Below are 72,089 nucleotides of genomic sequence, written 5' to 3'. Positions count from 1 at the left end.
GCCGGGGGCCTCTCCTGGTCTCCTGGTCCGCCGTCTCAGGCCCCCCATCCTGTCCGGATAGGGAGGCCTCTTCTTCTTCTTCTCCTTCTTCCCTTTCGGGGGAGGAGTGTTCCTCGTCCTCTTCGGACGAGGCTTCTGGCATGGCCTTACGCCGGAGACTCTTTCGGGTCCCCGGGGCCTTCTTGTTGGCCTTCTTCTCCGACCCCTTGTAGGGTGCCAGAGCCAGCATCTCCATCAGGAGAGCATTAGCTGGGCTTTCCGACAGCGGTGCCGGACAGTAAATCCGCTCCGCCACCTCCACATAATCTTGAAACAAATAACACAATTACTCGACGTTCCCCCGCAATTATGCTGGGAAGGACTGAATATGGTGATGGCCTTAGAACTCACCTGAGTAGGTTGTCATGAGGCGTGGAGCCCACGGTCCTCGGATATGGGAGGAAGAACTTCGGAAGCCTAGAACAACACCTTCCATGCCTTCTTATGCTTCATGCTGTAGAGCCTCTGAAGCGTCTGGTGTTCGGCTGGAACGAACTCCCATAGATTGAATGCCCTCCTTTGGCATGGCAGAATTAGGCGAATGAGCATGACCTGGATCACGTTGACAAGCTTGATTTTCTTGTCCTTCATGCCTTTGATGGAGGTTTTGAGTCCGGACAGCTCTGTAGATTCACCCCAAGACAGGCCCTTCCGTTCCCAGGAAGTGAGCTGCATAGGGGTTCTGGAGCAGAACTCGGGGGCCGCCGCCCAGTTGGCGCCACACGGCTCGGTGATGTAGAACCACCCCGATTGCCACCCCTTCACGTTTTCCGCAAAGGAGCCGTCAAGCCAGGTGACCTTAGGCATCTTGCCCACCATGGCTCCTCCGCACTCCGCTTGTTGGCCACTCACGATCTTCGGCTTCACGCGGAAGATTTGCCGCCACAAACCGAAATGAGGCTTGATGCGGAGGAAAGCCTCGCATACGATGATGAACGCCGAAATGTTGAGGACGAAGTTCGGAGCTAGATCATGAAAATCTAGCCCGTAGTAGAACATAAGCCCGCGGACGAAGGGGTGGAGTGGAAACCCCAGTCCACGGACGAAGTGGGCAAGGAACATGACCCTCTCGTGGGGTCCTGGAGTTGGAATGACCTGCCCCTCATTTGGTAGCCGGTGCACTATGTCTGCGGCCAAGTATCCGGCCGCCCGGAGATTCGCGATCTTCTTCTCCGTCGTGGTGGAAGCCACCCACTTGCCTCCTGCTCCAGACATGACTAACTGTGCGGAGAAGACCTGGACTAGGGCGCTGGAGCTCGAGGGGGCAAGAGTATGCGATGGGAGGAAGAAGGCGTGGGTAAAAATGAGGAACTCTTATCCCTTTATAGAGGCGACGAAAGCGGTGCGCCTCCCCACTAGCCTGTTGAGAATCGCTTACTTCCCAAGCGCCACGATTGATGGCACGGGGGGATTACCCATACCCGTATTGATGAGAATCCCGCGATAAGGGGACATGATCTCTGCTTTGACAGGACGTGTCAAGGAAACCGCCTCGCAATACGCGCTATGGCTGGTTGTGAAAAAATGGTTCGAGTAATGACCTGGCCCTAATGGCATATCACGTCGTCTAAAAGTTGTCAGCTGGAGTATCATTCTCTCTACGGTGGTATGTGAAGATCATTTTGCAGATTCGGACACGGTCTACATGTTTGATAATTACCTTGGAGTATTCGGAGGAGGAACCCGCCTTGCAATGCCGAAGACAAGACTGCGCGCCGGACTCATCGTCATTGAAGCCTGGTTCAGGGGCTACTGAGGGAGTCCTGGAAAAGGGGGTATCCAGATAGCCGGACTGTATTCATCATGCGGACTATAGAAGCGTCAAGATACAAGACTCAAGACTTCGGCTCATGTCCGGATGGGACTCTCCTTTGCGTGGAAGACAAGCTTGGCGATCCGAATATTATATTTCCTTCCTTGTAAACCGACTCCATGTAAACCCTAGCTCTCCAGTGTCTATATAAACCGGAGAGCATGGTCCTTAGAAGGCCGATCACAATTACAATCATACCATCATAGGCTAGCTCATAGGGTTTAGCCTCTACGATCTCGTGGTAGATCTACTCTTGTATTCCACATATCTTCCATATTAATCAAGCAGGAAGTAGGGTTTTACCTCCATCGAGAGGGCCCGAACCTGGGTGAACATTGTGTCCCTTGCTTCCTGTTACCATCAGCCTAAGACGCACAGATCGGGACCCCCTACCCGAGATCCGCCGGTTTTGACACCGACAACCGGCGCAACGGTGAAGATTATATTGGAAAAATACTTATAATATTAGTGGGATGTGTTTGAGAATAAAACACAATACCCCATACAAAAACTTCCTTCAAAAAGGATGTCCAAAATCCCGTTCATAAAGAAGATGAACTCGGGTCGGATTCGTTCTCGCGCAGAAAACAGATCCAAAAAGTGATGCACTAATCGAAAGGTTCCCGGAGTTTGGACGGTCGGATCAAACTGAATTTTTGATAGGTGGTAGATGTAGGAATTCCGCAGCCGATCGATGGTTGGATCTTCTAAAGGACATCCGAGCTAGATGCTAGACACCACGCTCCAAACTCGTCTGGATTCTCGTCCAGATTCAACATGGCTCCGGTATATTGAAGATTGCCGGAGATTCCTCCATCGGAACTCGACGAAATTTTGCAGTGTTGTTGTAGACTCAATTCCGCACAATTCCACTGAAGCAATTGTTTCAGCGACACTCGAGGAGGCGATGGCGACGGATACAAGTTCGCTGTCCAGAAAAACAACACGGTCACCCGAGGGCAATGTTGACGCTGAGCCCCTAAGCTCCATGGACGATTCCTCCATGATCTTGATGGAGATCAGAGTTGACGTTGATGAAGGCCCTCATCTGAACATGACGATCGGAGGTAGGGCGCAGTCCTTGGTCAAGCCAAGGTGACTAGTCGAGCTGGTGACGAAGAAGCCGACATTGCAGTTGATCTACAGTCGAGCCATTGACCCTTTTTGCCGAACACACAGCGGAACTCTCAATGAAAGCACCATTGTCGGTGTCAAAACCGGCAGATCTCAGGTAAGGGGTCCCAAGTTGTGCGTCTTAGGATCGATGGTAACATGAACACGGGATTTTACCCAGCTTCGGGCTCTCTTCATGAGATAATACCCTACATGCTACTTGATTGACTTTAATGAGTATAATGAGTATAACCGGCATACCCCGAGATCATATGTTGTGGTCTAAACCCTAGAGGTATGATGAGTAATGTCATAATGATCTATCGACTAGCCTGGCCTCGGTTTATATAATGTACCAGAGGCCTAGGATAACAAGAGTCCTAGCTGAATACGCCGGTGGTGAGGAGTCCTTGTCTTGATCACCAAGTCTTGTAGAATCTTCCTTGTGTATACTTCGGCTATCCGGACTGGCCCATGAGTAAACGACCATGGGGGTCCTCGGACCAATCCTACTGATCGGGAGACGACATGGTGAGTACCCCGTAGTCCAGGACACCGTCAACGGAAGCTTTACAAGAACGTGAATGAAGGAGTCGTACTCGTAGCGATTCAAATCGCGGTGGATTCCGATCTAAGCACCGAACAACGGCACCTCCGCTTTCAACACACATGCAGCCCGGTGACGTCTCCCATGCCTTGATCCAGCAAGGAGGAGGGAGAGGTTGAGGAAGACAGCTCCAGCAGCAGCACGATGGCGTGGTGGTGATGGAGCAGCGGTTCTCCGGCAGGGCTTCGCCAACCTCAAACGGAGGAGGAGAGGTGTTGGAGAGGGGAGGGATGCGCCTTGGATGTGGTGTGGCTTCCCTCCCTCCTCCCCTCTATTTATAGGGTGAAGGGGGAAGGGGCCGTCCCCTCTAGATGAGATCTAGAGGGGGGGCAAGGGGAGGGGGCTTGCCTCCCAAGCCAAGGGGAGCGCCCCCTTTAGGGTTCCCCCAACCCTAGGCGCATGGGCCCTCGGGGGGATGGCGCCCAGCCCACTTGGGGCGGGTTCCCTGCCACATACAGCCCATAAGGGCCCTTCGGGGCAGGTGGACCCTCCCGATGGACCCCGGGAACCCCTCCGGTGGTCCCGGTACAATACCGGTAAACCCCCAAATACTTCCGGTGACCGTATGATGACTTCCCATATATAAATCTTCACCTCCGGACTATTCCGGAACTCCTCGTGACGTCCGGGATCTCATCTGGGCCTCCGAACAACATTCGGTAACCACTTACAAATCTTCCCTATAACCCTAGCATCATCGAACCTTAATTGTGTAGACCCTACGGGTTCGGGAATCATGCAGACATGACCGAGACAGCTCTCCGGCCAATAACCAATAGCGGGATCTGGATACCCATGTTGGCTCCCACATGTTCCACGATGATCTCATCGGATGAACCACAATGTCGAGGATTCAAGCAATCCCGTATACAATTCCCTTTGTCAATTGGTACGTTACTTGCCCGAGATTCGATCATTGGTATCCCAATACCTCATTCAATCTCGTTACCGGCAAGTCACTTTACTCATTCCGTAATGCATGATCCCGTGACCAACTACTTAGTCACATTGGGCTCATTATGATGATGCATTACCGAGTGGGCCCAGAGATACCTCTCCGTCATACGGAGCGACAAATTCCAGTCTCGACTCGTGCCAACCCAACAGACACTTTCGGAGATACCTGTAGTGCACCTTTATAGCCACCCAGTTACGTTGTGACGTTTGGTACACCCAAAGCATTCCTACGGTATACGGGAGTTGCACAATCTCATGGTCTAAGGAAATGATACTTGACATTAGAAAAGCTTTAGCAAACGAACTACACGATCTTGTGCTATGCTTGATATTGGGTCTTGTCCATCACATCATTCTCCTAATGATGTGATCCCATTATCAATTACATCCAATGTCCATAGTCAGGAAACCGTGACCATCTATTGATCAACGAGCTAGTCAACTAGAGGCTCACTAGGGACATGTTGTGGTCTATGTATTCACACATGTATTATAGTTTCCGGGCAATACAATTATAGCATGAACAATAGACAATTTTCATGAACAAGGAAATATAATAATAGCCATTTTATTATTGCCTCTAGGGCATATTTCCAACAGTATCCCACTTGCACTAGAGTCAATAATCTAGTTACATTGTGATGAATCAAACACCCATAGAGTTCTGGTGTTGATCATCTTTTGCTCGTGGAAGAGGTTTAGTCAACGGATCTGCGACATTCAGATCCGTATGCACTTTACAAATATCTATGTCTCCATCTTGAACGTTTTCATGAATGGAGTTGAAGCGGCGCTTGATGTGCCTAGTCTTCTTGTGAAACCTGGGCTCCTTGGCAAGGGCAATAGCTCCAGTGTTGTCACAGAAGAGAGTCATCAGGCCTGACGCATTGGGAATAACTCCTAGGGTGGTAATGAACTCCTTCATTCAGATTGCCTCATATGCTGCCTCCTAGGCTGCCATGTACTCCGCTTCACATGTAGATCCCGCCACAATGTTTTGCTTGCAACTGCACCAGCTGACTGCCCCACCATTCAAAATATACACGTATCCGGTTTGTGACTTGGAGTCATCTAGATCTTTGTTGAAGCTAGCATCGACGTAACCCTTTACGACGAGCTCTTCGTCACCTCCATAAACGAGAAACATATCCTTAGTCCTTTTCAGGTACTTCAAGATATTCTTGACCGCTGTATAGTGTTCCATGCCGGGGTTACTTTGGTACCTCCCTACCAAACTTACGGCAAGGTTTACATCAGGTCTGGTACACAAGATGGCATACATAATAGACCCTATGTCTGAGGCATAGGGGATGACACTCATCTTTTCTCTATCTTCTGCCGTGGTCGGGCTTTGAGCCGAGCTCAATTTCACACCTTGCAATACAGGTAAGAACCCCTTCTTGGACTGATCCATATTGAACTTCTTCAATATCTTATCAAGGTATGTGCTTTGTGAAAGACCTATGAGGCGTCTCGATCTATCTCTATAGATCTTGATGCCTAGTATGTAAGCAGCTTCTCCAAGGTCCTTCATTGAAAAACACTTATTCAAGTAGGCCTTTATGCTTTCCAAAAGTTCAATATCATTTCCCATCAATAGTATGTCATCCACATATAATATGAGAAATGCTACGGAGCTCCCACTCCCTTTCTTGTAAATGCAGGCTTCTCCATAAGTCTGCATAAACCCAAACACTTTGATCATTTCATCAAAGCGAATGTTCCAACTCCGAGATGCTTGCACCAGCCCATAGATGGAGCGCTGGAGCTTGCATACCTTGTTAGCATTCTTAAGCTCGACAAAACCTTCCGGCTGCATCATATACAATTCTTCCTTAAGGAAACCGTTAAGGAATTTCGTTTTGACGTCCATTTGCCATATTTCAAAATAATAGAATGCGGCAATGGATAACATGATTCGGACAGACTTCAACTTCACTACTGGTCAACCCCTTGAACTTGTCGATAACCCTTAGCGACAAGCCGAGCTTTATAGATGGTAACATTACCATCAGCGTCCGTCTTCTTCTTAAAGATCCATTTATTTTCTATCGCTCGCCGATCATTGGGCAAGTCTGTCAAAGTCCATACTTTGCTTTCATACACGGATCCTATCTCGGATTGCATGGCTTCAAGCCATTTGTTGGAATCTGGGCCCACCATCGCTTCTTCATAGTTCGAAGGTTCACCGTTGTCTAACAACATGATTTCTAGGACAGGGTTGCCATACCATTCTGGTGTGAAACGTGTCCTTGTGGACCTACGAAGTTCAGTAGTAACTTGATCTGAAGTACCTTGATCATCATCATTAACTTCCTCTCTAGTCGGTGCAGGCACCACAGCAACATCTTCCTGAGTTGCGCTACTTTCCGGTTCAAGAGGCAGTACATCATCAAGTTCTACTTTCCTCCCACTTACTTCTTTCGAGAGAAACTCTTTCTCCGGTAAGGACCCGTTCTTGGCAACAAAGATCGTGCCTTAGGATCTGAGGTATAAGATATACCCAATGGTTTCCTCAGGGTATCCTATGAAGACACATTTTTCCGACTTGGGTTCGAGCTTTTCAGGTTGAAGTTTCTTGACATAAGCATCGCATCCCCAAACTTTTCGAAACGACAACTTAGGTTTGTTTCCAAACCATAATTCATACGGTGTCGTCTCAACGGGTTTAGACGGTTCCCTATTTAAAGTGAATGTGGTTGTCTCTAAAGCGTATCCCCAGAATGATAGCGGCAAATCAGTAAGAGACATCATAGATCACACCATATCCAATAGAGTGCGATTACGACGTTCGGACACACCATTACGCTGAGGTGTTCCAGGCGGCGTGAGTTGTGAAACAATTCCACATTTCCTTAAGTGCGTACCAAATTCATGACTCAAATATTCTCCCCCACGATCTGATCGTAAGAACTTTATTTTTCTGTCACGTTGATTCTCCACCTCACTCCGAAATTCCTTGAACTTTTCAAAGGTCTCACACTTGTGTTTCATTAAGTAGACATACCCATATCTACTTAGGTCATCAATGAGGGTGAGACCATAATGATAGCCACCATGATCCTCAACACTCGTTGGACCACATGTTAGAAATATGCCCTAGAGGCAATAATAAAATGGTTATTATTATATTTCCTTGTTCATGATAATTTTCTATTGTTCATGCTATAATTGTATTGACCGGAAACCGTAATACATGTGCGAATACATAGACCACAACATGTCCCTAGTGAGCCTCTAGTTGACTACCTCGTTGATCAATAGATGTTTATGGTTTCCTGACTATGGACATTGGACGTCATTGATAACAGGATCACATCATTAGGAGAATGATGTGATGGACAAGACCCAATCCCAAGCATAGCACAAGATTGTGTAGTTCGTTTGCTAAAGCTTTTATAATGTCAAGTATCATTTCCTTAGACCATGAGATTGTGCAACTCCCGGATACCATAGGAATGCTTTGGGTGTACCAAACGTCACAACGTAATTGGGTGGCTATAAAGGTGCACTATACGTATCTCCAAAAGTGTCTGTTGGGTTGGCACGAATCGAGATCGGGCTTTGTCACTCCGTATAACGGAGAGGTATCTCTGGGCCCACTCGGTAATTCATCATCATAATGAGCTCAATGTAACTAAGTAGTTGGTCATAGGATCATGCATTACGGAACGAGTAAAGTGACTTGCTGGTAAAGAGATTGAACAAGGTATTGGGATACCGACGATCGAATCTCGGGCAAGTAACGTACCGATTGACAAAGGGAATTGTATACGGGATTGATTGAATCCTCGACATCGTGGTTCATCCGATGAGATCATCGTGGAACATGCGGGAGCCAACATGGGTATCCAGATCCCGCTATTGGTTATTGGCCGGAGAGTTGTCTCGATCATGTCTGCATGATTCCCGAACCCTTAGGGTCTACACTTAAGGTTCGATGACGCTAGGGTTATAGGGAAGATTTGTACGTGGTTACTAAATGTTGTTCGGAGTCCCGGATGAGATCCCGATCATCACGAGGAGTTCCGGAATAGTCCGGAGGTGAAGGTTTATATATGGGAAGTCATCATACGGTCACCGAAAGTATTCGGGGGTTTACCGGTATTGTACCGGGACCACCGGAGGGGTTCCGGGGGTCCACCGGGAGGGTCCACCTTCCCCCGATGGCCCTTATGGGCTGTATATGGAAGGGAACCAGCCCCAAGTGGGATGGGCGCCATCCCCCCTAGGGCCCATGCGCCTAGGGTTGGGAGGGACCCTAAAGGGGGCCCCCCTTGGCTTGGGGGCCAAGCCCCCTCCCCTTGGCCGCCGCCCCCCCTCTAGATCTCATCTAGAGGGGCTGCCCCCCTTCCCCCTTCACCCTATAAATAGAGGGGATGAGGGAGGGCAGCCGCACCACATCCAAGGCGCGGCCCTCCCCCTCTCCAACACCTCTCCTCCTTCGTTTGAGCTTGGCGAAGCCCTGCCGGAGAACCGCTACTCCATCACCACCACGCCGTCGTGCTGCTACTGGAGCTGTCTTCCTCAACCTCTCCCTCCTCCTTGCTGGACCAAGGTGCGGAAGACGTCACTGGGCTGCACGTGTGTTGGATGCGGAGGTGCCGTTGTTCGGTGCTTAGATCGGAATCCACCGCGATCTGAATTGCTACGAGTACGACTCCTTCATCTGCGTTCTTGTAATGCTTCCGTGTCACGATCTTCAAGGGTATGAAGATACACTCCCCTATCTCTTGTTGCTAGTTTCTCCATAGATTGATCTTGGTGATGCGTAGAATTTTTTTTAATTTTTGCAACGATGCCCAACATTGGCATCATGAGCTAGGTCTATGCGTAGTTTCTATGCACGAGTAGAAAACAAGTTGTTGTGGGCGTTGATTTTGTCAATTTACTTGCCACTACAAGTCTTATCTTGATTCGGCGGCATCATGGGATGAAGCAGCCCGGACTGACCTTACACGTACGCTTACGTGAGACAGGTTCCACCGACTGACATGCACTAGTTGCATAAGGTGGCTAGCAGGTGTCTGTCTCTCCCACTTTAGTCGGATCGGATTCGATGAAAAGGGTCCTTATGAAGGGTAAATAGAAATTGGCATATCACGTTGTGGTTTTGGCGTAGGTAAGAAATGTTCTTGCTAGAAACCTATAGCACCCGCGTAAAAAACTTGCAACGACAATTAGAGGACGCCTAACTTGTTCTTGCAGCATATGCTGTGTGATGTGATATGGCCAAAAGGATGTGATGATGATATATATGTGATGTATGAGATTGATCATGTTCTTGTAATAGGAATCACGACTTGCATGTCGATGAGTATGACAACCGGCAGGAGCCATAGGAGTTGTCTTAATTTATTATATGACCTACGTGTCATTGAATAATGCCATGTAATTACTTTACTTTATTGCTAAACCATTAGCCATAGTAGTAGAAGTAATAGTTGGTGAGACATATTCATGAAGACACGATCATGGAGATCATGATGATGGAGATCATGGTGTCATGCCGGTGATGATGATGATCATGGCGCCCCGAAGATGGAGATCAAAAGGAGCAAAATGATATTGACCATATCATGTCACTATTTGATTGCATGTGATGTTTATCATGTTTTTGCATCTTATTTGCTTAGAAGGACGGTAGCATAAATAAGATGATCCCTCATAAAATTTCAAGAAAGTGTTCCCCCTAATGTGCACCATTGCGAAAGTTCTTTGTTTCGAAGCACCACGTGATGATCGGGTGTGATAGATTCTAATGTTTGCATACAACAGGTGTAAGCCAGATTTACACATGCAAAACACTTAGGTTGACTTGACGAGCCTAGCATGTACATACATGGCCTCGGAACACAAGAGACCGAAAGGTCGAACATGAGTCGTATAGCAGATACGATCAGCATGAAGATGTTCACCGATGATGACTAGTCCGTCTCACGTGATGATTGGACATGGCCTAGTTGACTCGAATCATGTATCACTTAGATGACTAGAGGGATGTCTATCTGAGTGGGAGTTCATTAAATAATTTGATTAGATGAACTTAATTATCATGAACTTAGTCTAAAATCTTTGCAATATGTCTTGTAGATCAAATGGCCACGCTAATGTTGCCCTTAACTTCAACGCATTCCTAGAGAAAACCAAGCTGAAAGACAATGGTAGAAACTATACGGACTGGGTCCGGAACTTGAGGATCATCCTCATAGCTGCCAAGAAAGCATATGTCCTAATGCACCGCTAGGTGAAGCACCCGTTTTCCCAGCAACTCAAGACATTATGAACGCCTGGCAGTCGCGTAGTGATGATTACTCCCTGGTTCAGTGCAGCATGCTTTACAGCTTAGAACCAGGGCTCCAAAAGCGTTTTGAGAAGCACGGAGCATATGAGATGTTCTAAGAGCTGAAAATGGTTTCCAAGCTCATGCCCGGGCCGAGAGATATGAAGTCTCCGACAAGTTCTACAGTTGTAAGATGGATGAGAATGGTTCTGTCAGCGAGCACATACTCAAAATGTCTGGGTTGCACAACCGCTTGTCTCAGCTGGGAGTTAATCTCCCGGATGATGCGGTCGTCGACAGAATCCTCTAGTCGCTTCCACCTAGCTACAAGAGCGTTGTGATGAATTACAGTATGCAGGGGATGGTGAAAACCTTTCCTGAGGTATATTCAATGCTGAAATTAGCGGAGGTGGAGATTAAAAAGGAACATCAAGTGTTGATGGTCAATAAAACCACTACTTTCAAGAAAGCCAAGGGTAAGAAGAACTTCAAGAAGGACGGCAAGGGAGTTGCCGTGCCCGGTAAGCCAGTTGCCGGTAAGAAGCCAAAGCATGGACCCAAACCTGAGACTGAGTGCTTTTATTGCAAGGGAAACGGTCACTGGAAGCGGAACTGCCCCAAGTACTTAGCGGACAAGAAGGCTGGCAACACCAAAGGTATATGTGATATACATGTTATTGATGTGTACCTTATCAGTACTCGTAGTAGCTCCTGGGTATTTCATACCGGTGCGGTTTCTCATATTTGTAACTCAAAACAGGAGTTGCGGAATAAGCGGAGACTGGCGAAGGACGAGGTGACGATGCGCATCGGGAATGGTTCCAAGGTCGATGTGATCGCCGTCGGCAAGCTACCTCTATATTTACCTACGGGGTTAGTTTTAAACCTCAATAACTGTTATTTAGTGCCAGCTTTGAGCATGAACATTGTATCTCGATCTCGTTTAATACGAGATGGCTACTCATTTAAATCCGGGAATAATGGTTGTTCTATTTATATGAGAGATATGTTTTATGGTCATGCCCCGCTGGTCAATGGTTTATTCTTAATGAATCTCAAACGTGATGTTACACATATTCATAGTGTGAATACCAAAAGATGTAAGGTTGATAATGATAGTCCCACATACTTGTGGCACTACCGCCTTGGTCACATTGGTGTCAAACGCATGAAGAAGCTCCATGCCGATGGACTTTTGGGGTCTCTTGATTATGAATCATTTGACACATGCGAACCATGCCTCATGGGCAAGATGACCAAGACTCCGTTCTCCAGAACCATGGAGCGAGCAACCAACTTGTTGGAAATCATACATAGATGGGCATGGTTTCCTAACTATGGACATTGGATGGTCATGGTATCCTGATTATGGACATTGGATGGTCATGGTATCCGAGGCCAGGGCGACGGTGGAGCTCCATTCTGAGGTAGCCCGCGGGAGGAGACGAGGTGGGGTCCTGGTTCAGAGAGAGAGATGTGAGAGGAAGGAGTAGAACACAGGGGAGGGGAAGGAAGGAGCGACGCGGGGCTCATCTGCTGGTTCGGTCGACCAGCGACGAGGCGAACAAGGTGGCTGTCAGGGTCACGGAGCTTGTGCGATAGCAGAGGAGCTCAGGGGCAAAGGACAAAGACGGGAGGTTGGTGCCTTGGAGGCACTGGGTACGAGCGAGGATGGTAGTTCGCTGCTGTGATTTGGGCGACGCTGCAAAATAGGGAGGGGTCGGAGAGGATTTGGATCGGGAGGAGATGGGGCGTGGAGGCAGCCGGTTGGTTGGGAGAGGGATCGAGAGGGATCCCGAGGAAGAAGGTAGGTAGGTGGCGGCGGGCAGGGGAATGGATGGGACATTGCTCCGAAGATTTAGGGTTAGAGTTTAGTTTATATAGCAAGGGGATTTGGGCAAAGTTAATTTGGATCCTCTGATCAAAATCGAGCGGTTGTGAATAAATGGCTTAGGGGAGTCCAACAAAGAACCAAAGATTGTATTGGATGTTTGGGGATGATCCGGACTCATAGGTCACGCCAGCCCGGTTCGGGTTCGGAGCAGTTTTCGGACGCGCGCAAGAGGGGGTCGGTGGTTGTGCACAGAGGTTAGGTGGTTTGACAAGGGGGAAATGAAAACACAGTTGGTCTCGGAACGGTCAACGAACGCAACGGAGAGAAGCGAGGAGCGGCAACTACGAGCGGATGCAAGTTTTAAGAAAACAATGCCGATGTAATGCGAATGATGACATGAGATTAAAATGCATGACATGAACAAAATGCAAAACGAAAGACAAAACCCCAACCATGGCGGAAATAACTTATCACATAGCCGGAAATGGCAAGAGTTGGAGTTACAATTATGGAAAGTTACATCTGGGGCGTTACGACACTCCACCACTACAAGAGGATCTCATCCCGAGATCTAGGATGGCACCAGAGAGAAACGAAGAGGAAGAGAAGAGGTAAAACTAAGTTGCTTCTTCGACAAATCAGTGAAACCAAAGAACCTTGAGAGGTTGAAAAGCTGAAAGAAAGAACACAACAGAGTTGAACACAATTGAGAGCACTGCGGTAGAAAATAGAAACAAGGAACACCATGTGAACCTTGGAGGTTGCAAAGCTGTGAATAATGAGTATAATGGACAAGAAGGAATTGAAACCACTTTGGTTGAAACGAGATAAACAAGGAACAAGGAAGAACAAATTCGGATAGCACTTCGGTTGAAAAGAGATGCAAGACTTGATAAGATGAAAAGAAATTGAAAAGAGGGCACGACACTCCGGTTAAATGGATAAGCATCAAAAGAACATGACCTTGACAAAGCGATATGATGGGTGAAGAGAGCAACATCACAATGCCTCCGGAAGAAATGAAAGAAAATAGATCATTGGAATAACAGAATGGAGAAGAAAATGCAAACTTCTGTCACAAATGAGCTTTGAAAGCGCCCTTCCAAGAAGGTTATAACGGAGTTGTTGGAAAACCAACAGCAAAACGAATAAACTTGTAGTGGGCTTATGCAAAACTTCTCAAAATTGAGGCGAAATTCTGCCACTACAGAAACAAATAATATAATTGATAATACCAACGAGATGAAAAACTTCTTCCACCAAGATGATAGAGAGATAACTTGGACCATTGATAATCACCACAATAGCAACATTCCTTAGGGAAGGCTTTAGGTGAAATATGACACAAGATAACTCCAACGAAGAGATTAATGGATTTAAAATACCTCATTCTTGACAACATGTCAATTGCGAAACATGAATGGAAATTGTCAAGAATGATATAACACCATCTCAAAAGATAAGTTAGGAGAATTGCACTTTGGAATGCAAGATGAAGAATGCTTGAACGCCTCAATACAAAACATGTGTTGAGCATCATGTTTAATTTTGAGTATAGCTTGGCGGATCATAACTTCAAGAGAAATCTTGAAGAACAATTGAAGAATGAAAAGAATCCTTGACGAACCATCATGTAGAGCCTCCATGAAGAACTTCGTTAATAAAAGGATGATAGAAAGAAAGAGAGGTTGAAAACACAAGGTGAAGCCTTGCAATGATTTAGATGGAGCTTCGCGATGATATAACCGAGAAAACTTGGAACTCCGGAAAAGGAAAAGATGAAACACTAGAAACGAGAATTACTTCATCATGAACAATCTCCGGAAGAAAAGAATTGTATCACCTCGAGGAAATAAGAATAAGATTTATTGTATGCTTATCCTTCATCAAATTAAATTGATGACAAGCAATGGATTTGGCATACGACTTATTCCCATAGAAAGGATTAAGAGAGATATAGCGCAAACTTGAGAAGGTATTGATGGAACAACCGTTGGGATTTGGAAACAACGAATGAATTTTATGATAACGAAGGAAGTGAAATCTTGAATGAACCACCGTAAAAATTGAAAATGAAAGTCGCAAAGGCACAATTCACCGGGAAGAATTGCAAAACAAATGAAGATACTTGAGGGGATTTAGATACATGAGAACGAAGAGATCATGAACTGATTAGAGGGTATTTCAATGATGCACCGGTAAGATTTGGAGAACGATAGCTACACGCTAAGAATGAAGAATTATGAAATGATGGCCTTCGGAGGAAAGAAATGGAAACAACTCATAAAATGCTCCGGATGGGTGAAAAGAATTCTCACAATCGTAGATAATTACGAGAGGATGGCATGAGCTAGAACCATGAGCAAGATTTAAGAGAAATCCTTATTCGGTCTTCAAATGTTGAGAATGACAACGAGAAACACCACCATGAATTGTTGAGATACTCCAGGAGAATGAAAAACAAAGATGTTGAGCCAACTATGAAAAATAATTTGAAATCAATCTTGGAAAACATCTGACTGATGAAATTCATTCTTACGTCAAACTTCGAAAAGAATTTGGGAAATGGCTCTGGGAAAATTAGAAGAGTCGGGTAAGATCGTGGAAAAAGACCTGTGGGTTAGGGGCCACTCAAAAGAAAACACTGTTGGAAAAGATTACTTGAAAGAGAGATTGCACCGGTTGAATTGACTTGAATGAGATAATAATCTCCAAATAGCTTGAACGGATCTTGAATGAAAAGATGAGCCTTCTGAGATATCTTCAGCACTCCAGAACAAATGAATAGTGAGAAGTGAATGATTAAGTGGTGCATGGGCATGAGAAAGCATTTGCAACAAGGAAAGGAATATGATCAACAAAGCTTGAATTAAATCCACCGGAGAAGAAAAGAGAACGGAGGATGATGAACATGAAACTCCTGGCCGACTTCATGATAATCACCGGGTAAGAACATTGATTGAAAAAAATGAAGAGACTTCACATAATAAAATGGATAGTTGACTTGATATCTCCGAGTCCTTGAAGAAAAGGGGTGGGAGGGAGGGAAAACAAAGTCAACTTGGGCAGATGGAATGGATACCGTTGAGAAAACTTAGAATTGATCTCGCGAATGTTGAAATGATCGGATCCACTTGAAGAGAAGCACACCGGTTGGAAAAGAATTAATATGACAACCTCAATTATCAAGAAGGATTAGCACTCCCATATAATAATGAGAACGCCATTTAGGGAAGGTATGGATCAACACTTGACATCGAAGCAACTCGAATACCACACCTCAAAACAAAACAAAGGATTTGGCTTGCAGGATAAGCCGGAAACAAACATATGATAGAGATTTCGTACGATGTTTTCGTGGTGGGGCCCACACGGGCTCGATCGTACAACACCATCATGTACAAGGCAGTGCACATGACATATGAAGCGTCCCCGAGCCAGCATAGCCAAGGACTCTTTAAGACACAATGAAACCACTGTAAAAACGACCGTGGATAGGCGGACCACTAGACGTCGAACCCCAAACTCATATCATGCATCTGTCGAAAAGAAAAAAACTAGAGCTACTTGAATTCCCCCCTATAAACTCTCGAAACTGTCTGGTTATGCAATCTGGTGTTGGGGATACAGAGGAAGCAATATATATCTCACCCAAAACTAACAATCCCTACATCTAGTTGTATCCATCCGTTAACACATAACCAAGAAAACTCCAGAAATCGTGTACCTCAACCTTCGAAAAGCATCCGTTATACAAGTTATGGCAATACTGCCGAACTCCCGCCCCAGTACTGGGTGGCATAAAGGTAATCTCACCACTAACTCCATAAAAGAGATTTTCGATGTTGGCGCAAACTCAGGTATTCCAGAACTGCAACGATAAAATTGTGACGACGACACCTCGGAGCTCAACTCCCTGGGACACTGCCACAAACCCTAAATGTCAGGAGGCACCAAGAACAATGTTCTTGTCACAAAACTATTAGAACGATTCCAAGATACCCACATGATCCTAAAAAAATTTAGTGAACTTTGAGGAGAGGAAAGACAAAACATCTACGTCAGGAGGCCTCACCAAAGCGACGAAGGGATTGAGGAGTAAAACAATCCTACTCTCCAATATATATAATCCTAAGACTCAAAACATTTTGTTCTAGACTCAACAACGTTAGTGATTCGATCAAGCAGGGGGCTCCTAGGTCGGGGATGGCTCTGATTAGCAACTTGTAACGCCCACGATGCGGCTATATCTCCCACGTGTCGAGGCACGACTTAGAGGCATAACCGCATTGTGGTTGTTTTGCAAGAAGGGTCATCTTCACACAATCCCTTGTAATGAACAAGAAAGGGATAAAGAGTTGGCTTACAATCGCCACTTCACACAAAGATCATATAATTCATACATCATTCAGAGTTCACACATAGTCCGGCTACGGATAAAACCAAATAAAAAGAAGTTAACCCCAAATGCTAGATCCCCGATCGTCTTGACTGGGCACCACTACTGATCATCTGGAAAAGAAACATAGTAACGACCAAGATCCTCATCGAACTCCCAACTAAGCTCGGTTGCAGTACCTGCACTGGTATCATCAGAACCTGCAACTGTTTTGGTAGTATCTTGTGAGTCACGAGGACTCAGCAATCTAAAAACCCGCGAGATCAAGACTATTTAAGCTTAAGGGTAGGACAAGGTAATGAGGTGGAGTTGCAGCAATTGATAAGCAAAATATGGTGGCTAACAGGCAAGTACAAGAGTAGGAAGAGAAACTACGCAACGGTCATCATCTAGAAGTGATCCTGAAGACTACTAACATTCAAACATAACCCAAACCGTGTTCACTTCCCGGACTCCTCCGAGAAGAGACCATCACCGCTACACATGCGGTGGATGCATTTTAATTAAGTCAAGTGTCAAGTTATTTACAACCAGATATTAACAAATTCCCATATGCCCATAAACGCGGACACGGCTTTTGAAAGTTTATACCCTGCAGGGGTGTCCCAACTTAGCCCATCACAAGCTCTCACAATCAACGAAGGATATTCCTTCTCCTGGGAAGACCCGGCCAGTCTTGGAATCCCGGTTACAAGACATTTTGACAATGGTAAAACAAGACCAACAAGACCGCCCGATGTGCCGACATATCCCGATAGGAGTCGCATATATCTCGTTCTCAGGGCACATCGGATGGGCAAGTATCGGGTTGGCATAGACCCTGGTTGCCTAGGGGGCGCGAACATCACCCAGTTCGGACCAACACTTGGAGAAGCACTGGCCCGGGGGGGTTAAAAAAATATGACCCTCGGGCTCGTGAAAACCCAAGGGAAAGTTAGTAGGTTGTTAGGAAAATGTAAAACCAAGGTTGGGCCTTGCTGGAGGAGTTTTATTCAAAGCAAACTGTTAAGGGGTTCCCATAAACCCAATCGCGTAAGGAACGCAAAATCAAGGAACATAACACCGGTATGACGGAAACTAGGGCAGCAAGAGTGGAACAAAACACCAGGAAAAAGGCCGAGCCTTCCACCCTCCACCAAGTATATAGATGCATTAATTAAATAAGAGATATTGTGATATCCCAAAATAATCATGTTCCAACATGGAGCAATCTTCAACTTCACCTGCAACTAGCAACGCTATAAGACGGGCTGAGCAAAAGCGGTATCTTAGCCAAACAACGGTTTGCTGGGAAAGGTGTGTTAGAGGCTTGACATGGCAATATGGGAGGCATGATAAACAAGTGATAGGGAATGCGGCATAGCGATAGAACGAAGCAACTAGCAAGCAAAGATAGAAGTGATATCGATGGTAATGGTCATCTTACCTAAAATCCCGATGGGAAGAAGAACGAGTCCATGAAATAGACGAACCAACGTAGTCGAACGAATCCTCACGATTGCAATGAAACAGGAACTATTGAGAAGAAGCACAACCGGAAAGAAGCAAAAACAATGTAAACAACCATCACATAAACAAGGCACGATGCACAACCAAGTATGATGCATGACGGGTTTAGTGAGGCATGGCATGGCAAAGTGCAACAAACAATACTACAAGTTAAGTGGAGCTCAATATGCATCGAGTTGCATATTGACGAAACACCACATTTGAGTTATTTGGTTCGCTCTTGTTTAGGTACATAACAATATTAAATGTTGTTAAACATGCAAGAGGTGAAACATAAGTAAACTAACTATTTAGGCAAGTTTAATTGAGGCCGGAAATAACAAACAACAATTCCGGAAAATCCTCATGTCCATATTTCGAATTTGGTATTATTCTGCCCTAAACCATATTTTAATGTTGTTAAGGAGTAAAACAAAGTGCACCAAGTTAATCTATGCATTTTTTCACCCCATTTACATATATAAATTTATTAAAATTTGAGCTACGGTTATTTAGTTAGGAAATAAATCATTTTAGCATGGCATCTATGCAAAATTAAACAAACAAAAAGTTTAAACATTTTAAACATGGATGAAGGTTGCAAATTATGAAACTAGGTGAAATTCTAAGCATTTTACATGTTTAAAACATTTTAATATGATGCACCATTTGTGAGTTATTAAATGCATGATCTAGAGGGACTTTTCTGTAAAACTGTTTTACTCCGGATAATAGCTAAAATCGCAGGAAAGAAACAGAACAGGCTGAATCTGAGGCGAACTGGGCTAGTGGGAGCTGCTCACATTGGGCCTTGAGGCCGGTCGGTGACCTGGGACTGGGCCTCGGTCAACGGGCAAAGAGGAGGCGTCACAGGCGCATGGAGTGGTCGCGGTCAACGCGATAGGTGCGTGCGGTCATGTCTCGAGGTGGGGGTGTCGAACTTCTGCCCAAAGCAGAAGCAGAGGAGGAGGCGGCCGAACTTGGCGCGGCGGCCTGGAGGAGCTTGGGGAGCGGCGGTGGTGAACTTGGCAGGGAGGAGGCCGGGAACGCAGGGCCTTGCTGGACCTGGTGAATCCCGGTGGCGGCAATCTCTGAGGTGCTCTGGCTGTTCCCTGTGGGAAGAACAGAGGGGGGAAATAAAGACAGAGATACAGGAGAAGGAAAAAGAGATGGCGAGGAAAGGAGCAGGGCTCGTCGGCGGGACCTGCTTCGGGCTCGAGGACGAGCTCAGTGTGGAGTGCAGGTGCACGAAGAAGGCGAGCGGGGCGATGCTGCGTTCATCCCTGAGTGGGCACCAGCAGGAGGATGGCGAGGCTTGGTGGAAGCAGGCGCGGGAAGCAGCGGCGAGGCAAGCTGAGAAGATGGGCACCGACCTTGACGCGATGACGACGAGGCAGGCGACGGCCGAGGAACGAGGCAGGCAACGGCCGAGGAACGAGGCAAGCTCGGGCGCGGCCATGGAGTCGCTGACAGCAGTGGAGGGAAACGGCGGTAGGGACAGAGCTGCAGCAGGCTCCGGTGAGGAGGCGTCGGAGATGGTCGGATCCGAGGCCAGGGCGACAGTGGAGCTCCATTCTAAGGTAGCCCGCGGGCGGAGATGAGGCGAGGTCCTGGTTCAGAGAGAGAAATGTGAGAGGAAGGAGTAGAACGCAGGGGAGGGGAAGGAAGGAGCGACGCGGGGCTCATCTGCTAGTTCGGCCGGCCGGCAACGAGGCGGACAAGGTGGCCGTCGGGGTCGCGGAGCTTGTGCGATAGCATAGGAGCTCGGGGGCGAAGGACAAAGACGGGATGCGGGTGCCTTGGAGGCGCTGGGTACGGGCGAGGATGGTAGTTCGCTGCTGCGATTTGGGCGGCGTTGAAAAACAGGGAGGGGGTCGGAGAGGATTTGGATCGGGAGGAGATGGGGAGTGGAGGCAGCCGGTTGGTTGGGAGAGGGATCGAGAGGGATCCCGAGGAAGAAGGTAGGTAGGTGGCGGCGGGCAGGGGAATGGATGGGGCATTGCTCCTAAGATTTAGGGTTAGAGTTTATTTTATATAGCAAGGGGATTTGGGTAGAGTTAATTTGGATCCTCCGATCAAAATCGAGCGGTTTTGAATAAATGGCTTAGGGGAGTCCAACAAAGAACCGAAGATATTAGGGGGATGTTTGGGGATGATACGGACTCATCGGTCACGATAGCCCGGTTCAGGTTCGGAGCAGTTTTTGGACGCGCGCAAGAGGGGGTCGGTCGTTGTGCAGAGAGGTTAGGTTGTTTGGCAAGGGGGAAATGAAAACACAGTTGGTCTCGGAACGGTCAACGAACGCAACGAAGAGAAGTGAGGAGCGGCAACTACGAGCGGATGCAAGTTTTAAGAAAACAATGTCGATGTAATGCGAATGATGACATGAGATTAAATGCATGACATGAACAAAATGCAAAACGAAAGACAAAAACCCAACCATGGCGGAAATGGCAAGAGTTGGAGTTAAAATTATGGAAAGTTACATCTGGGGCATTACAACACTCCACCACTACAAGAGGATCTCGTCCCGAGATCATGTTTAATTTTGAGTATAGCTTGGCGGATCATAACTTCAAGAGAAATCTTGAAGAACAATTGAAGAATGAAAAGAATCCTTGACGAACCATCATGTAGAGCCTCCATGAAGAACTCCGGTAATAAAAGGATGATAGAAAGAAAGAGAGGTTGAAAACACAAGGTGAAGCCTTGCAATGATTTAGATGGAGATTTGCGACGATATAACCAAGAAAACTTGGAACTCCGGAAAAGGAAAAGATGAAACACTAGAAACAAGAATTACTTCATCATGAACAATCTCTGGAAGAAAAGAATTGTACCACCTCGAGGAAATAAGAATAAGATTTATTGTATGCTTATCCTTCATCAAATTAAATTGATGACAAGCAATGGATTTGGCATACTACTTATTCCTGTAGAAAGGATTAAGAGAGATATAGCGCAAACTTGAGAAGGTATTGATGGAACCACCGTTCGGATTTGGAAACAATGAATGAATTGATATGATAACGAAGGAAGTGAAATCTTGAACGAACCACCATAAAAATTGAAAATGAAAGTAGCAAAGGCACAATTCACTGGGAAGAATTGGAAAACGAATGAAGATACTTGAGGGGATTTAGATACATGAGAACGAAGATATCATGAACTGATTAGAGGGTATTTGAATGATGCACCGGTAAGATTTGGAGAACGATAGCTACACGCTGAGAATGAAGAATTATGACCTAATGGCCTGCGGAGGAAAGAAATGGAAACAACACATAAAATGGTCCGGATGGGTGAAAAGAATTCTCACAATCGAAGACAATTATGAGAGGATGGCATAAGCTAGAACCATGAATCTTGAAGAGAATGGAGCAAGATTTAAGAGAAATCCTTCTTCGGTCTTCAAATGTTGAGAATGACAACGAGAAACACCACCATGAATTGTTGAGATACTCCGGGAGAATGAAAAACAAAAAGGTTGAGCCAATAATGAAAAATAATTTGAAATCGATCTTGGAAAACATCTGACTGATGAAATTCATTCTTACATCAAACTTTGATAAGAATTTGGGAAATGGCTTTGGGAAAATTAGAAGAGTGAGGTAAGATCCTGGAAAAAGACATGTGGGTTAGGACCCACTCAAAAGAAAACACTGTTGGAAAAGATTACTTGAAAGAGAGATTGCACCGGTTGAATTAAATGACTTGAATGAGATAATAATATCCAAATAGCTTGAACGGATCTTGAATGAAAAGACAAGCCTTCTGAGATATCTTTAGCACTCCAGAACAAATGAATAGTGAGAAGTGAATGATTAAGAGGTGCATCGGCATGAGAAAGCATTTGCAACAAGGAAAGGAATATGATCAACAAAGCTTGAATTGAATCCACCGGAGATGAAAAGAGAACGGAGGATGATGAACTTGAAACTCCTGGCCGACTTCATGATAATCACCGGGTAAGAACATTGATTGCAAAAAATGGAAGAGACTTCACACAATAAAATGGATAGTTGACTTGATATCTCTGGGTCCTTTTAGAAAAGGGGTGGGAGGGCGGGAAAACAAAGGCAACTTGGGCAGATGGAATGGATACCGTTGAGAAAACTTAGAATTGATCTCGCAAATGTTGAAATGATCGGATACACTTGAAGAGAAGCACACCGGTTGGAAAAGAATTAACATGAGAACCTCAATAATCAAGAAGGATTAGCACTCCCATAGAAATATGAGAACGCCATTTAGGGAAGGTATCGATCAACACTTGACATCAAAGAAACTCTAATACCACAACTCAAAACAAAACAAAGGATTTGGCTTGCAGGATAAGCCGGAAACAAACATATGACAGAGATTTCGTTCGAAGTTTTTGTGGTGGGGCCCACACGGGCTCGATCGTACAACACCATCATGTACAAGGCAGTGCACATGACATACGAAGCGTCCCCGAGCCAGCATAGCCAAGGACTCTTTAAGACACAACAAGACCACTGTAAAAACGACCGTGGATAGGCGGACCACTAGACGTCGAACCCCAATCTCATATCATGCATCTGTGAGAAAGAAAAAAACTAGAGCTACTTGAATTCCCACCTATAAACTCTCGAAACTTTCTGGTTATGCAATCTGGTGTTGGGGATACAGGGGAAGCAATATATATCTCACCCAAAACTAACAATCCCTACATCTAGCTGTATCCATCCGTCAACACATAACCAAGAAAACTCCGGAAATCGTGTACCTCAACCTTCGAAAAGCATCTGTTATACAAGTTATGGCAATACTCCCAAACTCCTGTCCCAGTACTGGGTGGCATCAAGGTTATCTCACCACTAACTGCATAAAAGAGATTTTTGATGTCGGCAAAAACTCAGGTATTCCAGAACTGTAACGATAAAATTGTGACGACAACACTTCGGAGCTCAACTCCCCGGGACACTGCCACAACCCCTAATTGTCAGGAGGCACCAAGAACAATGTTCTCGTCACAAAACTATCGGAACGATTCCAAGATACCCGCGTGATCCTAAAAAAATAGTGAACTTTGAGGAGAGGAAAGACAAAACATCTACGTCAGGAGGCCTCACCAGAGCGACGAAGGGATTGAGGAGTAAAACAATCCTACTCTCCGATATATATAATCCTAAGACTCAAAACATTTTGTTCTAGACTCAACAACGTCAGTGATTCGATCAAGCAGGGGGCTCCTAGGTCGGGGATGGCTCTGATTACCAACTTGTAACGCCCACGATGCGGCTATATCTCTCACGAGTCGAGGCACGACTTAGAGGCATAACCGCATTGTGGTTGTTTTGCAAGAAGGGTCATCTTCACACACTTGTAATGAATAAGAAAGGGATAAAGAGTTGGCTTACAATCGCCACTTCACACAAATACCATATAATTCATACATCATTCAGAGTTCACACATAGTCCGGCCACGGACAAAACCAAATGAAAATAAGATAACCCCAAATGCTAGTGACGACCAAGATCCTCATCGAACTCCCAACTAATCTAGGTTGCATCACCTGCACTGATATCATCGGCACCTGCAACTATTTTGGTAGTATCTTGTGAGTCACGAGGACTCATCAATCTCAAAGCCCGCGAGATCAAGACTATTTAAGCTTAAGGGTAGGACAAGGTAATGAGGTGGAGTTGCAGCATTTGATAAGCAAAATATGGTGGCTAACAGGCGAGTACAAGAGTAGGAAGAGAAACTACGCAACGGTCATCATCTAGAAGTGATAAGAAGTGATCCTGAAGACTACTTACGTTCAAACGTAACCCAAACCGTGTTCACTTCCGGACTCCGCCAAGAAGAGACCATCACGGCTACACACGCGGTGGATGCATTTTAATTAAGTCAAGTGTCAAGTTATCTACAACCGGATATTAAAAAATTCCCATCTACCCATAACTACGGGCACGGCTTTCGGAGGTTTATACCCTGTAGGGGTGTCGCAACTTAGCCCATCACAAGCTCTCACGATCAGCGAAGGATATTCCTTCTCCCGGGAAGACCCGATCAGTCTCGAAATCCCGGTTACAAGACATTTCAACAATGGTAAAACAAGACCAGCAAGACCGCCCGATGTGCCGACAAATCCTGATAGGAGTCGCACGTATCTCGTTCTCAGGGCACACCGGATGGACAAGATGTCGGGTTGGCATAGACCATGGTTGCCCAGGGGGCGCCGGACATCACCCGGTTCGGACCAACACTTGGAGAAGCACTATCCCGGGGGGTTAAAAAAAGATGACCCTCGGGCTCGCGAAAATCCAAGGGAAAGTTAATAGGTTGTTAGGAAAATGTAAAACCAAGGTTGGGCCTCGCTGGAGGAGTTTTATTCATAGCGAACTGTCAAGGGGTTCCCATAAGCCCAGTCGTGTAAGGAACGCAAAATCAAGGAACATAACACCGGTATGATGGAAACTAGGGCGGCAAGAGTGGAACAAAACACCAGGCAAAAGGCCGAGCCTTCCACCCTTTACCAAGTATATAGATGCATTAATTAAATAAGAGATATTGTGATATCCCAAAATAATCCTGTTCCAAAATGGAGCAATCTTCAACTTCACCTGCAACTAGCAACGCTATAAGAGGGGCTGAGCAAAAGCGGTATCTTAGCCAAACAACGGTTTTCTAGCAAAGGTGGGTTAGAGGCTTGACATGGCAATATGGGAGGCATGATAAACAAGTGATAGGTAACGCGGCATAGCGATAGAACGAAGCAACTAGCAAGCAAAGATAGAAGTGATATCGAGGGTAATGGTCATCTTGCCTGAAATCCCGATAGGAAGAAGAACGAGTCCATGAAGTAGATGAACCAATGTAGTCGAACGAATCCTCACGATTGCAATGAAACGGGAACTATCGAGAAGAAGCACAACCGGAAAGAAGCAAACAACAAGGTAAACAACCATCACATAAACAAGGCACGATGCACAACCAAGTATGATGCATGACCGGTTTAGTGAGGCATGGCATGGCAAAGTGCAACAAACAATACTACAAGTTAAGTGGAGCTCAATATGCAACGAGTTTCATATTGACGAAACACCACATTTGAGTTATTTAGTTCGCTCTCGTTTAGGTACATAACAATATTAAATGTTGTTAAACATGCAAGAGGTGAAACATAAGTAAACTAACTATTTAGGCAAGTTTAATTGAGGCCGGAAATAACAAACAACAATTCAGGAAAATCCTCATGTCCATATTTTGAATTTGGTATTATTCTGCCCTAAACCATATTTTAATGTTGTTAAGGAGTAAAAAAAAGTGCACCAAGTTAATCTATGCATTTTTTCACCCCATTTACATATATAAAGTTCATTAAAATTTGAGCTACGGTTATTTAGTTAGGAAATAAATCATTTTAGCATGGCATCTATGCAAAATTAAACAAACAACAAGTTTAAACATTTTAAGCATGGATGAATGTTGCAAATTATGAAACTAGATGAAATCCTAAGCATTTTACATGTTTAAAACATTTTAATATGATGCACCATTTGTGAGTTATTAAATGCATGATCTAGAGGGACTTTTCTGTAAAACTATTTTACTCCAGATAATAGCTAAAATCGCAGGAAAGAAAAAAACAGAACATGCTGAATCTGAGGCGAACTGGGCTGGTAGGAGCTGCTCACATTGGGCCTTGGGGCTGGTCGGTGAGGTGGGACTGGGCCTCGGTCAACGGGCGAAGAGGAGGCGGCCCAGGCGCATGGAGTGGCCATGGTCAATGCGCTAGGTACGCACGGTCGTGGCTCGAGGCGGGCGTGTCGAACTTCTGCCCGAAGCAGAAGCAGAGGAGGAGGCGGCCGGACTTGGCGCGGCGGCCTGGAGGAGCTTGGGGAGCGGCGGCGGTGAACTTGGCGGGGAGGAGGCCAGGAACGCAGGGCCTTGCTGGACCTGGCGAATCCCGATGGCGGCGATCTCCAAGGTGCTCTGGTTGTTCCCTGTGGGAAGAACAGAGGGAAGAAATAAAGAGAGAGATACAGGAGAAGGAAACAGAGATGGCAAGGAAAGGAGCAAGACTTGTCGACGGGACCTGCGTCAGGCTCAAGGACGAGCTCGGCGTGGAGTGCAGGTGCACGAAGAAGGCGAGCAGGGCGATGTTGCGTTCATCCCCGGGTGGGCACCGGCAGGAGGATGGTGAGGCTTGGCGGAAGCAGGTGCGAGAAGCAGCGGCGAGGCAAGCTGAGCAGATGGGCGCCGACCTTGGCGCGATGACGACGAGGCAGGCGACGGCCGGGGAACGAGGCAAGCTCGGGCGTGGCCGTGGCGTCTCTGACGGCAGCGGAGGCAAACGGCGGCGGGGACGGAGCTGCAGCAGGCTCCGATGAGGAGGCGTTGGAGATGGCCGGATCCGAGGCCAGGGCGACGGTGGAGCTCCATTCTGAGATAGCCCGCGGGCGGAGACGAGGCGGGGTCCTGGTTCAGAGAGAGAGATGTGAGAGGAAGGAGTAGAACGCAGGGGAGGGGAAGGAGGAGCGACGCGGGGCTCATCTGCTGGTTCGGTCGGCCGGCGACGAGGCAGACAAGGTGGCCGTCGGGGTCGCGGAGCTTGTGCGATAGCAGAGGAGCTCGGGGGCGAAGGACGAAGACGGGAGGCTGGTGCCTTGGATGCGCTGGGTATGGGCGAGGATGGTGGTTCGCTGCTGCGATTTGGGCGGCGCTGAAAAACAGGGAGGGGTCAGAGAGGATTTGGATGGGGAGGAGATGGGGAGTGGAGGCAGCCGGTTGGTTGGGAGAGGGATCAGGAGGGGTCCCGAGGAAGAAGGTAGGTAGGTGGTGGCGGGCAAGGGAATGGATGGGACATTGCTCCTAAGATTTAGGGTTAGAGTTTAGTTTATATAACAAGGGGATTTAGGCAGAGTTAATTTGGATCCTCCGACCAAAATTGAGCGATTGTGAATAAATGGCTTAGGGGAGTCCAACAAAGAACCGAAGATATTAGGGGGATGTTTGGGGATGATCCGGACTCATCGGTCACGACAGCCCGGTTCGGGTTCGGAGCGGTTTTCGAACGCGCGCAAGAGGGGATCGGTGGTTGGCAGAGAGGTTAGGTGGTTTGACAAGAGGGAAACGAAAACACAGTTGGTCTCGAAACGGTCAACGAACACAACAAAGAGAAGCGAGAAGCGGCAACTACGAGCGGATGCAAGTTTTAAGAAAACAATGCCGGTGTAATGCGAATGATGATATGAGATTAAATGCATGACATGAACAAAATGCAAAACGAAAGACAAAAACCCAACCATCGCGAAAATAACATATCACATAGCCGGAAATGGCAATAGTTGGAGTTATAATTATGGAAAGTTACATCTGGGGCGTTACATATATCCATAGCTCACACTCATGAATTGAGTGAAGTTGAAAAAGCTGAAGCGCGTTAAAAGTATGAATCAATTGCTCGGCTTGTCATCGGGGTTGTGCATGATAAATACTTTGTGTTAAGAAGATGGAGCATGACAAGACTATATGATTTTGTGGAGATAACGTTCTTTAGCATTGATATTTTGAAAGACATGATTGTTTGTTGGGATTCCTGAGTATTGATGTCTTTATATCAAATTATAGACTGTTGCTCTGAATCACTTGTGTCTTAATATTCATGCCATGATTAGATTATATGATCAAGATTATGTTAGGTAGCATTCCACATAAAAAAATTATCTTTTTTATCATTTACCTACTCGAGGACGAGCAGGAGTTAAGCTTGGGGATGTTGATACGTCTCCGTCGTATCTATAATTTTTGCTTGTTTCATGCCAATATATTTATATTATTTTTGGGACTAACGTATTGATCCAGTGCCCAGTGCGAGTTCATGTTTGTTGTATGTTTTTGTTTCACGGAATATGCATACCAAACAAAGTCCAAACGCGATAAAAATTTACGGATATTTATTTTGGAATATTTGTGATTTTTGGGAAAAAGAATCAACACAAGACGATGCCCGAGGGGCCTACAAGCCCTAGGGGCGCGTCTGGGAGGCTTGTCTCCATCCCATAAGGCGGTTGGTGCCCTTCTTTAGCCACAAGAAACATAATATTCAGATAAAAATCGTGTTAAAATTTCAGCCCAATCAGAGTTACGGATCTCTGGGAATTTAAAAAATGGTGAAAGGCCAGAAACAGGGTCGCAGACAGAAGGAAACAGAGGGGGAGATCCAATCTCGGAGGGGCTCCTGCCCCTCCGGGCACCATGGAGGCCAAGGACCAGAGGGAGAACATCTCCCCATCCAGGGGAGGCCATGGAGGAGGAAGCACAAGGGGGAGACTCTCTCCCCCTCTCTCTCTCTTTCGGTGGCGCCAGAGTGCCGCCGGGGGAACCATCACCGCAATGATCGTCTTCATGAACATCACCGTCTTCATCACCTTCCTCATCTCTTTTCGGCGGTCCACTCTCCCGCACCCTGCTGTAATCGCCTACTTGAACATGGTGCTTTATGCCACATATTATTATTCAATGATGTGTTCCCATCCTATGATATTTTAGTAGATCTTTTTTGTTCTTTGGGTTGATTGATGATCTTGATTGATTTGAGTTGTATGTTTTATATTGGTGTTGTCCTATGATGCCCTCCATGCCGCACACACGCGAGGGATTCCCGTTGTAGGATGTTGCAATACGTTCATGGTTCACTTATGGTGGGTTGCTAGAGTGACAGAAGGTTAAACCCCGAGTAAGGGGGTTGTTGTGTATGGGAGTAAAGAGGACTTGATACGTTAATGATATGGTTGGGTTTTACCTTAATGATCTTTAGTAGTTGCGGATGCTTGCTAGAGTTCCAAACATAAGTGCATATGATCCAAGTAGAGAAAGTATGTTAGCTTATGCCTCTCCCACATATAAAATTGCAATAATGATTACCGATCTTGTTAACAATTGCCTAGGACAATTTCGCACACCGATCCATCATTATTCCACACTCACTATATATAATATGTTGTAATATATTCTAACTTTATGTTAACAACACCTATTTTTATATTTTAGCTCTCCGATATCATGCAAAGCTATCCTCTTTATACCCACAACATAGTTTTATTTCTCGTTTTTAAATGAAAGCAAACGCTCGGTGTACATAGAGTTGTATCGGTGGCAAATAGGACTTGAGAGAATATTTATCTTACATTTAGCTCCTTGTGGGTTCGACACTCCATATTTATCATTTCCATCTTCGAAAATTGCTATGATGATTCCTTGCACTTGGGGATTATCAATATTCTGCGAAGTAAAAAACAAGCAAAAAATAACAACTGACACTGGGCACTATGTCAATACGTTAGTCCAAAAAAGGATATAGATTTGCTAATAAATGTATATTAAACATCCAAGATTGATAATATAACAACATGGAACAATAAAAAATTTATAGATACGTTGGAAACGTATCAGGGGTTGGCCGGCTCCATGGTAGGGCGGTGGATCCTCGCAGTGGAAGCCGGGGCAGCGGCCCCGGAAAACCGTGCGACAAGGAGGTGCAGTGGTGCGAGTTCTGGCCGGTGTGCGGTGGCTGCCGGCCGGCGCGGAGGTTGGTGGGCGCACTTGTTCTCGCGACGTGGGCGGCGGCAAGGGGGCATACGGCTTCTCCTCTCCATTGTGATGGCCAAAGGTGAAGACTTTACCCTCCCTTCCCAGTTTGCAGCGCTCACGTGACGGACAAGGCCAAGAAGATATGTGCGCTGATGTGGCTGCAGGCAACGGCGACGCCTGTGGGCGATGTCTCTTCCATGGAGGCATTGTTATGGCCTTGTCCATCCCTTGTTCTGCAGTGGGGGAAACCCTATGCTTGGTTCGCCGATCCGGGCAGCGGCGACTGCACGGTGTTGTCCCCTTTTTGAAGGTGTTGCCTGGGTGATTGGAGTGTCTTCTGGGGGAGTAACTGGTGTGGGTGTCTCATTCGCCTCGGCGGCGAGGCTTGGGGTGTCGGGTTGTCTTTTTGTTGGTTGTTGCTATGGGCATGAACATCTGGGGCACTATGTACTCCATCATCGACGCCTCATCTACGGCGTCTTCATCGAGATAGGCTAGCTCTTGTTGTCCACTTGCCGATCTCCTAGGCGCCATGCGTGGACAGTGCGTTGGTCTAGTTTACTTTGGTGTTTTTGTCGTGCTCTGAGGTGTTCGGTGCGGTTGGGACGCGGCCTGTGTGCTCTGTGTCCGTCCTCTTCACCATTGTTTGGCTTGAGTGTGGGCAAAGCGAGTTGTGTGCCGGTGTTGTCTTGGTGGATGTGGGTGTTAACTTCTTGGTGTAGCACTTTGCCGAAAGGCGTTGTATTGGTTATCTTGACTACTTCTTCTATGAATATATGATACGCATGCTTATGCGTGTTCTAGAAAAAATAATATGAATGGGAGGGAGTAGCTGATTTCGTTTCCAAGAATAATGTTACAGATAGTTGACATAGCATGTTTTTTCTTCCAGAAATAATATGTTCAGATTGTCGATTTGCTTAGAAACAATGGTATTGCAATTTTCAGAGAATATTGCGCGTATTGCAATATGTATAGATTGTCGATTTTGGTACAAGCAGGCCTGAAAGTTAACAAAGTATAAGGATTTTGGCACACCGGCATTTTAGATTTCTTATACCGGCAAGAGGGCTTTATCATTTGCGCTACCAAAATTGATTCTGACATCTTGCCATCATGTTTAATCTTGCTCTCCTGGGCTTTATGCATGGAGAGCTCATTTGTGCTTTCTCCGAGGCGTTGGAAAGGTGGCAAGCAATTTGAATCCGAGTCTCTTGCCGCCAGTTTTAGCTATGCCTGGGCCGACTCGGATTCAAATTGCTTGCTACCACTTCTCCGTCTCCCGCGTCCCTGTTTTCTTGCTCGCCGCGTCTCCCAAATTCCCGCGTCCCTGTTCTTTCCCGAATTCCCATGATCGCAACGACGGTGGCCCTGGTCGTTGCGGTCATGGGGCGGGGGTGAGAGAGTGAAGCGGAAGAGGAGGTGGGGAATTAGGGAAGAAACGAAGACTCACTGACAAGCGGGTCCCAAATGTAAGAAATTTTATACAGACTGCGGTTTTACGGAATATGGATCTAGCAGAACTACAAGGTCTCTAAAATTATTTTACAGTGCACTCTAAAGTCATTATACAGAATGGAATTTTACATAACCTGCAAGAGTTGCTCTTACAAGCCTGGAAGGTTGTGTGCATCCTCACCATATTTGTGTATCTATTTGTAATCCAAAAAAAAAAAAGAGTACATCCATACTTACACTGGTAAACATGGAAGGACTAAAGAAGAGTTGGTTCCGGGAAAAATCAGCCATATTGCCTTCCGAGATCTTGTCTGTTGACTTTCAGTTCCTACTATCGTTGTTGGAAGCTCAACTTCTTTAGGCAGAGAGCATACATGAACGCGAAGAACACCGCAAAGAGCACAAGCACCGGTGCAACGACCGCCATGAAGCTCCTGTGGAATCCAAAGTGATGACTTATGTAGAAACTGATTGGCTGGTCTGATTGTCCTGGGACGGAGATGGTCTCTTCCAGGTCTCCATATTGTGTCACTATGAGCCCATAAACTGTCCATGCCAATGGGCAAATCCAGTAGTACCAGATCCACCATTTGGGGATTTTCTGAACAAAGCAAGAGGAAACTAAGTAATTGGTCTTACGAAAGAGAAGGAACTGTAACAATATTCTAATCAAGAAACAGAACTCACCGGTCTCGGGATGAAGAATCCAGAGAAAAGGTTGAAGAGGGAATAAAAAGCTGCGGCGAAGATGGCTGCAACTTCATGGTTTGGTGAGATTGTACAGTCATCATCCCGTAGTAGGTGAAGTAGAGGAAGGAAAAGTAGGAGACGAAGAAGAACCAGAAGAACTTGGCAACTGTCCACTGGAAGCCCATCATCGCGTATATGATGAGGGTGTAATACGAGGCTTGGACGAAGACATAAGGTATCTCCATGACAACCTGAAGCAACACACAAGGCTTGAGATACCTGAAGAAGCCAATGACAATCTTGCTACTTTAGCTTTTCAGTTTTACTATTTTCTTACCTGAGCAATGGCATAGGGCATTGCAGAGTACATCCCAGCAGCCCTCTCTCGGTAGAAAACTGTTCTCTCGATTGAAACAATTGGCTGAACACTTGAACAGTTGTTGATGCCGACGAACATCACTGCTGTATACATTGCTCCAATGACCATTCTAAGAGTATTGGCATCTCCGCTGCATCACAAGGCACCAAAAATTCAGATGCTGATACATTAGGTTTAAGCAATCAAAGATGAAGATAAGTACAATACTTACATATTGGTGCCGATCTTCCAAAATATGGAGCCGAGCAGCAAGGCTGTGAACAAAGTGAAGGAAAATCTGACGAGGTTGTAATCTGGATTGCGCCAATAGGTCAGCCAATGCTTCCAGAGGCAGGCTTTGAACTGCCCAATAATGGATTGAGAATATTCTGTAGGAAAATACAGATCTGATGTTCCTGGTTCTGGTTGACTTAGCCGGTTAACCAATGCCTTGTTTTTCCTAGAAATACAGCCGGGGTATTCCATAAGAATTTTGTTACATCAAGTTGTATGTCGATTATACGCTTTGAGAAAAACATTAGAGGCCCATGCGACAAAGAACATGTTTTGCTTACTTAAACAGATCTGAAGTCTTGTAGTAGTCAGCAAAATCCATGTTTAAGCGTACTTCTGCAGCAACTGAACTGACCTCAAGCATCCATGTTGCAGGATTGTACTTATCTTTGATTTTAGGCACTCCAGGAATTGCCTAGTAGCATTGAACATAAGATTAGAGAAAAAATTTGATTTTTAGTTATTTATATGATATCTCCCACTGAAAAAAGAGATCATCATCGTGTGAAATTATCTGTACCTCAAAGTATTCGACCATTTCCTGTGAGTTGAGACCCAGTTTCCCAGAGTATATCACCTGGCCTCCTCTTTTCAGTAATAGCAACTGCAGAAAAGATCACGAGTTATCGCTTAGATGCTGATAAGTTGAACTACTACTTAAAATTATTTTTCCATGTTCAGTAGTCACCTCATCAAAAGCTTCAAAGATGTCAATGCTTGGCTGGTGGATTGTGCAAACCACAGTCCGTCCAGTGTCAACAGTGTTCCTCACTGTTCTCATAACAATTGCTGCTGCTCTTGCATCAAGACCTGATGTCGGTTCATCCATGAAGATGATCGATGGATTTGCGACAAGCTCCACAGTTATAGTTAACCTCTTTCTTTGCTCTGTTGAAAGCCCTGAAATTCCTGGCAGGCCGACTAAAGCATCCTTCAGATTGTCAAGCTCCACTAGCTCCATAACTTCATCAACAAATTGCTGAAACCATAGAAACATGTAAGATACTTGCTTGATAAAGCAAACGAAAATTTCCAAGTTACATGAACGTTTCTTGACATATTTATCAAATCTCAAACATCTAATTAACTTACAGCAAGATCCAAGAGCTATATACACTGATTATAACAAGCATATGGAACTTTTTATTCAACTCGTTGAAGTAGCAAAATGATTTGATAATTCCAATATAACTTGAGAAACAACTACAGATATAGGCATTCCGAGAGGCAAAAAGACATGACTTACTATCTTGATATCATCAGTGATATCTTGATCTCCGATCTTTTCAGGAAGACGCAAGAAGGCGGAGTATATAAGAGATTCTCTAATCGTGACCTGAGGTGAATGGATATCATTTTGCTCACAATAACCAGAAATCCTTGCAAATGTTGCTTGGTTTTTTGGATAACCAGAAATTCTGACATCTCCTTCAATATAACCACCAGTCTTTCTTCCAGCTAAAACATCCATAAGAGTCGTCTTTCCAGCTCCACTGACTCCCATGAGCGCTGTTAGCACTCCTGGTCTAAATGATCCAGTAACGCCACGTAACAATTGGAGCCTATCATCCGTCACTCTTAGTTTCATTTCCTATATAGATAAAAAAAAGTGCTCAGAAATATTCGAGATTTTAAACTGAGATGGAAGTTAAGATAATAACATGACAACATTGAAGGAAAAGAATTCTGGAAAAAAATGTGCATAGGCGGGCTCACTGCAGGCATGTCGACATAGTAGTTCACATCCTCAAAACACATGGATAGAGGGGAGAATGGAAGAACCATTCCTCTTCTTGGAGAAGATCATTTCTGCCAACGGACTTGACGTGAAATCGCATTTGATGAACTATTGCCCAAACAAGTCATAGGTCTCATCTCACCCATTTCCTCTGAAATAGTTACAGTTTTATTCATCAATTTTAGAATTTTTTTTACTTATTCTGTCACATTTACATATGAGTTCAGTCAGAATTACTTACTATTACTGGAACGATCCTTCGATTTCATCCTGCCATTTCTTCTTGTACTATCATTGCTAACTGCCTCTCTTGGGAGGCCATTGCCTTCTGCTTCCTTTGCAGTTTCTTCAGATATAACAGCTTGTGGTTGGCCCAAGGCTAACAAGCAAAGAGTAAGTGGGTCACATACCGATAAAGAAATTATTATCAGAATTCAGGGGGCACTTAGATTAATGTTCCAACACTTACGATTCAGATACGTGAGGGACATAGTGAAGAGCACATTGAAGAAGATTGTGAAACCTAACAGCCCTGCTGCTCCAATCCAGAACCAGTTTTTGTCAGTAAAGATGTTTGTGCCTTCTAGAATAGCTATACCTAGTCTTTTGGAAACACCATTCTTGTCCTATCAGCATTAACACAGCTTGTTAAAAAAGCATACACCTCAATCAGTGAAAGATCAGTGCTGCAATGAGCTAACCGTTACAAACTTGTCCATCCATCGAGTAGCATAGAATTCATTCACTACTAGAGCATTATATCCATACACCAGCGGTGAAATCCAATAACCCCAGGTCCACCATTTTGGGATGAAGTCTGTTAACAATGGAGAGGGAAGGACTAGTCAGCAAAGCTGCAGCACTGATCTGCAGAAGTCAGTGTGAAGTGAAAATGAACAAGATAAGTAATCGACCTTTTGGCAGAAGAAAGCCTCCAAGGGAAAAGAAGAAGAGAAGGAACAAGGCTCCTCCGGTTTGAGCAATGATCATGGATCTGCACAGTGCAGCAATTGCTCTGAAAAGCCCAGCAGCCATCTGCTGGATCAAGAACACAAGTAGCAACTGCTTGAAAAACCTGCGGACAAAGATTGCAATTTAGGGGTCACAAAAGTGATAGTTCCTGATTCACGTAACAAAGTGTTGTCTACTCGATATGTACCTGTCAGCTTCTGGGGCAAATCCCATAGTGTAGTATGTGACAACCACCCAGACTGTGGTTTCGATAATTGAAAATGGGATTGTGAGAACGACATTCGGTAGTGTGAATATCCAAGCAGGGTAGAAGAGGAGGTCCCGGTGCTTGTAGAAGACAGGCAACCTTGTGATGGTCAAAGAGAGCTCAGCAAAACCATTGAACATGTTCACAACCAGAGTAAAAATCAATGCTCCAATGTAGACAAAACCATCGTCCAAATTCGTTGTGTGCATCTGGGTCCTTAGAAATACCGTTGACGCGATAAGGGCTACAATGATGAGCTTCAGAGTTCACCGAGAAATAATGTCAAGTCCTCTGCATTGTGGATTTTAAGAAGTGGCGATATGGACAGGAAAATCATGCCCACCTGTATGGTCTTGAAGATGTAAAAAAACGAATTGCGCTTTATGAGGAGCCACTCCTTCTCAAAGGATACCTTGAGGAGCTCTTGAGTTGACACCGAGTGCTTGGAGAAGACAAGGGCAGCTTGATGTCTGCGGCTCTTGTCAAATGGCACCGAGAGATGGTTCTCGAGTTGTAGCCCAACATGATACCTCTTAAACCTCTGGGCAAATTCCGAGACTGAAATATATCGGTACGGCCTCTGCCTGTCAGCCCAGTACTGCTCCTGATCCTTCTTTGATGTGACCTGAGAATTAGACAGATACAACGCTTTCATTTATATCATAACGTGGAACATTCATCCCTTCAAAAATAATAATTGACATGGAATTTTCAGGAACGTAGTAATAACTAGGCTACTGCTTGACGATACCTCCTGAAGAAAGTCTGCGGTGCCCTTGCGCTCTGGGCAGTGAAAGCCACATGACTCAAAGAATTCAAGGACATAATCACGGGGTCCCTGATAAACAATCTGGCCTTCTGACAGGAGGATGATATCATCAAATAGTTCAAAGGTCTCAGGGGCTGGCTGGAGGAGGGACATGAGGATGGTGGCCTCGCCCAAGTGCACAATCTGCTGCAGACATTTGACAATCTGGAAGGTGGTGGAGCTGTCCAACCCAGTTGATATCTCATCCATGAATAGCACCTTTGTCGGACCGACAATCATTTCTCCTGCAAATGCAAATGAGCGAAATTATTTCAAAAACATGCATCCTGGCAATGTTCCGAAATTCTTCTAATTCATCAATCAGTTATTATTACTCTATCACTATAATAATAATAATAATAATAATAATAATAATAATAATAATAATAATAATAATAATAATAATAATAATAATAATAATTGTAATTGTAATTAATATTACTATTTTCAAGAAACCTGGCAGAAGCTCTAGCTTTTTAATTAAGAAATTAATACAGTTTGATAACAAGCAATCTCATGATGACACCAACAATTGACCCCTCAATACAAAATCCGCATCAAATGATTTGAAATTGTTGCTTTCGCATTGGTATACATTTCTAAGGTAATAAAAAAAATCTGCTTTCCGGATTGTACTTTTGGCTTCAATATGTGGAATGTATTTTCTTTTCTTGGAAAATTGGTAGAAGCAATGCCCTTCCATAAAGAAGAAACATAACATGCAATTTGAAAACAAAATATGTAATGGGTCTGTCTTGTTTCTAGAAAAGCAGAACATACCAGAAAACTCGTCATGCAAGAATGATCAGTTAACAAGTGGAAACATACGTAAACTGCAACCTGCCCGTAATGTTAAATCACCATGAACATTTTCGGCCATATGTTATTCCCTGCACTTCTGGTCAGTTAGTTTTAGTAACTCAGTAAATTGTCATCACATAGTAATTCTATGGCATAGGATGCTGCTAAAGCCTAAAAGAACAGGCAAGAAACTCTAGCATGTCAGTGTTGCAATTAGTTGATTTAGAAGTTGGATCGTGGCGGTCATTCGTACGCCTGAAGAAACCGTATGGTCACCTAAAACAAATAGTCTAGAAAGACCAACATGTTTAGCAAACTCCTTTCAGGAGGGACTTCTAATTTCCGCCTAGATCCATATTGACGTCCATTCGCGCTTCTCTCCCCTTACTGGCCTCTAAAAGGAAAGAAACCAATGCTGGAAGCAGCAGCTCAACCTTCTTCAGTTATTTTGCATGCGCATGTGACAAATGATGAAATAAGCATGACACGATGATGAGATTACCGGTGGTGACACGCTTCTTCTGGCCACCAGATATGCCCCTCTGCATCTGGTCACCGACGATGGTGTCCGCGCATATGTCCAACCCCAATATCTGCTCCCAGCAAAAAAAACAAATTCAGTAAAAAAAACATTTCGTTGTCACGTCCAGGTCCATCGCTGTCAAGGTAATCACGGTAAATTTTCAATTCTTTAAAGTCATTAGTCAACCCGCGTCAAACCAGGGTTCATGGCTTGAAAGCAACCGTTACCTGGCATGCAGGAAAAGCAGTGGTTTTGGCTGGGCATAAACGCAAACAGGCCATGGGCATGTCATGATCTCAGTCGCAGGCGCTCTGTGCTGATCCGGCCATGCCATTGGCAATTTGGCATCATCAGGACTAGTGGGCGGTAACTTGCATTGCCTTCGAAGGGAGCTCGTTTCGCCAGAGGTTTCTCAGTGCCGCGCCGGCACCCCGCGACGAGGCCGCCGGCGGGCTTCGATCTTCGGCCACGGGCCTCGTGGTGCCTCGACCTCGAGCGTGGTCCGGCGTTCCATACGCGCGTATCCAGCTCTGGGAGTGCCGTGGTGATCGACGCATGGTGGTGTGGCATTGGTGACCTGGTGGCGATAGCAATGCGCTGGCTAGTGCAGCAAGCCGGGGCGGCGGCCCCGGGACGCGGCGGCGTTCTTCGACCCTGTGTGTTTCAGCTTCACGCAACAAGATTCTGAAACAAACAGCTATCCCCTCCGTCCCACGATGTAATAGCATCTATGGGAGATCCCGCAAACCGGGCCATCGGTTAAAATAACCGTCAGTTTGCGGGGTTCATCCCATATCCCGGCCCGAGCAGATCAGCCAAATCGGGTTGTCCCGGAATTTTTATGTGGGACTCGCATCCGCGAGCCTATTTTCTTCATATGTGCGGGAATCCACCTGATTTTGTGGGCACCCCTTTCGGTTGGCACGAACCATTTCCACCCACTTCCGTTTCCCGCTTCCACTCTCCGTTGTTGCCGCCGCAAATACCCGCCCCTTGGTGCTGCCTTTGGCTGCCCTCGCCCGAAAGCTCCGCTGCCCCGCGCCGCATTCACTCAACCAACTTTCGGCAGCGGGGGTGACCAATTGCGCCCGCGGCTCGCCGTCAGCGCCGGCGCCATGAATCCGCTCGGGAGCTCAGTGCACGGGCTCGTTCCATGCGGATCCGGTTGGTTCCAGCGACTCTAAGCGACGCGTCGGGGGAAGAGGGCGGTGCGGCACTGCTGCAGCCGGGGGGGGGGGGGGGGGGGGGGGGGGGGGGGGGGATAGAACAAAGGGGCAGCGCGGCGTCGGACGGCGGGAAGAAGAAAGGGGTGGCTCCGCGTCGACCGGTGGGAGAAGAAAGGGCAGCACATCACACGAGGTATGTTCATGCCGGCTTGTGCTCGATTTTGGCCCGGTTGGTTTCGGGTGATTAAACTCATTCCCACGTGTGTGCATATTGTAGATGGATTGGAGTTCGTCACGTCGTCTTCGTCCGACGATTCCGACATAGAAGATTTCATCCTCAACGATGATGATGAAACCCTAGTTTTTTTCATCTCGTCGACGAATTTGAGGCGGGGCCGAAGAAAAAGTCAACCGACTATGGATTCCCTACAACCGAGCTCTCGGTGACAAAATTCTCATGAAGGACTACTTTGCCGAGGTACCGACATATCCGGTTCACCTCTTTCATAGCCGATATCAAATGCATAGGTCACTTTTCATCCGCATCGTCGAGGCATGTGAGCAAAATTGGCGTTTCTTCACCCGACATAGGAATGCCGCCAATTTGATTGGTTTTAGTGCATATCAAAAAAAAATCGGTCGTGATGAGAGCCATTGCATATGGTGTTCCGGCCGACTATGCAGATTAATATCTTCGCATTGGCAAAGATACCACCATCAAAAGTGTTTGTGTCTTTGCGAAGACAATAATCCTGGTTTTTTACCCGGAGTATCTTCGTGCTCCAAACGAAGATGATGTAAAGAAACTCATGGCAATAAATGAAGCAAGGGGATGGTCGGCCATGCCAGGTAGTACTGATTACATGCATTGGAGGTGGAAAAACTACCCGGTGGCTTGGGCAGGGCAATACACCGGCCACAAACGCAAACCCACCATCGTGCTTAAAGCCGTGGCCTCACATGATCTATGGATTTGGCATTGCTTCTTTGGTTTGCCAGGGTCTCCCAGTGATATCAACGTTTTGCAGCAATCTCATTTGTTTGCTCAGCAATCTCATTTGTTTGCTCAGCTAGCTAGTAGCAAAGCTCCAACTTGCAGGTATATCGTCAACGGCCATGACTATATCACGGGGTACTATCTTGCCGACGGTATTTATCCATCATGGTTAACATTTGCGAAGACCATTAGTGACCCCAAAACAAACAAGCATGATTTTTTTTTTTCAAAGCACAAGAAGCTTGCCGAAAGGATATTAAGAGGGCATTTGGTGTGTTGTAAGCTCGGGTTGCCATTGTTTGAGGTCCTACTCGCTTTCGAGATAAAAAAATCTCTTTGAAACATCATGACTGCTTGAGTAATTTTACACAACATGATCATCGAGGATGGGAGGGATTTGGACTTGGACTACATGTTGGAAATATGCCCTAGAGGCAATAATAAATTGGTTATTATCATATTTCCTTATTCATGATAAAGGTTTATTATTCATGCTAGAATTGTATTGACCAGAAACTTAAATACATGTGTGGATGCATAAATAAGTACTGTGTCCCTAGTGAGCCTCTACTAGACAAGCTCGTTGATCAAAGATGGTTAAGGTTTCCTAACCATAGACATGAGTTGTCATTTGATAGCGGGATCACATCATTAGGAGAATGATGTGATGGACAAGACCCAACTGTAAGATTAGCATTTGATCGCATCACTTGAGTTTATTGCTATAGCTTTCTTCATGTCAAGTATCTATTCCTAAGACCATGCGATCATGCAACTCCCGGATACCGGATGAATACCTTGTGTGCTATCAAATGTCACTTCGTAACTGGGTGATCATAAAGATGCTCTATAGGTATCTCCGAAGATGTCTGTTGGGTTGGCATGGATCGAGACTGAGATTTGTCACTTCGTGTGACGGAGAGATATCTCTGGGCCCTCTCAGTAATACAACATCGTAAAGAGCTTGCAAGCAATGTGCTTAATGAGTTAGTCACAAGATCTTGTATTACGGAACGAGTAAAGAGACTTGCTGGTAATGAGATTGAACTAGGTATGGAGATATCGACGGTCGAATCCCGGGCAAGTAACATATCGCCGAACAAAGGGAATTGCATACGAGATTAACCGAATTCTTGACATCATGGTTCAATCGATAAAAGATCTTCTTGGAATATTTAGGAACCAACATGGGCATCTAGGTCCCGCTATTGGTTATTGACCGTAGAGGTGTCTCGGTCATGACTACATGATTCCCGAACCCGCAGAGTCGCATGCTTAACGTTCGTTGACGCTAGAGTAGTATTGGGATATTTGATGATTGGTAACCGAATGTTGTTCGGAGTCCCGGATGAGATCCCGGATGTTACGAGGAGTCTCAGAATGGTCGAGAGGTAAAGATTTATATATGGGAAGTCATATTTTGGGTTCCAAAAAAAGGTGCAGTTTTTTGGTATTGTACCAGGAAGCTTTCAGAAGGTTCCAGAGGATTCCGGAGGGGTTCGGAAGTTCACCATGTCCCAAGGGCTGGCATGGGCTGAGGGGAGGCGCCCTGGCCTTATTGGGCTAGGCTCACCAAGTCCTCAGAAGCCCATGTGGCTAGGGGAGGGAAAAAAGGGGAGTCCTAGTAGGAATAGGATTGGACTTGGAGTCAGCCCTCCCACGCATATAAGTATAGGGGAGGGGCGCAGCAAGGCACCCCAAGACATTGGCCTTGGGTGGTGCCCCGTCTCTCCCTCCTGGCATAGTTGTTGTCCATGGTTTTTCGCTTAGAGAAGCCGTGCCAGTATTCTGACTCCACCACCACCATCACCACCACTTCATTGTGCTGATTGTGATCCCATCTACTTCTCCGTCTTCTCTTGATGGATCAAGGAGGAGGAGATGTCATCGAGCCGCACGTGTGCTAAACTCGGAGGTGTCGTTCGTTCGGCACTAGATCGGTTGGACCGTGATCGGATCGCAAAGAGTACGACTACATCAACCGCGTTGTATACACTTCCGCTTTCGGTCTATGAGGGTACATGGACACACTCTCCCCTCTCGTTGCTATGCTTCTCCTAGATAGATCTTGGGTGTTCGCGGGATTTTTTTTGATTTTCATGCCCTGTTCCCCTACACTACAACTATGATAATGTTGGTAGCCGTGCGAAGCCGACCCCGATGCAGATGAGATCAGTGCATTTATTGAGACCTACCAGAAGATCGAGGACTGTGATTCGCATACCCAACTTCAGCATGATCTTATTGAGCATCAGTGGCAGCTCTACGGAGGGAGATAGATCCCCATTTGTATCCATTTCTATCCTGTGGGATTTGAATAATTTGGTGTTGTAATAATTATTTGAATTTGAACATTTGTTATAATGATGACTACTATTGTATTATGAGTTGCTTGAGCATTTGTATATTCGTATGTTGAATTTATTTTAGATTCCATTTGGTTGACATTATTGTGGATGTGCAATTTGTTTGATGTTTTACAAAAAAAAATACGGTGAGGCGAGCGATCCGGCCGAACATATCCCGAAAAAGCGTCCCGCAATTGCGGGATGCGTTTGCGGGATCTGTTTGGCCGGAGCGCTCGTCACACCATAAAAACAATTTGCGGGATCTGCTAGAGATGCTCTAAGACGTTTTGCAAGCTCAAAAACGTCTTACATTTTACATTGTGGCATGGAGGGAGTATTTGAAATCAACTTTGGTAGTGAATTAACTCTAGGTTCAAGCCATTTTCAATGCAATTGTCTCAAGCACGTTCAGATGTACTATTTCGGTGACATAGTTGATTCTGTCAGTGAAGCGAATTCACGGATTATTCTAAGCCAGTTAAAGCTGAAACAAGCAGAGTCTTCCATTATCTGGAGGAAATGTCAATGAAAATGGGCAAAACAAAAATAATGTGCTCTAACATATTCTCTCTATAGCCTCCTCTCTCACTAAAAAATTAAAAAATAGCTCTAGCCTATATGTTTAAAGGGTGGGGACTTTTAGAGTGCACCCTAAACATGAGAGTCTTTTTCTCAGAGAAACTAAACATAACTAGAATACTAGGCCTGTAAGGCTTCCTTTTTTCTGGGGTTTTTGGATTTTTTTTACCGGCCTTGTCAATTTGACGCGTGTGACTGAGGGGCTATTCCCGCGTGGGCTTTTTTTACTCGTGAATAGTTTTGCATGTTCTGGTCGTCTCGCCGCTTTGACTGAGCTTTCTGGTCTCATCTGTTCGCTTCTTGTTCCTTCTACGCTAGCCACGATGCTTCTTGTTAGGCGGTTGCCGCTTTTGCCGTATCTTCTAGATCGATCAGGTTGTCTCTCTAGGGAAAAAGATCTGACTGCCTCTTCCTATATATAGTTGATGCTACCCTTTTTTGTGAACAAACAAAGCTGCACCCCGCCGTCTCCTTCCGCCGCAATCCCGTCCCCGGCCACCTCCTCTCTCACAAACAACGCTGCACCCCGCCGTCTCCTTCCGCCGCAATCCCATCCCCGGCCACCTCCCCTCTCCTTCACCTGCGCTAGGTCACAGGGGGTGATGGGGCATGCAGGAGTGCGGAGGCTATTTCTGTCGGATGTGGAACTTGGGCTGCAGCGGCATGCCCGCCCCGTCCTTGCCTCGAGGTCGCAGCCGCCGCGTTGTCCACGTCCCATCATCTCGGTTCGGTCAGCACGCAAGCCCTCGCAAGGAGTCGCTGAATCTTCCTGTCGATCCGCCTCAACGTGAACTGCATGACGGTGAGCGGACAACGGTTGTGTCTTCTCACTCTTTTGGTCGTGAGTCCTCCTACCCCTTGCTTCCTGCTTGCTCGGGTTGTTGGTTCGTCACGTGCTTGCACGGCTTATGTGATGTTGCCTGTGGTGTGTGGGCTAGATGTGTGTGTACTAGCTAGGTGATAGTCTTACACTGGATGGTGTTATCCAATTGATAAATCTTCCTGATTTCTTTAGTGCCCCTATGATGTGCGTGTACTAGCTAGCGGCAACGTGACACCTAACGAGGATGCGCGCTCGGCCATGAAGACAAGACCAGGACGGCGCGATTGGAGGGACGACAACGCCTCAGAGTGCTGCGGCCAGCTGCTACCCTGTAGTCGCTGCCGGCCATGGGATCGACACGCCCCGTGGCTCCACTATGAGGTTGTGTTAACCTGGAGCTGTTGCGCGTGTGCGCACATCATGCAGTTTGAGCAGGCAAAGCTCCGGCAGTCCACCTTCTTCTCGCCAGCCCGTGAGACGCAAGTCTGCCTCTTCTCTCTGATTTCCCTCTTTTCCTGATGTGCTTCTTTGGTTCGTGATTGTACTTCCTTCTTTTTTCATGCTCGGTAGTTGTTTGTGTTAATGCCTATAAGGGGAAATCAAATTCCTGGTCATTTTCTTAGCTACAGTGAGTTTTCCAATTTGTCACTCATGGTTTTAGTTTTCTAGAAACAAAATTTGGTTCTGCACAACGTATATGTATATCTTTTGATGTGCTCTCAAATCACGTTTTCTTGGGAGAAGTTTACATTTATCATGGAGAGATCAGGCTTTCTGTGAAGTGTGAACCAATAATTCATGGTTTCTGAATATTTTACCATCATGGGAGACCAATCAACCAAATTATTGCGAGATGGTATTGTCTTTTACCCTATCCCCACATTACTGAACCATTATATGTACTTATGTACCAACCAATGTATTCATAATTTGTATCAACCAAACCCTGACTACATAAGTAATGCATTCAGGTGCACTTGAGTCTGTTCTCTTCATCAGGAAATTACATTTCTCAGGTTTGGTTTTCCCAGCAGCTATGGGCAGTAGTGGATGTGTGTGACCATTGGTGGATTGGTGAGAGATAAAAAAACCACAGGACATCAATACCATAAATTGAAAGTGCAAGAGGCTACTTTCTTGCTGCGTAGCAGAAGACAATTGCAATGGCAACGACAATGTAAACAATACCCAATTTATTTTTCAGATTCAGATTCACAAACGTCTGCCTTTTCGAAGATAAAGAATAAAAAGCGTTGTAAAATAGTGTTGTGTCTGCTTCAGTGCAAAAATGTTGGAAATATAAAAATTAATGAAACATGATCATAGTTTGAGGTTCTAACTATTTATATCAATCAACTGTTTAATGTTTGCTCTGCGGCAAACCAACCTACAAGTTTCTTTCGCTTTTTGGGACAGGCTAATTGACTATTCATCTATGTAGTATTGCAGATCAGTGTTAACATGAAAAGCACTAAAAAAATCCACCAAGCAAGCCATGCAGAATGCTTGCCATTCAACATGGTCATTTTTCTTGAGGGATAGGCGAGGCACGACATGCAGCCTACCCTTTCCTTGTATGGACTACTTTGCAACAAATCAAATCTTGCGATGACTTACCAAAAATTACAAAAATAACAAATAGCTTACCAATTCATGTGGCGCGGCGTGCCGCCGCGCACTACCTGCTAGTGAGACTCTATGGCAGGAAGAAAGTCTCAGCTTCACCGAGCTCCCCCATGCCAACGTCAATAGTGTCTTTGATGGGACAAAAGCAATTCTACCATGCATAGGATATCTTGTTCATACATCCATCGTCTGTGGTTGCTTTGAGATTCGTGCTCCTTTTTGGTTGTTTTCAGAATTTGTGTTGTTTCAAAATATTCATTAGGTTTTTCTTCTCATTCTATCGCCATGTATAATTGCACTCTTTTTTTGTTGGTATACAATAAAACATGATGATACACTTTAAAACTAGAAAATAAGCGAACAGGTCAGTTTGAAACAATTTTTGTACATCAACTAATAAAGTAGCACGAATTTCAAAGTAACCACAGACAATGGATACATGCACATGATATCCTGTGCATGGTAGAAAAATCTCGACTGTGCCTCTCCAAAGGCTCGAGCCATCATAAAACACATCATGCATGCGACCTCCATGTTTCTAGCCTGCATTGGCTTAGTTTCCTGTCCTCCCTTCGTTTTCCCGCCCAAGATGCCCCATATTTACATTACCCCTCATTTCCTGGTTGTCCGTCGCATACACCTATAAAACATCAAAACAGCCACATTGCCTGATTTCTCCTCCCTTCGTCCGTCGCCAAATCCGAGGTCACCTTTGTCTTTGGTTGACGCATGTCACCGAGACGCCCCCTCTCTCGCACTATCATGTGGTTCATATGTGTGGCCGTACAGGCGTCCTCCTCCTGCACCCCACCTCGCCCTGACTTTGATGAGGCCGCACCTTGCACAAAGATAGACATAGCACCCCCTCCCAGTTGATGACAACACCACGCGGGTGCACCCATGTAGCCTCTCTTTATGGAAGCTTGGGTCGTCCGCTCATTATCGCTTCCTCCTCCCTTGCCGACTATTATGCATGTGACTTTGATGAGAAACCACGACCTATCCGGAATGGGAGACCGCCACCAATTTCCTCGTCAAAGCCAAGGACGAGAAGGAGCTTCCCACCCAACCGGATCGGGATCTTGCCACACCCAAGTCTCAAACTCATGCCCCCGTCTATTGCACCATCTACCGGGCCAAGTTAGAGCAGCGAAAGAAGGAGAATGACCGGCCTACATAGTCTAAGAATTTATAGACTACTGATATGTAAACTAGAAGTATGTTTCAATTTTGCGAGTAATTCAACATAATCTGCATATAAACAATGTTTAGACTCCAAATTCCAATTTCAAAATGACGCATTTGCATTGTTGTTGAAATGCTTGAGGTTGAAATGTGAAAGTTATTGGTTAATAATACGCCATATACAAGTTGAAAATTTGTATTTGGACACACATAGGAGAAACATGAGAGAAGAAAGTCATGTAGCTTGTAGTCCATATAATCTGAGTTTGCATAGTTGCCACGTGAACTTTGGAAAGATTATAATGCACTTTACAATAGTTTAAAAGGAAATTACTAAAGTTACTGTAATAAAGAAAGGCGTACCCTGAGGGTGTAGTCTATCTGAAGGCTGCTCTCAACTCCTTCCATTGAAGTGCCCTGGCGATAATAAATACATCATTAAAGTGCATGATGTAGAACATGTATGCTTGGAAGCAAAGCATGGTATGCAAATCATGATTGGCTACTAGCCTACCAGTATTACACATGATTTAAATAAGTTCATTTCATAGCATGTTTCATTTTTGTCAACCATCTAATGAACACAAGTGTCACCCTCCATTTCTAAATACGTACTCCAACCACCTATCTAGATTATTTCCAAACATGCCACATCGTCAAGTCATGTATGTCCATCACATCGTCAATTTTTTATGTCATGCATGTGGTGTGGTGTGTGGAGAATCATATATTCCTAAATAGCTGCCTCCCACTAGTGATTTTGAAGGAATATGCCCTAGAGGCAATAATAAAGTTGTTATTTTATATTTACTTATATCATGATAAATGTTTATTATTCATGCTAGAATTGTATTAACCGGAAACTTGATACATGTGTGGATACATAGACAAAACACTTTGTCCCTAGTAAGCCTCTACTAGACTAGCTCGTTAACAAAAGATGGTTAAGTTTCCTAACCATAGACATGTGTTGTCATTTGATGAACGGGTCACATCATTAGGAGAATGATGTGATGGACAAGACCCATTCGTTAGCTTAGCATATTGATCGTTCAGTTTTATTGATATTGCTTTCTTCATGGCATATACATATTCCTTTGACTATGAGATTATGCAACTCCCGGACACCGGAGGAATACCTTGTGTACTATCAAACATCACAACGTAACTGGGTGATTATAAAGATGCTCTACAGGTATCTCCAAAGGTGTTTGTTGGGTTGGCATAGATCGAGATTAGGATTTGTCACTCCATGTATCGGAGAGGTATCTCTGGGCCCTCTCCGTAATGCACATCATAAGAAGCCTTGCAAGCAATGTGACTAATGAGTTAGTTGTGGGATGGTGTATTACGGAACGAGTAAAGAGACTAGAGACTTGCCGATAACGAGATTGAACTTGGTATGAAGATACCGATGATTGAATCTCGGGCAAGTAACATACCGATGACAAAGGAAATAACGTATGTTGTCAGTACGGTACGACCGATAGAGATCTTCATAGAATATGTGGGAACTAATATGAGCACCCAGGTTCCGCTGTTGGTTATTGACCATAGAGGTGTCTCAGTTATGTCTACATAGTTCTTGAACCCGTAGGATCCGCACGCTTAACGTTCGATGACGATTTTGCATTATATGAGTTATGTGATTTGGTGACCGAATGTTGTTCGGAGTCCCGGATGAGATCACAGACATGACGAGGAGTCTCGAAATGGTCGAGAGGTAAAGATTGATATATAGGACGATAGTATTCGAACATCGAAGTGTTTCGGAGAGTATCAGGTACATATCGGGTCACCTGAAGGGGTTTCGGGCACCCCCCGGCAAAGATATGGGCCTTATGGGCCAAGAGAGGGACATACCAGCCAACAAGGGGCTGGTGCACCCCCATATAGGCTGAAATAGGAGGAGAAGGAAAGAGGGAAAGGGAGAAGGAAAGGGGAGGATTCGGCCTCCCCCTTCCTTCCCTCACCCCTCTCTCTTTCATTTCTCCTCCGATTAATAACGAGGGGGGCGAATTAGACAAGGCCCCAAGTAGGAGAGGAGGGGGGGGGGCGAATTGGACAAGGCCCCAAGTAGGATTCCTCCTACTTGGGGCGCCCCCTTGGTTGCCCCATCTCCCTCCCACACACACACACACACACATATATATATATATATATATATATATATATATATATATATATATATATATATATATATATATATATATATATATATATATATATATATATATATATGAGGAGGGAGGCGCCTAGATGACACACCAACAATTGGTAGCCGTGTGCGGCGCCCCCCCCCCCCCTCCACAGTTTACGCCTCCGGTCATATCTTCGTAGTGCTTAGGCGAAGCCCTGCGCGGATCACTTCACCATCACCATCACCATGCTGTCGTGCTGAAGGAACTCTCCCTCGACACTTTGCTGGATCAAGAGTTCGAGGGACGTCGCCGAGCTGAACGTGTGTAGAACTCGGAGGTGTCCTATGTTCGGTGCTTGATCGGTCGGAACGAGAAGAAGTTCGACTACATCAACCGCGTTGTCCGCTTTCGGTGTACGAGGGTATGTGGACACACTCTCCCCCTCTCGTTGCTATGCATCTCCTAGATAGATTGCATGCTATGTTTCCCAATAGTGGAACTTGAGCCAGGTCTATGCGTAGATGATATGCATGAGTAGAACACAAAGAGTTGTGGGCGGTGATAGTCATACTGCTTACCACCAACGTCTTATTTTGATTCGGCGGTATTGTTGGATGAAGCGGCCCGGACCAACCTTACATGACCACGTTCATGAGACCGGTTCCACCGACAAACATGCAACTAGTTTTGCATAAAGGTGGCTGGCGGGTCTTTGTTTCTCCTACTTTAGTTGAATCGAATTTGACTGCGGCCGGTCCTTGTTGAAGGTCAAAACAGCAAACTTGATGAAACACCGTTGTGGTTTTCATGCGTAGGTAAGAACGGTTCTTGCTAGAAGCCCGTAGCAGCCACGTAGAACTTGCAAGTTGCAACAACAAAGTAGAGGACGTCTAACTTGTTTTTGCAGGGCATGTTGTGATGTGATATGGTTAAGACATGATGTGATATACGTTATTGTATGAGATGATCATGTTTTGCAAAAGTCACTGGCAACCGGCAGGAGCCTTATGGTTGTCTCTTTATTGTATGAAATGCAAACGCCATGTAATTGCTTTACTTTATCACTATGCGTTAGCGATAGTTGTAGAAGCAATAGTTTGGCGAGACGACCACGGCGCTACGATGAAGATCAAGGTGTCAAGCCGGTGACGATGGAGATCATGATGATGCTTTGGAGATGGAGATCAAAAGCACAAGATGATGATGGCCATATCATGTCACATATTTTGATTGCATGTGATGTTTATCTTATATATGCATCTTATTTTGCTTAGTACGGCAGTAGCATTATAAGATGATCCCTTAACTAAAATTTCAAGGTATAAATGTTCTCCCTGAGTATGCACTGTTGCGACAGTTCTTCGTGCTGAGACACCACGTGATGATCGGGTGTGATAGGCTCTATGTTCACATACAACGGGTGCAAGACAGTTTTGCACATGTGGAATACTCGGGTTAAACTTGACGAGCCTGGCATGTATAGACATGGCCTCGGAACACTGGAGACCGAAAGGTCGAACGTGAATCATATAGTAGATATGATCAACATAGAGATGTTCACCATTGATGACTACTCCATCTCACGTGATGATCGGACATGGTTTAGTTGATTTGGATTACGTATCATTTAGATGACTTGAGGGATGTCTATCTAAGTGGGAGTTCTTAAGTAATTTGATTAATTGAACTTAATTTATCATGAACTTAGTCCTGATAGTATTTGCAAATTGTGTTGTAGATCAATAGCTCGCATTGTAGCACTCCTGTGTTTTTGATATGTTCCTAGAGAAAACTAAGTTGAAAGATGATAGTAGCAATGATGCGGACTAGGTCCATGATCTGAGGATTATCCTCATTGCTGCACAGAAGAATTATGTACTTGATGCATCGCTAGGTGACAGACCTATTGCAGGAGCAGATGCAGACGTTATGAACGTTTTGGCAAGCTCAGTATGATGACTACTTGATAGTTCAGTGCGCCATGCTTTATAGCTTAGAATCAGGGCTGCAAAGACATTTTGAATGCCACGGAGCATATGAGTTCGACGAGCCGAAATTAGTATTTCAAACTCTTGTCCGTTTCGAGAGGTATGAGACCTCTAACAAGTACTTTGCCTACAAGATGGAGGAGAATGGCTCAGCCAGTGAGCATGTGCTCAGATTGTCTGGGTACTACAATTGCTTGAATCAAGTGGGAGGTAATCTTGCAGATAAGGTAGTGATTGACAGAGGTCTCTAGTCACTATCACCAAGCTACTAGAACTTCATGATGAACTATAATATGCAAGGGATTATAAAAATGAATCCTGCTCTTCGCGATGCTGAAATCAGTGAAGGTAGAAATCAAGAAAGAGCATGAAGTGTTGATGATTAACAAGACCACTAGTTTCAAGAAAAAGGACAAGGGAAAGAAAGGGAACTTCAAGAAGAATGGCAAGCAAGTTGCCACTCCTGTGAAGAAGCCCAAAGTTGGACCTAAGTCTGAACTAAGTGTTTCTACTGCAAAGGGAATGGTCACTAGAAGCGGAACTGCCCCAAATATTTGGCGGATAAGAAGAATGGTAAAGTGAACTAAGCTATATTTGATATACATGTTATTGATGTGTACTTTCCTAGTGTTCATAGTAGCCCATGGGTATTTGATACCAGTTTAGTAGCTAAGATTAGTAACTCGAAACAGGAGTTGCAAAATGAACATAGACTAGTTAAGGGCGATGTGACAATGTGTGTTGGAAGTGATTCCAAGGATGATAAGATCACCATCACACACTCCCTCTAGCTTCGGGATTAGTGGTGGACCTAAATAAATGTTATTTGGTGTTAGCGTTGAGCATGAATATGATTGGATCATGCTTATTGCGATACGGTTATTCATTTAAATAAGAGAAAATTGTTGTTCTATTTACATGAATAAAACCTTCTATGGTCATACACCCAATGTAAATGGTTTATTGAATCTCGATCTTAGTGATACACATATTCTTAATATTGATGCCAAAAGATGCAAAGTTGATAATGATAATGCAACATATTTGTGGCACTGCCGTTTAGGTCATATTCGTGTAAAGTGCATGAAGAAACTCCATGCAGATGGTATTTTGGAATCACTAGATTATGAATCATTTAATACTTGCGAACCTTGCTGACGGTGTCCTGGACTAGGGGGTGCTCACCACGTCATCTCCCGACCTGTGGGTCGGGCCGAGGACCCCCATGGTGGTTCGCTATTGGGCCAGTTCGGGCAGCCCGTACTGCATACAAGGGATGTTCCACAAGACTTTTCGCTCAAGACGAGGACTCTCCTAAACCCTAGGCCTCCGGTGTGTTATATAAACTGAGGCTAGACTAGTCAATGGGTCATTTAATACTCATTAGAACAATCTCGTGGTAGATACATGTACTCTGTACTACACCCATATGAATACAATCAAAAGCAGGATGTAGGGTATTATCTCTTCGAGAGAGCCTGAACCTGGGTAAAACCCTGTGTCCATGTTACCATCGCTCCAAGACGCCTAGCTTAGGACCCCTACTACGAGATATGCCGGATATATAACCGACATTGTGTTGGGGAACGTAGTAATTTCAAAAAAATTCCTATGCACACGCAAGATCATGGTGATGCATAGCAACGAGAGGGGAGAGTGTTGTCCACGTACCCTCGTAGACCGTAAGCGGAAGCGTTATGACAACGCGGTTGATGTAGTCGTACGTCTTCACGATCCGATCGATCCAAGTACCGAACGTACGGCACCTCCGATTTCAGCACACGTTCAGCTCGATGACGATCCCCGGACTCCGATCCAGCAAAGTGTCGGGGATGAGTTCCGTCAGCACGACGGCGTGGTGACGATGATGATGCTCTACCGGCGCAGGGCTTCACCTAAACACTGCGGCGATATGACCGAGGTGGAATATGGTGGAGGGGGGCACCGCACACGGCTAAGGAACGATCCGTAGATCAACTTGTGCCCCTGCCCCCGTATATAAAGGAGGGAGGGGGGAGGTGCGGCCGGCCAAGGAGGGCGCGCCAAGGAGGAGTCCTACTCCCACCGGGAGTAGGATCCCCCCCCCCTTCCAAGTAGTAGGAGTAGGAGTCAAGGAAAGGGGGAAGAGAAGAGAAGGAAGGAGGGGGCGCAGCCCCTCCCCCTAGTCCAATTCGGACTAGGCCTTAGGGGGGCGCCCAACCTCTCCTCTCTCTTTCCTGTAAAGCCCAATAAGGCCCATATACTCCCCGGCGAATTCTCGTAACTCTCCGGTACTCCGAAAAATACCCGAATCACTCGGAACCTTTCCGAACTCCGAATATAGTCGTCCAATATATCGATCTTTACGTCTCGACCATTTCGAGACTCCTCGTCATGTCCCCGATCTCATCCGGGACTCCGAACTCCTTCGGTACATCAAAACTCATAAACTCATAATATAACTGTCATCGAAACCTTAAGCGTGCGGACCTTACGGGTTCGAGAACTATGTAGACATGACCTAGAACTATTCTTCGTCAATAACCAATAGCGGAACCTGGATGCTCATATTGGCTCCTACATATTCTGCGAAGATCTTTATCGGTCAAACCGCATAACAACATACGTTGTTCCCTTTGTCATCGGTATGTTACTTGCCCGAGATTCGATCATCGGTATCCAATACCTAGTTTAATCTCGTTATGGCAAGTCTCTTTACTCGTTACATAATGCATCATCCCGCAACTAACTCATTAGTCACATTGCTTGCAAGGCTTATAGTGATGTGCATTACCGAGAGGGCCCACAGATACCTCTCCGATAATCGGAGTGACAAAACCTAATCTCGAAATACGCCAACCCAACATGTACCTTTGGAGACACCTGTACTACTCCTTTATAATCACCCAGTTACGTTGTGACGTTTGGTAGCACCCAAAGTGTTCCTCCGATAAACGGGAGTTGCATAATCTCATAGTTACATGAACATGTATAAGTCATGAAGAAAGCAATATCAACATACTAAACGATCAAGTTCTAAGCTAACGGAATGGGTCAAGTCAATCACATCATTCTCCTAATGATGTGATCCCATTAATCAAATGACAACTCTTTGTCCATGGCTAGAAAACATAACCATCTTTGATTAATGAGCTAGTCAAGTAGAGGCATACTAGTGACACTCAGTTTTGTCTATGTATTCACACATGTACTAAGTTTCCGGTTAATACAATTCTAGCATGAATAATAAACATTTATCATGATATAAGGAAATAAATAATAACTTTATTATTGCCTCTAGGGTATATTTCCTTCAGTCTCCCACTTGCACTAAAGTCAATAATCTAGTTCACATCACCATGTGATTTAACACCAATATTCACATCTTTATGTGATTAATACCCATAGTTCACATCGTCATGTGACCAACACCCAAAGGGTTTACTAGAGTTAATAATCTAGTTCACATCACTATGTGATTAACACCCAAAGAGTACTAAGGTATGATCATGTTTTGCTCATGAGAGAAGTTTAGTCAACGGGTCTGTCATATACAGAGCCGTATGTATTTTGCAAATATTCTATGTCTACAATGCTCTGCACGGAGCTACTATAGCTAATTGCTCCCACTTTCAATATGTATCCAGATTGAGACTTATAGTCATCTGGATCGGTGTAAAAGCTTGCACTATTGTAACTCTTTACGACGGGCTCTTTTATCACCTCCATAATCGAGAAATATTTCTTTAGTCCTCACTAAGGATATTCTTGACCGCTGTCCAGTGATCTACTATTAGATCAAAATTGTATTCCTTTGCCAAACTCATAGCAAGGCATACAATAGGTCTGGTTCACAGCATAGCATACTTTATAGAACCTATGACTGAGGCATAGGGAATGACTTTTCATTCTCTTTCTATCTTCTGTCGTGGTCGGGTTTTGAGTCTTACTCAATTTCATACCTTGCAGCACAGGCAAGAACTCTTTCTTTGACTGTTCCATTTTGAACTATTTCAAAATCTTGACAAGGTATGTACTTATTAAAAAATCTATCAAGCGTCTTGATCTATCTCAATAGATCTTGATGCTCAATATGTAAGCAGCTTCACCGAGGTCTTTCATTGAAAAACTTTTTATTCAAGTATACTTTTATGCTATCCAGAAATTCTATATCATTTCCAATCAACAATATGTCTTGCACATATAATATCAGAAATGCTACAGAGCTCCCAGTCACTTTCTTGTAAATACAGGCCTTTCCAAAAGTCTGTATAAAACCATATGCTTTCATCAACTCATCAAAGCGTATATTCCAACTCCGAGATGTTTGCACCAGTCCATTGATGGATCGTTGGAGCTTGCACATTTTGTTAGCATCTTTAGGATTGACAAAACCTTATGGTTGTATCATATACAACTCTTCTTTAATAAATCCATTAAGGAATGCAGTTTTGACATCCATTTGCCAAATTTCATAAAATGTGGCAATTGCTAACATGATTCGGACAGACTTTTAAGCGTCGATACGAGTGAGAAAATCTCATTGTATTCAACATCTTGAACTTTGTCAAAAACCTTTTTCGACAAGTCTAGCTTTGTAGATAGTAACACTACTATCAACGTCCGTCTTCCTCTTGAAGATCCATTTATTTTCTATGGCTTGCCGATCATCGGGCAAGTCCACCAAAGTCCACACTTTGTTCTCATACATGGATCCCCTCTCAGATTTCATGGCCTCTAGCCATTTTGCGGAATCTGGGCTCATCATTGCTTCCTCATAGTTCGTAGGTTCGTCATGGTCAAGTAACATGACCTCCAGAATAGGATTACCGTACCACTCTGGTGTGGATCTTACTCTGGAAGACCTACGAGGTTTGGTAGCAACTTGATCAGAAGTTTCATGATCATCATCATTAACTTCCTCACTAATCGGTGTAGGCATCACTGGAACTGATTTCTGTGATGAACTACTTTCTAATTTGGGAGAAGGTACAATTACCTTATCAAGTTCTACTTTCCTCCCACTCACTTCTTTCAAGAGAAACTCCTTCTCTAGAAAGGATCCATCTTAGCAACGAATCTTGCTTTCAGATCTGTGATAGAAGGTGTACCCAATAGTTACCTTTGGGTATTCTATGAAGACGTACTTCTCCGATTTGGGTTCGAGCTTATCAGGTAAAAACTTTTTCACATAAGCATCGCAGCCCCGAACTTTAAGAAACGACAACTTTGGTTTCTCGCCAAACCACAGTTCATAAGGCGTCGTCTCAACGGATTTTGATGGTGCCCTATTTAAAGTGAATGCAGCTGTCTCTAATGCATAACCCCAAAACGATAGTGGTAAACCGATAAGAGACATCATAGATCGCACCATATCCAATAAAGTGCGGTTACGATGTTCGGACACACCGTTACGTTGTGGTGTTCCAGGTGGCATGAGTTTGTGAAACTATTCCACATTGTTTTAATTGAAGACCAAACTCGTAACTCAAATATTTGTCTCCGCGATCAAATTGCAGAAACTTTATTTTCTTGTTATGATGATTCTCCACTTCACTCTGAAATTATTTGAACCTTTCAAATGTTTCAGACTTGTGCTTCATTAAGTAGATATACCCATATCTGCTCAAATCATCTTGTGAAGGTCAGAAAATAACGATACTTGCCACGAGCATCAACACTCATTGGATCGCATACATCGGTATGTATTATTTCCAATAAGTCAGTAGCTTGTTCCATTGTTCCGGAGAACGGAGTTTTAGTCATCTTGCCCAAAAGGCACGGTTCGCAAGCATCAAATGATTCATAACCAAGTGATTCTGAAAATCCATCTTTATGGAGTTTCTTCATGTGCTTTACACCGATATGACCCAAACGGCAGTGCCACAAATAAGTTGCACTATCATTATTAACTTTGCATATTTTGGCATTAATATTATGAATATGTGTATCACTACGATCAAGATCCAACAAACTGTTTTCATTGGGTGTATAACCATCGAAGGTCTTATTCATGTAAACAGAATAACAATTATTCTTTAACTTCAAATGAATAACTGTATCGCAATGAACATGATCAAATCATATTCATGCTCAACGCAAACGCCAAATAACATTTATTTAGGTTCAACACTAATCTCGAAAGTGTAGGGAGAGTCTGATGATGATCATATCAATCTTGGAACCACTTCCAATACACATCGTCACTTCACCCTCAACTAGTCTCTATTTATTCTGTAACTCCTGTTTCGAATCACTAATTTTTAGCAACCGAACAAGTATCAAATACTCAGGGGCTACTATAAATGTTAGTAAGGTACACATCAATAATCTGTATATCAAATATACCCTTGTTCACTTTGCCATCCTTCTTATCCACCAAATATTCAGGGTATTTCCGTTTCCAGTGACCATTTCTTTGCAGTGTAAGCACTCAGTTTCAGGCTTTGGTTCAGCTTTGGCTTCTTCGCGGGACTGGCAACTTGCTTGTCATTCTATTTGAAGTTCCCTTTCTTTCCCTTTGCCCTTTTCTTGAAACTAGTGATCTTGTCAACCATCAACACTTGATGTTCTTTCTTGATTTCTACCTTCGTCGATTTTAACATCACGAAGAGCTCGGGAATCGTTTTCGTCATCCCTTGCATACTGTAGTTCATCACAAAGTTCTACTAACTTGGTGATGGTGACTAGAGAACTCTATCAATCACTATCTTATCTGGAAGATTAACTCCCACTTGATTCAAGCGATTGTAGTACCCAGACAATCTGAGCACATGCTCACTAGTTGATCGATTCTCCTCCATCTTTTAGCCATAGAACTTGTTGAAGACTTCATATCTCTCAACTCGGGTATTTGCTGGAAATATTAACTTCAATTCCTGGAACATCTCATATGGTCCATGACGTTCAAAACGTCTTTGAAGTCTCGATTCTAAGCCGTTTAAGCATGGTGCACTAAACTATCAAGTAGTCATCATTTTGAGCTAGCCAAACGTTCATAACGTCTGCATCTGCTCCTGCAATAGGTTCGTCACCTAGCGGTGCATTAAGGACATAATTCTTCTGTGCAGCAATGAGGATAAACCTCAGATCACGGATCCAATCCGCATCATTGCTACTAACATCTTTCAATACAATTTTCTCTAGGAACATATCAAAATAAACATATGAAAGCAACAACGCAAGCTATTGATCTACAACATAATTTGCAAAATACTACCAGGACTAAGTTCATGATAAATTTAAGTTCAATTAATCATATTACTTAAGAACTCCCACTTAGACAGACATCTCTCTAGTCATCTAAGTGATCACGTGATCCAAATCAACTAAACCATGTCCGATCATCACATGAGATGGAGTAGTTTCAATGGTGAACATCATTATGTTAATCATATCTACTATATGATTCATGCTCGACCTTTCGGTCTCCGTGTTCCGAGGCCATATCTGTATATGCTAGGCTCGTCAAGTTTAACCTGAGTATTCTGCGTGTGCAAAACTGGCTTGCACCCGTTGTAGATGGACGTAGAGCTTATCACACCCGATCATCACGTGGTGTCTGGGCACGACAAACTTTGGCAACGGTGCATACTCATGGAGAACACTTCTTGATAATTTTTAGTGAGAGATCATCTTAAAATGCTACCGTCAATCAAAGCAAGATAAGATGCATAAAGGATAAACATCACATGCAATCAATATAAGTGATATGATATGGCCATCATCATCTTGTGCTTGTGATCTCCATCTCCGAAGCACCGTCGTGATCACCATCGTCACCGGCGCGACACCTTGATCTCCATCGTAGCATCGTTGTCGTTTACACCATCTATTGCTTCTACGACTATCGCTACCGCTTAGTGATAAAGTAAAGCAATTACAGGGCGTTTGCATTTCATACAATAAAGCGACAACCATATGGCTCCTGCCAGTTGCCGATAACTTCGGTTACAAAACATGACCATCTCATACAATAAAATATAGCATCACGTCTTGACCATATCACATCACAACATGCCCTGCAAAAACAAGTTAGGCGTCCTCTACTTTGTTGTTGCAAGTTTTACGTGGCTGCTACGGGCTTAGCAAGAACCATTCTTACCTGCGCATCAAAACCACAACGATAGTTCGTCAAGTTAGTGTTGTTTTAACCTTCGCAAGGACCGGGCGTAGCCACACTCGATTCAGCTAAAGTGAGAGAGACAGACACCCGCCAGCCACCTTTAAGCACGAGTGCTCGTAACGGTGAAACCAGTCTCGCGTAAGCGTACGCGTAATGTCGGTCCGGGCCGCTTCATCTCACAATACCGCCGAACCAAAGTATGACATGCTGGTAATCAGTATGACTTGTATCGCCCACAACTCACTTGTGTTCTACTCGTGCATATGACATCTACGCATAAAACCAGGCTCGGATGCCACTGTTAGGGAACGTAGTAATTTCAAAAAAATTCCTACGCACACGCAAGATCATGGTGATGCATAGCAACGAGAGGGGAGAGTGTTGTCCACGTACCCTCGTAGACCGTAAGCGGAAGCGTTATGACAACATGGTTGATGTAGTCGTACGTCTTCACGATCCGACCGATCCAAGGGGGAAGAGAAGAGAAGGAAGGAGGGGGCGCAGCCCCTCCCCCTAGTCCAATTCGGACTAGGCCTTGGGGGGGGCGCCCAACCTTTCCTCTCTCTTTCCCGTAAAGCCCAATAAGGCCCATATACTCCCCGGCGAATTCCCGTAACTCTCCGGTACTCCGAAAAATACCCGAATCACTCGGAACCTTTCTGAACTCCGAATATAGTCGTCCAATATATCGATCTTTACGTCTCGACCATTTCGAGACTCCTCGTCATGTCCCCGATCTCATCCGGGACTCCGAACTCCTTCGGTACATCAAAACTCATAAACTCATAATATAACTGTCATCGAAACCTTAAGCGTGCGGACCCTACGGGTTCGAGAACTATGTAGACATGACCTAGAACTATTCTTTGTCAATAACCAATAGCGGAACCTGTATGCTCATATTGGCTCCTACATATTCTACGAAGATCTTTATCGGTCAAACCGCATAAGAACATACGTTGTTCCCTTTGTCATCGGTATGTTACTTGCCCGAGATTCGATCGTCGGTATCCAATACCTAGTTCAATCTCGTGACCGGCAAGTCTCTTTACTCGTTACATAATGCATCATTCCGCAACTAACTCATTAGTCACATTGCTTGCAAGGCTTATAGTGATGTGCATTACCGAGAGGGCCCACAGATACCTCTCCGACAATCGGAGTGACAAAACCTAATCTCGAAATACGCCAACCCAACATGTACCTTTGGAGACACCTGTAGTACTCCTTTATAATCACCCAGTTACGTTGTGACGTTTGGTAGGACCCAAAGTGTTTCTCCGGTAAACGGGAGTTGCATAATCTCATAGTTACAGGAACATGTATAAGTCATGAAGAAAGCAATAGCAATATACTAAACGATCAAGTGCTAAGCTAATGGAATGGGTCAAGTCAATCACATCATTCTCCTAATGATGTGATCCCGTTAATCAAATGACAACTCTTTGTCCATGGCTAGGAAACATAACCATCTTTGATTAATGAGCTAGTCAAGTAGAGGCATACTAGTGACACTCAGTTTTGTCTATGTATTCACACATGTACTAAGTTTTCGGTTAATACAATTCTAGCATGAATAATAAATATTTATCATGATATAAGGAAATAAATAATAACTTTATTATTGCCTCTAAGGCATATTTCCTTCACATTGGTGTTTTCATTGAGAGCCTGCTACAGTCGCCTCGGTGAGATGGGAATTCGGGTCGTCTCCGGCGCGTTCTATGTATCATAATCGAACTTTATTGTCGATGTTAGCTTCTTCGTCTCCGGCTCGACTGGTCACCTCGGCTGGACTGAGGACCGCTCTCCACATCAGATCATCAAGATCGGACAGATACTTTCATCATCATCAACTCAAATCTTGACTGAGATCATAGAAAAGTCGTCCATGGTCGATGGCTCAACGTCAACATTGCCCTCGTGCGATCGCACAGTTTTTTCTGTATAGCGGAATTGTTTTTTATGCCACCGCCTCCTTAGAAGTTGATCTGACGATCCCTTTGGTGGAATTGTGCGGAATTGAGTATACAACAACCCTGTAAAATTTCATCGCCTTCTGATGGAGGAATCTCCGGCGATCTATGATATACTGGAGACCTGTCGAGTCTGGATGGGAATTTGGACGAGTTCAGGGCGTGGTCGCCAGAGCCTAGCTCAGAGGTCATTTGGAAGATCCAATTGTTCATCGTCTGCGGAATTTCCATATCTACCACCTCTCAACATTTCAGCTCGATCCGACCTTCAAACTCTAGGAACCTTCCGATTAGTGCATCACTTTTCGGATTTGTTTTCTGCGCGAATACGAATCCGACCTGAGTTCATCTTTCTTCATGAACTGGATATCGGACAACCTTTTTGGAAGAATATCTTTGTAGGGTATTGTGTTTTGTTTCCGAACACATGCTCACAAATTTTGCTCCTTTTCAGAGGTAATCTTCACCGTCGCGTCGGTGTCAAACCAGCCCTTGCTACACGTCTGCCGACCTGTGCTAGACAGATCGTCGCTTCATCGAGCCGAGCCCAACCTTATCAGATCATCAGCCCGGTAAGCCGAACAAGAGTTCAGCATCGTGAAGGCTAAATTATCACCAACACCATCGCCCCACGGATTGCACAGGTCAAGTGCGCCGACATCATCGCTTGGTCACTTCATCAATCCGGCATTGACCGCGTCACAAGTTATGACCAGCGTCGGCATGGCCGAGCCGTAGCTTCTTCAAACCGATGTCTGCCACACTGAACCTCTTCAACACCTCGTCTGGCACGGCGGCTGCAACGTCACCTTATCGACCTGCTCCGTCACCTCGTCTGGACCGGGGGCTTCGCCATCTCTTCATCAACCTACTCCGGAGACTTCGGCGTCACCGGCCGACCAGCTTCGTCACGTTAGCTGGACCGGGGGCTTTGCCTCGGCGAGCCAACCTTTGCTAGAATCACCATGTTGTCGTTTCATTGCCCATCAGGCAATGGGTGTGCGGATCGAGTCCCAATTTTGGGAGTAACCATTCTTCATATTGCTACAACAGATAAACCAGTTCGGCGAATGCCTCATCGGGGACTCGGACCGCCCTGTGAATACATGTTTTTTTCACGCCTGCGCCCTACACCGACATTGGCTTCGATGCCAGGCCACATCTCTTTAAAAAAATTGCGTAAATTAATTATGCGAGGTTGTTTTCAATATTTATATTATTATTTTTTGTACTACTCTATTTTACATGTGTAGGTAATCAACTTCGACTGCGTCACGAGTCACTTTGGCAAGCCGACGTCGTCGTTCCAATCGGCGTAAATCGGCTCGCGTGATCACCTTGTTGGTCGTATTGTCATACCAACATGTTCAGTTGCCTCCGGGACTTCAGCATCGCTGAGAAAGCTCTACCTCATCGAGTGATCAACACACGGGCCATATTTCTTTTATCACTCACTTTGCATAAATTATTTATTATGCTATGATTTTTTAATTTATTATTATTACTATTATCTCCGTCTTGCACTATTTTTTGTGCACAGGTAAATGATCCGGGTTGGGAAGCGTTGTCACCTCGGCGTACCAACGTACCACGTCACCTTAGCTGGACCGGGGCTTCGTCATCACTTCATTAACCCACGTCGGGAACTTTGGCGTCATATTGCCAGCATGCTCCGTCGCCTCGGACGGACTGGGGGTTCCACCCTGCCACATTGGCTGTTCTATGTTGCCTCTTCAGAGTGTCGAGCTCTTTGCTCTGCCACCTCGGGACCGGCTTAGGGGCTGGGACCTCATCTCGCCATAACCTCGGGCCGTGCATCGACACCGAGCACATTAACCAGCTAAGTCGCTTCCATGCTTAGTTTTTTCTTAATTCTTGTTCGGTTCGACCAAACATTATATTTGTGTTAAAAACTTAGTTTTCAACAAACATTGTTTGTTAAAAACACTTCCTTTACCTAAGTTAACTAGTGGCCCTTAAATTTGTACGAGTCGTTCTATAATAATTGTTTTCTTCCTAGTCGTTGCAAAGTCTTTTTCTACCACTCCTTTTCAACGCGAGTGTGTGGTCAATAGCCGGGGAGCCTAGTTTCTCTCTCAAAGCTGCTCGAGTTTAGTTCACTAAACTGACCTAACAAGAAGTACCCCGCCTTCAGGATAGGAGGTTACAGCCATAGGCTGACCCGCTTGAAGTCTTGAGATCGGATGTGTCATATTAATGCACGACAGAAGCACAAAAATTTTAAGACCAATTTCCGGATTGGCACCAAATGACTTGATTTAGTTCATACGTTAAGCTTTTACATAAGTTTTTTGGCTTTTCGAGCTTATGGCATTTTTAACCTATTTGTGTGTCCCCAGCATAAGTCTCGCAGTACAACACCGGACACCTTTAAAGCTTCGGCAATATCAAAGAGGGGCTGCCGCTAGAGCCGAACCCACCAAAAGCCAAGGTATTCCATGGACTTCTCAGCAAAACATTCTCAGATACTGCTTTATATGCATCAGTTTTAAATTGTGTCTTCGGTTAATAGTTGGGTCGCCCGGCTTCTGTGCTTACCCTTATGTTCCTGATTGTTTGGCTAAGGGTAAAGGGAGAACCACTGCGATTGCGCTTCTGGTTCAACTGGTCAAGTGCCTCAGTGGAGAAAGCCAAAAACTGACTGTCACAATAAGCGTAAACTGGTCAGCGATCCGATGACTGTGTTAAACTATAGATCAATGGAGGTCACCCCATGTTAAATGACGGGCCGTTATAACATTGGCCGAAGTGTTTACGGCTTGACCTCGGCTGTCGCCGAACACTAACCGGGGGTTAGTAACTGGCCTCCCAACTTTAAGCCCCTATGACTAAGTGAAAGTTATAAAGCCCGCATATCTGATTGCCTCATTTCCGCTAACACAACCGTCTTCGGGCACTGAGATGTCGGCTAAGGTTGTTTTGTTATTGCGGAAACACCATGCATAGTATCTACAAGGGGGTGGAAGCCGACGATGGGCCACTTTCAGCCGATAAATGGTCGCAATGCAGTCAAAATAAACATATCATCAGCATTTGTATTTAGTATACAAGTGCTGCCTTCCGTAATAGTCATTATGAAGCCATAAATATGCATCAAATTTGACTTAAGATTTTGGCCAAGTTGGGTTGCCTGGCTCTTGTGTTTAACCCTACGTTCCCGATTTTTCGTCTAGGGGGTAAAGGGAGCACCTCTATGATTGTTACTACCGGGTCATCCGGATTAGTACCTCAGACTGGGTGAAGCCCAAAGCTAGCTATCTTAAGAATATAATTGGTCGGCAACGACGGAAGTGAAAATTTCGGTTCATTAAGACCATAGAGTTCGGGAACTTTCCCCACACTAAGTCCTCGATATTTTCCTCCCACATTGATCGGAGGTGAGGTTTCATGATCATGATCAACATGACAATCCAAAGAAAGGAACCGATAGCAGGACTATTTTCTTCGGAAGATGTCTCTTACGATAAAACGTAATATAACATATCTCTCTGTGTACCTTTGTTTATAAACCATATGGCCGGATTGCCTAGCTTTCCGTAAATATTTGCCCTTATAAAGGCTTTACAAAGTAAGACAAACACTCCCCGACTATTGGTTGGGGAGGTTGAAGTCGATGGTCGGTCAACAAAGTTTTGTACAATGCGGATTCGAGCATTAATGATGTAGAGTACTTGGATACATAGAATCATTACACATAATTTGTGATTTTACTCCGGATATAGATCCTTAATTCGGCCACCCATGCCCACATTAAGGCTCGGGGGCTACTGGGCTTCGGGCTTATCATTTACAAATATTAAAGGGGTACATCGATCCCCTGATCTGGTGTTGCCACCCGAAAAGTGTCTCGGGGGCTACTGCATGGCCTATTCAATGCAGAAAATTCAAATTGCCTAGTGTTCGGCTGGACCGAACTATGGTCAAATGCATCTTCGGACAAAAATAGGTACCATCTGGGACTTATCCATCATCAAGCTAATATATCATGACGACTTCTCAAAACCCTCTCTCAAGGGCCCGTCTGTCGATCACTATCTCCTCTAATGTGCATCTCGGATTTTAGGTTGACACACACCTTGAGAGCTACTGGCTATATATCTCGTCAGTATATAAATTGCATCAGTCGGAAATAAAATCCGCAAACAATCAGCCCAAGCCTGAGGTCATGCATCACCTCTGAAGCAGTCCAACATAAAGGTCAGATGCAAGTGGCTGGCTCTATAGAGGACATTTCTGGCATTAAGCTCGGCTAAACTCCTTCAAATTTTTCAAGCCAAGGTGATCTATGACACCTTGGATATAGTCCGATGTTGGAGCTCGGATACAGTTCAGCTTTGGAGCTCGGATACAGCTCGGCTTTGGAGCTCGGATGCAGTCCGGCGTTTGAGCTCGGACATAAGAGGGCACCACCGCACGGGGACAATTTCAAACCCGAGGTGTGGCATGAAAATAACAAGGCATTGATAAATGCCACAAACTTAAAGGGGCTCCTCGCATACCCAACGTGTAAACTCTTCGGATCCACTTCGTCAATCATCAAGATCGAAGATGAGAAGATATGTTGAACCAGTTTTCAAGACCGACGACTGAAGATGAAGAACCGTTCGGAAGAGTCGAGGAGCGTCCCCAACTTGAAGACCGGTTCAAGGGGATACTGACGGTGTCCTGTACTAGGAGGTACTCACCACGTCGTCTCCTCACCTGTGGGTCGGGCCGAGGACCCCCATGGCGGTTCACTATTGGGCCAGTTCGGGCAGCCCATACCGCATACAAGGGATATTCCACAAGACTTGGCGCCTAAGACGAGGACTCTCCTAAATCCTAGGCCTCCGGTGTGTTATATAAACCGAAGCCAGGCTAGTCAATAGATCATCTAATATTCATTAGAACAATCTCGTGGTAGATACATGTACAGTACTACACCCATATGAATACAATCAAAAGAAGGATGTAGGGTATTATCTCTTCGAGAGAGCCTGAACCTAGGTAAAACCTTGTGTCCATGTTACCATCCCTCCAAGGTGCCTAGCTTAGGACCCCTACTACGAGATACGCCAGATATAGAACTGATAGTTACCTCATGGGCAAGATGACTGAAACTCCGTTCTTCGGAACAATGGAGCGAGCCAATGACTTATTGGAAATAATACATACCGATGTATGTGGTCCGATAAGTGTTGAGGCTCGCGGCGGTATCATTATCTTCTGACCATCATAGATGATTTGAGCAGATATGGGTATATCTACTTAATGAAACACAAGTATGAAACATTTGAAAAGTTCAAAGAATTTCAGAGTGAAGTAGAGAATCATCGTAAAAAGAAAATAAAGTATCTACGATCTGATCGCGGAGGCGAATATTTGAGTTACGTGTTTGACCTTCATTTAAAACAATGTGGAATAGTTTCACAACTGACGCCACCTGGAACACCACAGTGTAATGGTGTGTCCGAACGTCATAACCATACTTTATTAGATATGATGCGATCTATGTTGTCTCTTACCAATTTACCACTATTGTTTTGGGGTTATGCATTAGAGACAGCTGCATTTACGTTAAATAGGGCACCGTCAAAATCTGTTGAGACGACATCGTATGAACTATGGTTTGGCAAGAAACCTAAGATGTCGTTTATTAAAATTTTGGGGTTGCGACACTTATGTCAAAAAGCTTCAACCTGATAAGCTCGAACCCAAATTGGAGAAGTGCGTCTTCATAGGATACCCAAAAGAAACTGTTGGGTACACCTTCTACCACATATCCGAAGGCAAGATCTTTGTTGCTAAGAATGGATCCTTTCTAGAGAAGGAGTTTCTCTCAAAAGAAGTGAGTAGGAGGAAAGTAGAACTTGATGAAGTAATTGTACCTTCTCTCGAATTGGAAAGTAGCTCATCACATAAAATCGTTCCCGTGATACCTACACCAACTAGAGAGGAAGCTAATGATAATGATCATGAAATTTCAGATCAAGTTGCTACCGAACCTCGTAGGTCAACTAGAGCACGTTCCGCACCAGAGTGGTATGGTTATCCTATTCTGGAAGTCATGTTACTAGACCATGACGAACCTATGAACTATGAAGAAGCGATGATGAGCCCAAATTCCGATAAATGGCTTGGGGCCATGAAATCTGAGATATGATCCATGTATGAGAACAAAGTGTGGACTTTGGTGGACTTGCCCGATGATCGGCAAGCCATTGAGAATAAATGTATATTCAAGAGGAAGACGGACACTGATGGTAGTGTTACTATCTACAAAGCTCAACTTGTCGCAAAAAGTTTTTCGACAAGTTCAAGATGTTGACTATGATGAGATTTTTCTCACTCGTAGAGATGCTTAAGTTTGTCCGAATCATGTTAGCAATTGCCGCATTTTATGAAATCTGGCAAATGGATGTCAAAACTGCATTCCTTAATGGACTTCTTAAAGAAGAGTTGTATATGATGCAACCAAAAGGTTTTGTCGATCCTAAAGGTGCTAACAAAGTATGCAAACTCTAGCGATCCATCTATGGACTGGTGCAAGCATCTCGGAGTTGGAATATACGCTTAGATAAGGTGACCAAAGCATATAGTTTTATATAGTCTTATGGTGAAGCCTGTATTTACAAGAAAGTGAGTGGGAGCTCTATAGCATTTCTGATATTATATGTGGGTGACATATTGTTGATTGGAAATGATGTAGAATTTCTGGATAGCATAAAAGGATATTTGAATAAGAATTTTTCAATGAAAGACCTCAGTGAAGCTCCTTACATATTGGGCATCAAGATCTATAGAGATAGATCAAGACGCTTGATAAGATTTTCAATGAGTACATACCTTGACAAGATTTTGAAGGAGTTCAAAATGGATCAGTCAGAGAAGGAGTTCTAGCCTGTATTGCAAGGTCTAAAGTTGAGTAAGACTCAAAGCCCGACCACGACAGAAGATAGAGAGAGAAGGAAAGTCATTCCCTCCTCAGCCATAGGTTCTATAAGGTATGCCATGCTGTGTACCAAACTTATTGTGTGCCTTGCCAATGAGTTTGGCAAGGGGGTACAATAGTGATCCAGGAGTAGATCACTAGCAGCGGTCAAAATTATCCTTAGAGGACTACGGAAATGTTTCTCGGTTATGGAGGTGATAAAGAGTTCGTCGTAAAGACTTACGTCGATGCAAGCTTTAACACTGATCTAGATGACTCTAAGTCTCAATCTAGATACGTATTAAACGTGAGAGCAATTAGCTAGAGTAGCTCAATGCAGAGCATTGTAGACATAGAAATTTGCAAAATAGATACAGATCTGAATGTGTTAGACCCATTGACTAAACTTCTCTCACAAGCAAAACATGATCACACCTTGGTACTCTTTGTGTGTTAATCACATAGCGATGTGAACTAGATTATTGACTCTAGTAAACCCTTTGGGTGTTGGTCACATGGCGATGTCAACTATGGGTGTTAATCACATAAAGATGTGAACTATTGGTGTTAAATCACACGGCGATGTGAACTAGATTATTGACTCTAGTGCAAGTGGGAGACTGAAGGAAATATGCCCTAGAGGCAATAATAAAGTTGTTATTTTATATTTTCTTATATCATGATAAATGTTTATTATTCATGCTAGAATTGAATTAACCAAAAACTTGATACATGTGTGGATACATAGACAAAACACCGTGTCTCTAGTAAGCCTCTACTAGACTAGCTCGTTAATCAAAGATGGTTAAGTTTACTAACCATAGACATGTATTGTCATTTTATGAACGAGATCACATCATTAGGAGAATGATATGATGGACAAAACCCATCCGTTAGCTTAGCATATTGATCGTTCAGTTTTATTGTTATTGCTTTCTTCATGTCATATACATATTCCTTTGACTATGAGATTATGCAACTCCCGGACACCGGAGGAATACCTTGTGTGCTATCAAACGTCACAACATAACTAGGTGATTATATAGATGCTCTACAGGTATCTCCGAAGGTGTTTGTTGGGTTGGCATAGATCGAGATTAGGATTTGTCACTCTGTGTATCGGAGAGGTATCTCTGTGCCCTCTCGGTAGTGCACATCATAAGAAGCCTTGCAAGCAATGTGATTAATGAGTTAGTTGTGGGATGATGTAATACGAAACGAGTAAAGAGACTTTCCGGTAACAAAATTGAACTAGGTATGAAGATACCGATGATCGAATCTCAGGCAAGTAACATACCGATGACAAAGGGAATAATGTATGTTGTCATTACGGTGCGACCGATAAAGATCTTCGTAGAATATGTGGGAACCAATATGAGCATCGAGGTTCCGCTGTTGGTTACTGACCGGAGAGGTGTCTCGGTCATGTCTACATAGTTCTCGAACCCGTAGGGTCCGCACGCTTAACGTTCGATGACGATTTTGTATTATATGAGTTATGTGATTTGTTGACCGAATGTTGTTCGGAGTTCCGGATGAGATCACAGACATGATGAGGAGTCTCGAAATGGTCGAGAGGTAAAGATTGATATATAGGACGATAGTATTCGGACACCAGAAGTGTTTTGGAGAGTATCGGGTACATATCGACTATCGAGTCACCACAAGGGGTCCCGGGCACCCCCGGCAAAGATATGGGCCTTATGGGCCAAGAGAGGGACAAATCATCCCACAAGGGGCTGGTGCGCCCCCATATAGGCCGAAATAGGAGGAGAAGGAAAGAGGGGAAGGGAGAAGGAAAGGGGAGGATTTGCGCTCCCCTTCCTTCCCTCCCCCCACTCTCTTTCATTTCCCCTCCGGTTAATAAGGAAGGGGGGCGAATTGGACAAGGCCGCAAGTAGGATTCCTCCTACTTGGGGCGCCCCCTTGGCTGCCCCCTCTCCCTCCCACCTATATATATGAGGGGGGAGGCGCCTAGATGACACACCAACAATTGTTAGCCGTGTGCGGCGCCCCCCTCCATAGTTTACACCTCCGGTCATATGTTCGTAGTGCTTAGGTGAAGCCCTGCGCGGATCACTTCACCATCACAGTCACCACGCCGTCATGCTGACGGAACTCTCCCTCGACACTTTGCTGGATCAAGAGTTCGAGGGACGTCATCAAGCTAAACGTGTGCAGAACTCGGAGGTGTCGTACGTTCGGTGCTTGATCGGTCGGAACAAGAAGAAATTCGACTACATCAACTGCATTGTCAAACGTTTCCGCTTTCGGTCTACGAGGGTACGTGGACACACTCTCCCGCTCTCATTGCTATATGCATCTGCTAGATAGATCTTGCATGAGCGTAGGAAATTTTTTGAATTGCATGCTACGTTTCCCAACAGATTTTTCCTACTAGAGTTGCAAATTTACCTTGGTTTGATTGTTTCTAAAATTGAATAGGATTAGTACAACAATAGGAGATTTGAGATACGCTTCCTTTCGCATTTGCCTTTTCTCACTGTGTTTCTACAATTTTACAATCTTGCTGCTGAATTAGTGTACTTCAATGAATCGGTAGGTTGCACCATTCATGTTCAAGAAATGCCCAAGGAGACAAATTTGGCATCCAAGATTAGTCTACCTGAATCAGTCGATAGCACTCTGAAGTCTGAACGTAGAACATGGACATCGTGTATTTCCATTTGTGCTTCTAGGTTCTAACTATACAACATATTGTAAGCTCCATTGGTCAAGCAATGAAATAACTCTTTTGCACCATCACTATTGGTGGTGACTGCAGCTAGCTAGCTAGTTGATTTGATGTTTTCTTTTTTGTTTTCATTATATTACTTCTCTCTGAATTGTGTTATTGATCCATTTGTTATGGTTTTTGTGTTGCAGCTTCTACAGCCTCAAGTCTTAACCTATTCAGGTGCTACAATAAGTTATCCCTTATCTATTAAACGTGCTATATATAGAACCTCCATCTTTCCTATATGTACAACATGCCATATTAAATGAGGAGTAAAAAGTTCTCCCATGTTTATCAAATAATTTGAGACAACCATTGGATCCAAAACCTCTTTGTTTTCCTTATGTATCTAGCACTTGAGGCTTCAAACTATAATAAAATAGTATTACTACGATCACACCTATATATGTCCATTCAATTAGTTTCATGCATATGCATACATATGCCAACTGTTGCAATATGCATCTTAGATTCTTCCTTCCTCATACAACATCTCCCCAAAGTTTGATAGAAGTTCCACCGCAACACACCTACTAGTTAATTAAAGGTAGCACCACATATTAACTGTTGGTAGTTGGATTAAAAATTGAACAGAGAAAGTGAAAGGACGACGTGCATATAACTATTGGACATGGGCTTTCTCTGTTGCTAAATATTGAATCCATTTTTTAAGAATTCTAGATGGGTACAAGTGTTTTTAGATGGGCCTAACTAACTAAAAGAGAGGCGAAATAATATAATAATCGACTTGATATATTATTTTCTTTACGTACTTATGTTAAACTTATTACCAAAATTCCTCCGAACGTTGAACTGGTAACTCTCTTTTCTTTTGCTGGGGTTGAACTGGTAACTCAATACTATTTATGTTTGCAGTGTGGTAACAATATTTCAAAACTAAATGTCTACTATTTTTTTGGGTAGACTATACTCCAACGAGAAGACCATCCATGCCAAGATGTTAACTACTTAATACCTTCCTTCGAAAGAAGTACTTAATACCTTCATAAAGAGGTCAACCTCCGGCTCGGGTCGGATGCCGGCCTCCTTCTCCCTCCTCGCCAGCTCGGTTAGGAGATCTGCATCCGAATATATTTTTCCCCATCATTACAATCCTTAATCATTTCCCACCACTTGTCCAAATGCCAAGCCATCAAGGCCATGAAGTCGGTGAATGGAAGGTTGGTGTACTTACCGTATTTGGTGCCGACGCCCTGGCACCTGGCTGAGAATTCAAGTGTTCCTTGACGGTCATCACACCGACATGCACGTCAGTCTGGCTGATGTACGCTGCCGTCTTCTGTGGCACAAACTTGTCCAGCGAGTATCCGTTGTAGGCCACCTCGCCGTTGCACCTCAGCGACGGGTCCAGCTTGCCAGCCAGGGCCAACAGTAGAGTGGTCTTCCCTGATGATGGTGGTCCTAACAACAGCGTCATCCTCGAGGGTCGGACGGTGCCAAAGACATCCTTGAGGATGGTGAGAGTCGCCTGCCGACCTA

The 72,089-nt window shown here is 44.6% G+C and overlaps 1 protein-coding gene, 1 long non-coding RNA gene and 1 pseudogene across 2 annotated transcripts in view; 1 reads left to right on the top strand and 2 right to left on the bottom strand.

The window, feature by feature from the left end:
- Positions 1 to 31,368: 31,368 nt before the first annotated feature.
- LOC123160462 (ABC transporter G family member 42-like) lies at positions 31,369 to 39,204 on the bottom strand (annotated as a pseudogene).
- Positions 39,205 to 43,531: 4,327 nt separating this feature from the next.
- LOC123160463 (uncharacterized) lies at positions 43,532 to 44,755 on the top strand. Its single transcript, XR_006480228.1, has 2 exons — positions 43,532 to 43,880; positions 44,094 to 44,755. It is a non-coding gene; the product is annotated as an uncharacterized lncRNA (long non-coding RNA).
- Positions 44,756 to 71,452: 26,697 nt separating this feature from the next.
- The window catches only part of LOC123158107 (ABC transporter G family member 42-like), an 881-nt gene continuing 244 nt past the window's right edge, over positions 71,453 to 72,089 (bottom strand). Inside the window, exons 1-2 of the mRNA XM_044576229.1 lie at positions 71,785 to 72,089; positions 71,453 to 71,668 (exon numbers count right to left, since the gene is read on the bottom strand). The exon at positions 71,785 to 72,089 is cut by the window's right edge and continues 244 nt beyond it. Of these exons, the coding sequence (XP_044432164.1) occupies positions 71,660 to 71,668; positions 71,785 to 72,089 (314 nt within the window). The 3' untranslated portion in view covers positions 71,453 to 71,659. The remainder of the gene's footprint in view (positions 71,669 to 71,784) is intronic.

Source organism: Triticum aestivum, chromosome 7B (genome assembly GCF_018294505.1).
Source record: "Triticum aestivum cultivar Chinese Spring chromosome 7B, IWGSC CS RefSeq v2.1, whole genome shotgun sequence".
NCBI classification, from domain to species: domain Eukaryota; kingdom Viridiplantae; phylum Streptophyta; class Magnoliopsida; order Poales; family Poaceae; genus Triticum; species Triticum aestivum.
The sequence above is the reverse complement of the archived record's forward strand: the minus strand, read 5'-3'. Positions and strand labels throughout refer to the sequence as shown.